Source organism: Hoplias malabaricus, chromosome 7 (genome assembly GCF_029633855.1).
Source record: "Hoplias malabaricus isolate fHopMal1 chromosome 7, fHopMal1.hap1, whole genome shotgun sequence".
NCBI lineage: Eukaryota > Metazoa > Chordata > Actinopteri > Characiformes > Erythrinidae > Hoplias > Hoplias malabaricus.
Window position 1 is genome coordinate 11,085,790 of NC_089806.1, and position 52,500 is coordinate 11,138,289.

General features: G+C 46.6%; 1 protein-coding gene across 2 annotated transcripts; it reads left to right on the forward strand.

Moving 5' to 3' along the window:
* Nucleotides 1–1,951: 1,951 nt before the first annotated feature.
* lrfn2b (leucine rich repeat and fibronectin type III domain containing 2b) lies at nt 1,952–40,159 on the forward strand. 2 transcript variants are annotated; one of them, XM_066676649.1, is made up of 5 exons: nt 1,952–2,039; nt 27,116–28,026; nt 29,371–29,681; nt 30,101–30,275; nt 39,007–40,159. In XM_066676649.1, the coding sequence occupies exons 2-5, from the start codon at nt 27,137–27,139 to the stop codon at nt 40,025–40,027; spliced, it is 2,397 nt and encodes a 798-aa protein (XP_066532746.1). In that variant the 5' UTR covers nt 1,952–2,039; nt 27,116–27,136; the 3' UTR covers nt 40,028–40,159. The 2 variants fall into 2 exon arrangements, with proteins under 2 accessions (XP_066532746.1, XP_066532745.1); XM_066676648.1 differs by lacking the exon at nt 1,952–2,039 and having other exon boundaries at nt 27,019–28,026.
* Nucleotides 40,160–52,500: the final 12,341 nt, after the last annotated feature.

Consider the following 52,500-nt stretch of genomic DNA (forward strand, 5'->3'; position numbering starts at 1 on the left):
TATTCAGGAATGAATTAGCTGTAATTACATTGTTCTTTACACTGTAATAGTGCTGTAATATAGAACGCTACCCAAGAGTCAAACAATTAACATTCATTCATTATCTGTAACCCTTATCCAGTTCAGGGTCGCGGTGGGTCCAGAGCCTACCTGGAATCATTGGGCGCAAGGCGGGAATACACCCTGGAGGGGGTGCCAGTCCTTCACAGGGCAACACACACACTCACACACTCACACCTACAGACACTTTTGAGTCGCCAATCCACCTACCAACATGTGCTTCTGGACTGTGGGAGGAAACCGGAGCACCCGGAGGAAACCCACGCGAACACGGGGAGAACACACCACACGCCTCACAGACAGTCACCCGGAGGAAACCCACGCGAACACGGGGAGAACACACCACACGCCTCACAGACAGTCACCCGGAGGAAACCCACGCAGACACAGGGAGAACACACCACACTCCTCACAGACAGTCACCCGGAGGAAACCCACGCAGACACAGGGAGAACACACCACACTCCTCACAGACAGTCACCTGGAGGAAACCCACACAGACACAGGGAGAACACACCACACTCCTCACAGACAGTCACCCAGAGGAAACCGGAGGAAACCCACGCGGACACAGGGAGAACACACCACACTCCTCACAGACAGTCACCTGGAGGAAACCCACACAGACACAGGGAGAACACACCACACTCCTCACAGACAGTCACCCAGAGGAAACCGGAGGAAACCCACGCGGACACATGGAGAACACACCACACTCCTCACAGACAGTCACCCGGAGGAAACCCACGCGAACACGGGGAGAACACACCAACTCCTCACAGACAGTCACCCGGAGTGGGAATCGAACCCACAACCTCCAGGCCCCTGGAATTGTGTGATTGTGACACTACCTGCTGCACCACCGTGCCGCCCTAAACAATTAACATGTTACAGTTATTTATGTGTACGCCATTTTTTGGTTAGAAATAAAAGCAATTAAAGCCTCATCTTTTCTTGCGTACCCATCAGACCCCACCCCCAGTGCACCCTCGAGACCCTTCTGTGGTCACAGAACTACAGTATTATTGTAGCCTTCTTCCTTTGTCTTTAATGATAACGTTTGTATAATATCAGTGAATTTGATTAAATATTTAAGATTAAAAGGAGTGATATGAGCCCCATCCGACTCCACAGAGATGGGTTTGGGTTCACTCTGATGCCTTGGCAGCTCTCTGAAATCCATGCAAACAAGAAGGCCGAGACGCGGACAGATAAACATTTCATCACCTGTTTACGCTTCAGAGTGGCGAGTGCTGAGATGAAAAGCAGGATTTGATTTAGCTGTTTTGCGTTTTACAGTGGGAGACAGTAGCGTGGCGGGTTTTTCTCGTTGTGTTGTTTACCCAGGTTGTGACAGATTATTACTGCAGTGTTGCATAAATCCCCCCATAATTCCCCGCACACACACACCCCTTTAGATTCTGTTTGATGCGTTGGGTTGAGATGGCTCCTGTCAGCTCCGTCACCCCAGGTTTCAGAGCAATAAATCAGAATAAGGCTGTGTGACAGAGCTGCGTGGGGACGGGACTCGGCCGTATCTGCTGCAGGACGCTGGGATAACGTGACCTTTCTCTGCTGCCGTTTCTCAGCGGGAATCATTGGCCGATTACAGAAGCACTGCTGCAATTCTGGCAGAAAAGGTGGTGCTGTGGTTTATAAATATGTAATTTTTGGATATGGATCCGGCACCCAACTCAAGAACCATTTACAAAGCAACATTTTTAACAAGTAAACGTGGTGTTCTTACAGTGTGTGTGGAGCTGTAATAAGAGCTGTCAACTTTAAAGTATCATGAATGTTCTATAAACACATTCATAACATCTTATAATAAAGCTTTATAAACATAACGTGACTTTCCCCTGCTTTCATTTATCAAAGGTGATCTTCGGTGCTGGCCCAAAAGAGGGAGGAGCCTGGGATTTGACTGACGGGCCTCCAAGGTGTGAGGGAACCTATGGCACAGCAGCAGCACAGTACAGGTAAAACTGCACAACACACTTTAAAATAAAGGTCCTCCAGGTCATTTAAATGCTGTAGTTGTTCCATTCAGAAATCTTTACTTTTAAAAGTAAACTTGGAATATGAATGTTTAGCAGAATTAGCCATTAACATTCTCCTCCAAGCGTGTTGAGCTAATGTAACAGTGGTGATTAGTGGTGAACTCGTGTAGCAGACTTAGCCGTTAGCGTTCTCCTCCAAGCGTGCTGAGCTAATGTAACAGTGGTGATTAGTGGTGAGCTGGTGTAGCAGAATTAGCCATTAACATTCTCCTCCAAGCGTGTTGAGCTGATGTAACAGTGGTAATTAGTGGTGAACTCGTGTAGCAGACTTAGCCATTAACATTCTACTCCAAGCATGCTGAGCTGATGTAACAGTGGTTATTAGGGGTGAGCTGGTGTAGCAGACTTAGCCATTAGCGTTCTCCTCCAAGCATGTTGAGCTGATGTAACACTGGTGATTAGTGGTGAACTTGTGTAGCAGACTTAGCCATTAACATTCTACTCCAAGCGTGCTGAGCTGATGTAACAGTGGTTATTAGGGGTGAGCTGGTGTAGCAGACTTAGCCATTAGCGTTCTCCTCCAAGCATGTTGAGCTGATGTAACAGTGGTGATTAGTGGTGAACTTGTGTAACAGACTTAGCTGTTAGCGTTCTCCTCCAAGCGTGCTGAGCTGATGTAACAGTGGTGATTAGTGGTGAACTTGTGTAACAGACTTAGCCGTTAGCGTTCTCCTCCAAGCATGCTGAGCTGATGTAACAGTGGTGATTAGTGGTAAACTTGTGTAGCAGACAGCCGTTAGCGTTCTCCTCCAAGCGTGTTGAGCTGATGTAACAGTGGTGATTAGTGATGAGCTCATGTAGCAGACATAGCCGTTAGCGTTCTCCTCCAAGCATGTTGAGCTGATGTAACAGAATATTAGGGGTGAGCTGGTGTAGCAGACTTGGCCGTTAGTGTTCTGTGCTGATAAGTGCCGTGAGGCTACACTGTCTGTGGATGTGTTCCGTGAATGAGGATAATGGCCGTGTGGATACAGCAGAGGTTGGTATAGCGGAGTGGAAAACGCCCCTGCCTTCCACACAGCAGAGCAGTGAGCGGGTGCTGTGGAATACTAAACCACTGTCCCAGGGTGTGCTGCCGCATCCTGCTGCTGCTTTAAAGTGCACTCCCTCACCTCCACACAAGCCTGAGGTCACTTCTGCTCAGCTCCTCAAGGATTTTTAGGGGATTTTCTCAGAGCCAGAGCGAAGTAAATCAGATCAGTGGACACCTGCTGATCCACAGGCCAGCGGGGGTCGGGAAGGTGGGGGCCGGACGGTAAATGGAAGAAACTGCTCTTGATCACTTGAGAATTAGGGGTCTGATATCAACTGGAAATTAGCACAGCTTGCCATAGATTAAGGCTCTGTATTATTGTGTTTTTCCCCACTTGCCATTATTCTATGCTCATTGAAGGTTGAGATGGTTAGCTGTGCAATGTTTCGTTCTAAACAGACTTGCAGACTCTGAATTTTTAACAGTGCTGGCGAATGAACCCAGACGTCCTCCTCTTAACAGCCCTCACAGTGTGACTGCCCACTGTTCTCTGTCATTCTCACCATCAGCTCTTCAGACTCATGAGTGTCACTGTTGGTGAGCAGTGTAAAGACATGGTGGAGACGCCTGGTTCCATTCCGCACTACTGTAACGAGTCCTGTTATTGAATATCAGTCAGGGACATGTGACAGTTCGGTCATTAGACCAGCGCAGCCTTCACAGAATAGGAGTCTGTCACTGCAGCACGCTGGAACACACTCCTGATTAACACCCTGCATTTCAGAAGAAGAGGAGTCTCCAAACGTTTAGCCCGAGTGCCCGGTCCCTCCACTTCACTCCTCATGAGAATGAGCTGAGATCACCACGGCTGGACTTGACTTTGCATAATGACTGTGGAAAACACGAAAAAGGGAAAGTTTATGAATACAGAAACTTTTAACAATCACTTTAGGCACTTTTATTCTGACGGCCTGTGACAGGCCAACTCAGTCCAGGCTTTTAATTTGACGGCTGTTACTGAGCTCAGCAGATAGAACAGACAGAGCTCTCTCTCTCTCTCTCTCTCTCTCTCTCTCTCTCTCTCTGTGTGTGTGTGTGTGTATACGTGTGTGTATGTATATATATATATATATGTATAATGTGTGTGTGTGTGTGTGTGTGTGTGTGAGAGAGAGAGAGAGAGAGAGAGAAAGAGTAAATGTAGATGTGGGTGTAATGGAGCAAAATAACTTCTTTTAGAGTTAAAAAGCTCTGTAATTACCATCTGAAATCTCTCCGTCCATTTATTATGAAGAGAACACTTAATAAAACATCAAGCGCACAAAGAACACTCACTCCACACTATTTTCACATTCACTACAACACGAGACCCCCATAACACAGCCCTGTATTCAATACACACTGAATAGGAATGTACTGAATACACTGCAGCCTCTTTACAGAGAAGACCGGGGGGGTCTGAGGGGAAGTGAGGGAGGGAGGGGACGAGAGACAGATATATATAGAGAGAGAGAGATGGAGAGAGAGAGAGAGAGAGAGAGAGAGAAGAGGAAGAGAGATATTGAGGGAGAGTAGCGGAAAGAAAAATTGAGGGGTAGAAAAAATGAGTGTGTGAGAGAGAGAGAGAGAGAGAGAGAATGAAAGTGTGATAGAAGGCAGAGAGAGGTGAGAGAAAAGAGAGTAGAAAGAGAGAGACAGATGAAGAGAGAGGGGGGGGTATGGGGGAAGGTGGAGGAACAGAAAGAGAAAGAGAGAGGAAGTAGGTAAAAGGCACCAAATCCGATCCCTCCAGAAAATGTCATCAGCAGGAAGCGGAACACAGTTCCATTAAAGCCTGGCGTTCCCGTCTGTAAAAGAGTGGCTGATCGATTGGGATTTAGAGGAGGAGCGTTTAGCTTAATGCAGAGCAAATCACATACAAAGATAGAAATGGATCACTCTGTTCTCCAGCAGGTATGACGTGGGCGGTGGATTATTCTCAGAGCTGCAGCGACACTGACGTGGTGCTGGTGTTTTAGTGTGTGTTGTGCTGGTACGAGTGGATCAGACACAGCAGTGCTACTAGAGCCTCCACAGGTGCTAACAACACTGATATTAATCGTATTAATGATATCACTGACAGACAGGGAATTTAATATCACGATTATTCTGTCCAAAATGATCACGGTTAGCCGGATTATTACGATCCACATATAATTTCAGTTTTAAATAGAATCCAAATGAAATCAGCAACACTAGGTAATCATTTAAATAAAGGTTGAACAAAAATAAACCGAAATGAACCTTTCTGGCCTTATGTAAAGAGAGGTTTTTTTCTTCTAGGTTTGTTTAATAAGTAATCAGTAATCATATATTTAGGGCGGCACGGTGGTGCAGCAGGTAGGTGTCGCAGTCACACAGCTCCAGGGGTTTGGAGGTTGTGGGTTCGAATCCTGCTCCGGGTGACTGTCTGTGAGGAGTGTGGTGTGTTCTCCCTGTGTCTGCGTAGGTTTCCTCCGGGTGACTGTCTGTGAGGAGTGTGGTGTGTTCTCCCTGTGTCTGCGTGGGTTTCCTCTGGGTGACTCTGTGAGAAGTGTGGTGTGTTCTCCCTGTGTCTGCGTGGGTTTCCTCCGGGTGACTGTCTGTGAGGAGTGTGGTGTGTTCTCCCTGTGTCTGCATGGGTTTCCTCCGGGTGACTCTCTGTGAGAAGTGTGGTGTGTTCTCCCTGTGTCTGCGTGGGTTTCCTCTGGGTGACTGTCTGTGAGGAGTGTGGTGTGTTCTCCCTGTGTCTGCGTGGGTTTCCTCTGGGTGACTGTCTGTGAGGAGTTGGTGTGTTCTCCCTGTGTCTGTGTGGGTTTCCTCTGGGTGACTGTCTGTGAGGAGTGTGGTGTGTTCTCCCTGTGTCTGCATGGGTTTCCTCCGGGTGACTCTCTGTGAGGAGTGTGGTGTGTTCTCCCTGTGTCTGCGTGGGTTTCCTCAGGGTGACTGTCTGTGAGGAGTGTGGTGTGTTCTCCCTGTGTCTGTGTGGGTTTCCTCTGGGTGACTGTCTGTGAGGAGTGTGGTGTGTTCTCCCTGTGTCTGTGTGGGTTTCTTCCAGCTGACTCTCTGTGAGGAGTGTGGTGTGTTCTCCCTGTGTCTGTGTGGGTTTCCTCTGGGTGACTGTCTGTGAGGAGTGTGGTGTGTTCTCCCTGTGTCTGCGTGGGTTTCCTCCGGGTGACTGTCTGTGAGGAGTTGGTGTGTTCTCCCTGTGTCTGTGTGGGTTTCCTCTGGGTGACTGTCTGTGAGGAGTGTGGTGTGTTCTCCCTGTGTCTGCGTGGGTTTCCTCTGGGTGACTGTCTGTGAGGAGTGTGGTGTGTTCTCCCTGTGTCTGTGTGGGTTTCTTCCAGCTGACTGTCTGTGAGGAGTGTGGTGTGTTCTCTCTGTGTCTGCGCGGGTTTCCTCCGGGTGCTCCGGCTTCCTCCAACAGTCCAAAAACACACGTTGGTAGGTGGATTGGAAACTCAAAAGTGTCCGTAGGTGTGACTGTGTGAGTGAATGTGTGTATGTGTGTTGCCCTGTTAAGGACTGGTGCCCCCTCCAGGGTGTGTTCCCGCCTTGCACCCAATGATTCCAGGTAGGCTCTGGACCCACCGCGAAGGGTTACAGATAAAGGTGGATAAGGAATGAAATGAAGTGACTAAACCAATACATTTCTACAGTTGTGCATGTGTTTACAAAAGAAACAACTTCAGTAGCCCATCAGCTGACTCCTCAGTCTCCAGGAACTCCGGTGTGGTCCCAATATCTCCTCCTCGTCTTGATTTCACTGAAACCAGGAAGGAGAGGTGAGATTGGGCACTGCGCCGTGGCTCTGTCACTGTGCCATGTTTCCCTGTGGACACTGGGAGACTGTTCCTAACCGTGGTGGTGGTGGTGGTGGTAATTTACACTGAAACTATCTCTAACCGTCAGGGATTGTACCGTGGTGTACCCTTGAACCCTAGAACTGTCGCATGTCTGATTACTGATATTATTGGTCGGTCAGTGGATCAGTCCTCACATTATGATTGGTGTTCATATTTCTCTATCCTAAATATCGCCATCTTTCTCTCTATAATCTCTAACCCCTGCTGCAGTCGGAGACAGGTTTCTCAGATGAATGCAGGCAGTTGGCGGCTTGTTTTTTTTTTTTCTGTTCTTCGCTGGCGGTGACTGTCCTGTATTTTCCTCGGGGTGAAAGCACATTTTCCAGCTCATTTTTCCAGCCTGCGACTCCCTCCTCCAGGAATTCCCTCCTTCATTAACTTCCACCACACGTCTGAGCTCCGGCGTGCTGGAAGTTTCTGAGGAGAGGGGGCTGAATTAATTGTTTGGAGAGGTTTTTATGTCGGGGAGGGGGCTTAATTGGGACTTGAGGATGAACAGAAGCATGGTCTCTCCTGAAGAATTATTTATTAGGCCGGATGTAAGCGATGTGGTAATTTGAGGTGCGAGGGGGGCTGGGGGGAGGTGGGATTACTCTGGCCCCTTGTGCCGGTGAGAGCTTGGATGATAATAGAGGACCTATTCTCCCAGAGTCCTCTCCGAGCTGCTGTTCATTAAGCTGCTCGTCAGTATGCGAGTGCGTGCACGTCTCTGATAGCTCCGCTTCACTCTCCACCCAGCGCCGCCTTTGTGCTGCAGGCTCCTCCAGTCAGGGCTCCAGTCAGGTCGTGTGGGGGTGTGGACACGGACCAGCGCCTGACCTACTTTTAGATATGGGCCAGAGAAATCTCTCCAGGCTATCGCTTCACAAAATCCACACGCGGAACCCTGCCAGGGTCATGTATTTCATCTTCTGTTTAGTCTTTTACACAGATGCCTCACCAGCTAAACCTAGCATCCGGTGCTTCATCCTGCTTTTCTTCCCTGAAGAGCTTCAGGCCCACATTCAGTGATGATTGAGGCCTGGGCTGTGTCCATGGTTCTGAAAAACACCAGCAGTCCAACCACTGTCATTTCTCCACCCATAATCCAGTGAGTCACTGACACAATGGCACTTAGTGTCATTTCTTCTGACTACACTGCTGTTAATGGGAAATCACCGGACAGCTCAACGTGTCGGAGGAGAGCACTGAAAGCCCAGGTCAGCACCATGCCATGTCAGTTATGCCCTCTTAAGACTTCAGCTCCCAGGACTTTTCAGTTTTGTTACAGCCTACATTTGGAAGAACTCTTCTTGTTGTTGAATGGCTTCATAGAAAGTGATTGACAGAGAACATCTAGTGTCTGATTGGCTGCAGTCAAAAATGACTGACGTGTACCTCACACACTGCCCAGTAAACATTTAGCCGTTGATTCAACGTTGAAATAACGTAAAGACTGCCGTCTAATCAACGTTCTCTTAAGGTTGAAAATGAAAGTTGAAAAGACGTCCAAACACAGACATTGAAAAGACGACTATTAGACATATTTTGGACGTCCATTGACGTTATTAATTGGTCCCGAAATAAAGTACTTGTATAAAATGCATTTTGGACGTCCACTGATGTTATCGATTGGTCACCACTTAACTAAATTATTAAGATGGATTTTGGACATCAATTGACGTTTAAAATATGTCCTTGACGGACAGACTACTTTTAGACCTATTTTTAACGTCCAGGGACGTTCCTTGTTTACTGGGTGGCCCCTGGGTGGATTTTTTACTACATCTTTTGTACTCAGCAGCGGTCCTTCAAACTGTGTGAAAATTTCATGATGAATGGACCAATAGTAATGCTCCAAAATGACTTGGAATAAAATCTTTTTACACTGACTTTCATTGAAAGTTAGGAAGTATTTGTTTCCTTCTCCTGTAAAGTTGCTATTTTGGAGATATATGTTTTCTTTGGACATCAGCAATAAATAATCACACGCACTGTCATCCAGCTCAGAGTTTAAAACAATGGACCAGGGGCTCATCCATTTTAATATAGGTCTAAAAGTGAAGATAAATTGATTGAAGGGTTCTTTCAGCAGAGGAAGCCACATACACACGTTTTCTCAGTCACTTTTGTAAACTAATCCACACTAAAGAGTGGAAAAGTCTCGAGCCTCAGTGCTACTCAGTGGTACATTGCCATGGAGTGTCATGGAGACAGTGCCGCGTGACACTAAGAACTGGCGCACGTGTCTTTGGCTGTGGGTTATTGATGTGTGTGAATGTTAAATAATTTAAGCACATTCTGAATGGGATTTCCAGGTGTATTTTTTTCATTCTGTTTTATTCAGAACCGCACCATGACTGTATTCTGTTCTTCTCTGAATAACAACCCAGAGCCTAAAGTGTGGCCCTTCCAGTGTTAGGACCACAGGGACCCTCAGTAGTCTCGGAGCGGAGCAGTTTAGCGAGGGAACTGTTTTATATTCCTGTCCGTGACGGTGTGTTCATGTGAATGTGAAGCTCTGCCTGATCTTTCTCCTGCTGTTTCTCGGGGAGTTTTCCTGAGGCGCTCCGCAGTAGGGAGTGTGTTTTTAAGCCTTTGTTTGTGCTCCAAATACGGCTGGATGAATCCAGGCTGAGGTATATCTCCCGCTGAAGCCGTATGGGAGCCGTACATGAGTTGTTTTTCCTCCTCAACTTCTCGCCGAGTTCGTTTCCACTGTGCACACGCTCAAAGGCCCTAATTTTGCCATCCTTCTGCTCACAAAGAGGGGCTGCTTTTCATCCAGAAGGGATTAGTGAGTTGTTGCCCTGAGCAGTGTGTGTGGGTTTTTCGGGGGGTGTTTTTTTTCTTCTTTTTTGTCCTCCTCTCACCCCAAAGTTCTCTGTTCTCTCTGTTTAACTGTAGTGGAGCTCCAACAGACTGAGGCAGGGGGCAGCAGTACCTGAGTGTGTCCAGTCAGCAGAGAGAACACTCAGGGATTAGTTTAAAATAGAAACTCAACACTAAATGTTACTGGAGGGGCTACATTACATGGCCAAACCTTTCTAGACCATTTAGCTGCTTTAAACAGTGGAGCTGTGTTCTCTGGAGTGTGTGAGCTCCATCCAATACGTTTAGGACATGTTGGAGTGGTGTTTGTGATCCAGAACGTACCGACCAGTGCCATCAAATTCTCACAGGAAGACTCCAGCACCCAGTTTAACGCCTGCTCTGAAGAGTACAGGCTGTTATTGCAGGTAGGCCTTGCTCACCCACATTTAGGAGCCTGAAGATTCTCCAGAAGGGGGCACTATAAACACTTTTGTTTTGGTGCATCAACACGGGGTGCTGTTTGAATATAGGCCAAATATAAACACTATGTGATTTCAGTTATTAATAACTGAGGTTTGAAATATTAATGTTGATCATCGTCACATCAGTGCCTCTCCTGCCTTTCAGGAACTGTCCCATGTTTCCAAACATATACTGCCATGCTCAGAAAGATTACACCTGATTACAGAGAGAAAAATACACCTCTGTGCTTTACACTGACCAGAGAGAGAGAGAGAGAGAGAGAGAGAGAGAAAGTGAGAGAACAAAGTGAGAGAGGTGAGAGGGTGGGAAAAGGAAAGTAAGAAAAAGGAAGTGATTTGCTGAGACACATGTTAAGGTGTAAAACTGTTCTGCTCTGCTATTGGCTGCTGAAAGTATGTGGTCATAATAAGGTGCCTGCCATTGATGGACTTGAATGAGGGACTCATATTAGAATAAAGTACAAAAGTGTTTATGTAATGTGCTGGTTTACATAATGCATACTGAATAATTCATAGCGGATACTGGATAATTTATAATCATTAATGAATAAATCACAGTGGATACTGAATAATTCATAGTAGGCACTGAATAGTTTATAGTGACACAGAAAAATACATTTTGTACACTTCATAATTAATGGTGGACACTTAATAATTCCTGATAGATAATTCAGAGTAGATATTGAATAATGGACACTGAATGATTTGTAGTAGATGCTGAATAATTTATAATAGACACTGAATAATAAATAATGGACGCTGAATAATTTATAGTGGAAACTGAATAATTCATAGTGGACACTGAATGATTTATAGTAGACACTGAGTAATTCATAGTAGAAATTGTATAATTCATAATAGACACTGAATGATTTGTAGTAGATGTTGAATAATTCATAGTGGACACTGAATAATTTGTAGTAGATACTGTATAATTCATAATAGACACTGAATACATAATAATGGACACTGAATGATTTATAGTGGACACTGAATAATTCATAATAGACACTGAATAATAAAAATTGGACACTGAATAATTCATAGTAGATATTGAATAATTCATAGTGGACACTGAATGATTTGTAGTAGATACTGTATAATTCATAATAGACACTGAATACATAATAATGGACACTGAATGATTTATAGTGGACACTGAATAATTCATAATAGACACTGAATAATAAAAATTGGACACTGAATAATTCATAGTAGATATTGAATAATTCATAGTGGACACTGAATGATTTGTAGTAGATACTGAATAATTCATAATAGACACTGAATAATAAAAATTGGACACTGAATAATTCATAGTAGATATTGAATAATTCATAGTGGACACTGAATAAATAATAATGGACATTGAATTATTTGTAATATATACTGTATAATTTATAATAGACACTGAATAAATAATAATGGACACTGAATGATTTATAGTGGACACTGAATAATTCATAATAGACACTGAATATTAAAAATTGGACACTGAATAATTCATAGTAGATATTGAATAATTCATAGTGGACACTGAATGATTTGTAGTAGATACTGAATAATTCATAATAGACACTGAATAATAAAAATTGGACACTGAATAATTCATAGTAGATATTGAATAATTCATAGTGGACACTGAATAAATAATAATGGACATTGAATTATTTGTAATATATACTGTATAATTTATAATAGACACTGAATAAATAATAATGGACACTGAATGATTTATAGTGGACACTGAATAATTCATAATAGACACTGAATATTAAAAATTGGACACTGAATAATTCATAGTAGATATTGAATAATTCATAGTGGACATTGAATGATTTGTAGTAGATCCTGAATAATTTATAGTGGACACTGAATAAATATTTGTGGACAGTGAATAATTCCTGATGATGAACGACTCATTGTGGACACTGAATACACTGTAGCTGTTTCAGAGTAAAATTTCTTTCTGAAAACTCTGAAACACAGTCTCTCGTACTGAGCTCCTGAACAGAAGGCATCCATAAATTGATGCGTCATATTGGGAGGGCCATTAGGACCATTCTGAGGGCCTGTGACCGACAGGGGCCCTACAGTCAGGTAGTGTTGGGTCCCAGAGAAGCACCAAATACAAGCTGTGAGACATGCACCACAAACCCACCGCCTCCCTCCAACAATAATCAGACAGTGGGCTTATCGCAGGTTGAGTATCTATATTCCTAAACCACGTACACAGCAGAAAATGGCGCAGCAGAAAAGCTAATTATAGTCTTTAATTCGGAGACTTGGACGAGCGAAGCAGAGCCGGCCGTCCTGCCATTAGCTCCAGGCAGAAACTCCAGCGCTCTGAATCACAGTGTCCAAACGGCCCCTGGCAGGTCCAGCTCGGGCTATTATCAAACACATCATTAAAATCATCATCTGTTATGAGAGTGTGACTGTAATAACCCACCGATTCAGCTCAGACTGCTCTTAACCCTTCCGTAGCCACCACCGGCAGTGCCGAAATCACACCGCAATTTGATCTGAATGGTTTCTGACTCGTAGTCCATTGAAAAATCAAAGAACAGTGTGTGGACAGAGCAGACTCTAAACTTTCAGTCCACACCACATCTATTAACACAGTTTGTATAACCTCCATGAAAGTATGAAATAAAACGGGAGCTGCCTGCTGCAGTGGTCACACAGGGGCTCTTTATCATCCGGGAGAGATAGTGTTCAAGACAAATTCAGGCTCAAAACAGCAAGATCTGTTAACTCTCATCTGTGATTTATTCTCCCAGAGTTCTCACTCCTCTCTCATGACCTCACATTCCTCAGCTCCTGAGCTTTTGACAAACGACCCTTCCTGGACTGAAGGTGGACTTTGTGTTGACTCTGCACACCCCAGTACAGTTATTTCAGGACACATTCATATTCATTCTTTCATTCATTCATTCATCTTCTGTAACAGCTTCATCATGTTCAGGGTGGCACTGGCTTCAGAGCCTACCCAGAATCACTGGGCTCAAGGCAGGAACACACCCTGGACAGGGCCAGCAGAGGGCTTCACACACTCACACCTAGGACACTTTAACAAGACCTATCCGCTTAAGTTCTGCTTCTAAAGGAGACACTGGTGTTGACTTGTTCCCTTGACACTGTGAGGGCTCATTTGACACACTTCAGTTCATAGAGGAATGGAACAGTGTCAGAGGTGAGCCACTGAAGGGAAGTGTCAAGGCCAAGTAGGTGGCCACAAAGTAAAACCAGAAGTGAAACACAGGGTTTGTGGTCAATATCACAGGTCCCATAGCAACACCATAGCAACCAACACCTATAGCAAAGCTACAACTTAGCACCCAGCACCTACACCATAAAAATACCTTAGTAACCACTTAGCAACCAACACCTATACTATAGCAACAACTCACCAACCAGCACCTACGCCTTTAAAAATACTTTAGTAACCACCTAGCAACACTTTAACAAACACTTAGCAACCAACACCTATTCCATAGCTACAACTTACCAACCAACACCTATACCATTAAAAATACTTTAGTAACCACCTAACAACACTTTAATGAACACTTAGCAACCAACACCTATTCCATAGCAACAACTCACCAACCAGCACCTATGCCATTAACAATACTTTAGTAACCATCTAGCAACACTTTAACGAACACTTAGCAACCAACACCTATTCCATAGCTACAACTCACCAACCAGAACCTACGTCATTAGAAATACTTTAGTAACCATTTAGCAACACTTTAAAAAAAACCCTAGCAACACCTTAACAACCAACACCTATACCATAGCAACACTTTGTGAAGAGTGGAATCTATTGCCGCTGAGCTGCAAAAACACTCACCGGCAGAAACTGCACCACAGATCTAGAGTGTGCTGTGAGTCTATCCTCAGAGCTGGTGTGTGCTTGTGCGTGTGTGTGTGTGCGTTTGTGTGTGTGTGTGTGTGTGTGTGTGTGTGTGTGTGTGTGTGAGAGAGGAAAACTTGCAGAAGTGTTGTCTTTGAGTGACCTTCAGCAGTTTGAGTGCTTTAGGAGTCGATAGGCGCTATGATATTACACCAGAAGCAGGCAAAAGTCCCCAATCTCCGCCGGCCGAATGAAAAGATGTTGTGTAATGCTTATCAGACCAGGAAAAATAAGCATGGCTCCTGCATTTAGATCATCTCCTGAAAGGCTGGAGCAGGCGTGGGTAAGATCGGCCTTTTATCAGCCTCTTAAGCCCAGACCTACTCCCCCCACAAATGTGTGATGAGCGCAGTTTAAAAAGCATGCCCCTGCCACCAGCAGCGCTTCAGACAGAGAGAGAGAGAGAGAGAGAGAGTGAGAGATTAAAGGGAGGATCTCGGCGACGCGAGGGGAGTCTATTCTCAGATTGTCCTCCGAGAGTTAGAGTGGAATGTGAGAGGACGCTCGTTCAAGGCTGCTGATGCTTTCTGTCACTGCCTGACAGGGTTTTATTACAACTCCACAGCTGTACAGTGGAAGAAAATACTCCGTCCGGCAGAAGATTCCCAGTCATTCACTTTATCGGTTCACACTCGTCTGCCGCACTGGAAGAGACATGTTATTGAGGAAACAAATATTAGCAATGTGCACATTATTCTGAGGGTCTGGAGACCACCAGCACACACACTGTAAAACACCGTGGACTCCCTTTTCAAAGCTGACTCTAAAATTGTGCACAAATATAACAGAATGGACCTCGATAGTTAAAGGAACAGTAGCTGAAACCCGTCGTTATGAAGAGGGCTGTTTAGACAGGGGGAGGATGCCTTGTGGTATTTTGACAAAAACATGTCACAGATGTTTCATTAAGACCCCGGAACTGTGTTCACTTGTGGGAAAGGAGATATAGTACATCCCCTTTTGAGGATTTTGAGGATTATGTAGAGGACAGTAATAGCAGCGTTCATTTATTTTACTTTGTACGCATCTCAGAACAATCTTCAGGCTCAGACCCGATCTCTCCCTTCGTCTTACATCCCGGTTTATCCCGACACACTCCTCATAATGATGTAGTTCAGCTCTGCAGCTGTTCATCTCTAAGCAGCAGTGATGTTGAGGTCTGGGCTCAGGGGCGGTGAGAAACCCCAGCTCCACATCCTTTCACACCCGGTTGGGTGCTGTTTTCTCACAGTGGAAGGATGGACACAACAGATCAAAAGCAAGAGTGCAGCCTTACTTTCTCCTCCTGGATTTTTTCTAAAAGATAAAAGGCGAAAGCTGGAAGTGCTGACAGCTGTGGTGCTCCCCGTTTCTCTAAGACATACATGTTGATGTTGTGCTGCAGTGCAGACCTCAGTCTGGCGGGGTAAAGTGAGGAGTGTGTGGATGGGGTTAACCCAGCTCCGCTGTGCATCCACCCACGAATGGCCTTATTTATACATGCATTTATATGTGTCTATTTTATCTTGAGCTGTGTGTTTGCCTATGGATGTGTGTGTGTGTGTGTGTGTGTCTGTGGTATTCTTACAGTTGTGTGCAGCCCCCGATCAAAGGGCTTTTGAATGTTTTGTTGGTTTTCTGAGTGAGAATATGTTCAACTCAAATAGAAAAGTGCAGGAGTTTCAGGAGTCCACCGGCAGAACAGCCGTGTCCTCTGTGTCCTCTCTGTGTGAGTGTGTGATGCCCTGTGATGGACTGGTGCTCAGTCTAGTGTGTGTTCCTGCCTTTAGCAGTAATTTAGCATCATCCCTTCTTTCTCACCATGGCCATTATATGTGAAAGTTGCGTATGGTCACTTAGTAACACTTAGTAACCTACACCTATTCCATAGCTACAACTCACCATCCACCATCTATGCCATTAAAAATACTTTAGTAAACACCTAGCAACACTTTAACGAACACTTAGCAACCAATACCTATTCCATAGCTACAACTCACCAACCAGCACCTACGCCATTAATAATACTTTAGTAACCACCTAGCAACACTTTAACGAACACTTAGCAACCAACACCTATTCCATAGTTACAACTCACCATCCACCATCTACTTCATTAAAAATACTTTAGTAACCACCTAGCAACACTTTAACGAACACTTAGCAACCAATACCTATTCCATAGCTACAACTCACCAACCAGCACCTACACCATTAAAAATACTTTAGTAACCACCTAGCAACACTTTAACGAACACTTAGCAACCTACATCTATTCCATAGCTACAACTCACTAACCAGCACCTACGCTATTAACAATACTTTAGTAACCACCTAGCAACACTTTAACGAACACCTAGCAACCAGCACCTATTCCATAGTTACAACTCACCATCCACCATCTACTCCATTAAAAATACTTTAGTAACCACCTAGCAACACTTTAACGAACACCTAGCAACCAGCACCTATTCCATAGCTACAACTCACCAACCAGCACCTACGCCATTAAAAATACTTTAGTAACCACCTAGCAACACTTTAACGAACACTTAGCAACCTACATCTATTCCATAGCTACAACTCACCAACCAGCACCTACGCTATTAACAATACTTTAGTAACCACCTAGCAACACTTTAACGAACACTTAGCAACCTACATCTATTCCATAGCTACAACTCACTAACCAGCACCTACGCTATTAACAATACTTTAGTAACCACCTAGCAACACTTTAACGAACACCTAGCAACCAACACCTATTCCATAGTTACAACTCACCATCCACCATCTACTCCATTAAAAATACTTTAGTAACCACCTAGCAACACTTTAACGAACACTTAGCAACCAACACCTATTCCATAGCTACAACTCACCAACCAGCACCTACACCATTAAAAATACTTTAGTAACCACCTAGCAACACTTTAACGAACACCTAGCAACCAGCACCTATTCCATTGCCATTTTACGTGAAAGTTGCGTATGGTCAGCTCTGATCGTCAAACGAGCACATGCAGCTGCCATTTTGGTAGTCATCAGTTTCATCCCTGGTGTATCTCTACGATCCAATTCGGCCCTGTGTGAAAAAGTGTTTGCCCCTAAACCTAATAACTGTGTGGGCCACCCTTAGCAGCAACGACTGCAATCAAGCGTTTGCGGAAGCTTACAATGAGTCTTTCACAGCACTGCGGAGGAATTTTGGCTCACTCTTCTTTACAGGATTGTTGTAATTCACACTGGAGGGTTTTTGAGCATGAACTGCCTTTTTAAAGTCTTGCCACAGCATCTCAATAGGGGTCAGGTCAGGACTTGGACCAGGCCGCTCCACAATCTTCACTTTGTTTGTCTTCAGCCGGTCAGAGGTGGACTTGCGGGTGTGTTTTGGATCATTGTCCTGCTGCAGAACCCAAGTTTCGGCTTGAGGTCACGAACAGATGGCAGGACATTCTCCTTCAGGATTTTTTGGTAGACAGCGGAATTCATGTTTCCATTTATCACAGTCTTCCAGGTCCTGAAGCAGCAAAACAGCCCCAGACCATCACACTACCACCACCATGTTTTACTGTAGGTGTGGTGTTCTTTTTCTGAAATGCGGTGTTATATTGACGCCAGGTGTAATGGGATACACACACCTTCTGAAAGGTTCAACTTTTGTCTCGTCAGTCCACAGAGTATTTTCACAAAAGTCCTGGGGATCATTGAGATGTCTTCTGACAAAATTGAGATGAGCCTTAATGTTGTTTTTGCTCAGCAGTGGTTTTCGTCTTGGCACTTTCTGCCCAGTCTCTTTCATGTGGTGGAGTCATGAACTCTGACCTTAACTGAGGCAAGTGAGGTCTGCAGTTCTTTGGATGTTGTTGTGGGGTCTTTTGTGATCTCTTGGATGAGCCGTCGCTGGGCTCTTGGGGTAGTGTTGGTCAGCCGGTCGCTCCTGGGAAGGTTCACCACTGTTCCATGTTTTCACCGTTTGTGGATAATGGCTTTATAACCTTTTCCACACTGATAGATCCCAATTACTTCCTTTCTCATTTGTTCCTGAATTTCTTTGGATCTTGGCTTGATGTGTAGCTTTTGAGGATCTTATGATGTACTTTGCTTTGTCAGGCAGGTCCTGTTTAAGTGATTTCTTGATTGGGGGGGGGGACTTCACACCTCTGTACTATAACCATGACAACCTGTGCACACAGTGCTCCAGTACTGAAGAGGGTGTAGTTGTTGTTTACATGCTCACTGATATAAACACACCACCTCCTTGTTCTGTTTAAAGATATATTACACTGTTTTTATTTTATAAACTGACATCTCCAAAAATATGTAAAAAACTAACACTCCTCTAATCCACTGCAATAACACACTGTTAAATCTAGCACTTTAGGAAAATAACATAAAGACACCATCACATCATCCCACCATCTAAAACAGTCTTTTTATTTTTCCAGTTATAATTTGGGGGGTTAGTGTTCTCCTTCAAGCATCTCTCTCTCTCTCTCTCTCTGTCTCTCTGTGTGTCTCTCTCTCGCTCTCTCTATCTCTCTCTCTCTCTCGCTCTCTCTGTCTCTCTCCCTCTCTTGCTCTCAGTTTTTGTCTCTTTGTCTCGCTCTCTCTGTCTCTCCCTTGCTCTCTCTGTCTCTTCCTTGCTCTCTCTCTCTCTGTCTATCTCTCTCTCTTGCTCTCTCTGTCTCTGTCTTTCCCTCGCTCTCTCTGTCTCTTCCTCGCTCTCTCTCTCTTGCTTTCAGTTTTTGTGTCTCTGTCTCGCTCTCTCTGTATCTGTCTCTCCCTCGATCTCTCTGTCTCTTCCTCGCTCTCTCTCTCTGTCTCTGTCTCTCGCTTGCTCTCTCTGTCTCTTCCTCGCTCTCTCTCTCTCTCTCTGTCTCTGTCTCTCTCTCTCTCTCTGTCTCTGTCTCTCTCTCTCTCCGTCTCTGTCTCTCTCCCTCTCTTGCTCTCAGTTTTTGTGTCTCTGTCTCGCTCTCTCTGTATCTGTCTCTCCCTTGATCTCTCTGTCTCTTCCTCGCTCTCTCTCTCTGTCTCTGTCTCTCGCTCGCTCTCTCTGTCTCTTCCTCGCTCTCTCTCTTTCTCTCTCTCTGTCTCTGTCTCTCTCTCTCTCCGTCTCTGTCTCTCTCCCTCTCTTGCTTTCAGTTTTTGTGTCTCTGTCTCGCTCTCTCTGTATCTGTCTCTCCCTCGATCTCTCTGTCTCTTCCTCGCTCTCTCTCTCTGTCTCTGTCTCTCGCTCGCTCTCTCTGTCTCTTCCTCGCTCTCTCTCTCTCTCTCTCTCTCGCTCTCTCTCTCTGTCTCGCTCTCTCTGTCTCTGTCTCTCCCTCGCTCTTTCTGTCTCTTCCTCGCTCTCTCTCTCTGTCTCTCTCTCTCTCTTGCTCTCAGTTTTTGTCTCTGTCTCGCTCTCTCTGTCTCTGTCTCTTCCTCGCTCTCTCTCTCTGTCTCTCTTGCTCTCAGTTTTTGTCTCTCTGTCTCGCTCTCTCTCTCTCTCTCTCTCTCTCTCTCTCTCTCTCTCTCGCTCTCTCTCCTCACACAGGGAAATCAGGCATATGTCAAGATCATTCCATCCGTCTCTCTAGCCTCATTCTCCTGTTTATCAGGGGATTGACCTCTTCTTACAAAACACACACACTTGGTTTGTTCCCCTGCCTCGCGGTGCAGTTCTAGGTGAGATGATACTACCAGGTCATCAGGTGGCAGTGGTTTTGTCCATATACTCTGCACCTCGCTATAGTATTTTCTTATTTTCTGTAATAAACTGAATGAGGATGTTGTAGTAAACGGCTGAAGCCCAGGTGTATGGTGTTGAATGATTTTCTCCACAGAAGCCTCTGAGTTACCTGGTCTCTAAAGGGTGGAGGTATGAATGTGGTATGAATGTAAACCGCTGCAGAAGTCACGTTCTCCCACAACGTCTGCAGCTGAATCACCACCTTTAGATGAGGATGCATTTTTCTGCAAACAGCTGCAGAGCTGTAGTCCAGAAAAAGAATCTCCACTGCAGCTGCCTGTGCGTGCGTGTGTGTGTGTGTGTGTGTGTGTGTGTGTGTGTGTGAACTGTAATCCTGTGTAGATAATTGCACAGACTGTTGCAGACCAAATTGCTGGTGTCACCTCTACATTGGTAATAATGATTCATCTGTAATTAAAGACTATTAACGCTTAAACACAGAAGAAGCTGGAGGGAGTGGTAGAGGGAGGTGTAGGAGAAGTGGAGGGAGGGGTGCAGTGTAGGAGGGATGTGTAGTAGTAATAGAGGTTGGTGAAAGAGGTGTAGGAGAGGTGGAGTGATGGAGGGAGGTGGGGAAAGGTGTGCTGGAGAAGGGTGGAGGTGTGTTGGAGGGAGGTGGAAGGGTGATTGAGGGAGGTGGAGGGGTGTTGGAGAAGGGTGAAAGGGTGATGGAGAGGGAGGTGGAGGGGTGTTAAAAATGTGGAGAGGTGATGAAGATGGGTGGAGGGGTGATAAGGAAGGGTGGAGGAGTGATGAAGAAGGGTGGAGGTGTGATAGGAAGGGGGGAGGGGTGATAAGGAAGGGTGGAGGAGTGATAGAGGAGGGTGAAGGGGTGAAGAAGAAGGGTGGCTGGGTGATGGGGGAGGTGGAGGGGTGATGTAGGGAGGTTACGGGGTGATGGAGGGAGGTGGAGGGGTGTTGGAGAAGACTGGAAGGGTGTAGGAGAAAGGTGGAAAAGTGAAAGGGTGATGGAGGGAGGTGGAGGGGTGTTGGAGAAGGCTGGAAGGGTGAAGGGGTGATGGAGGTGGAGGGGTGATGAGGGAGGTGGAGGGTTAATGAAGAAGGGTAGAAGAGTGATGGAGGGAGGTGGAGGGGTGTTGGAGAAGGCTGGAAGGGTGAAGGGGTGATGGAGGTGGAGGGGTGATGGAGGGAGGTGGAGGGGTGTTGGAGAAGGCTGGAAGGGTGAAGGGGTGATGGAGGTGGAGGGGTGATGAGGGAGGTGGAGGGTTAATGAAGAAGGGTAGAAGAGTGATGGAGGGAAGTGGATGGGTGTTGGAGAAGGCTGGAAGGGTGAAGGGGTGATGAGGGAGGTGGAGGGTTAATGAAGAAGGGTAGAAGAGTGATGGAGGGAGGTGGAGGGGTGTTGGAGAAGGCTGGAAGGGTGAAGGGGTGATGGATATGGAGGGAGGTGGAGGGGTGTTGGAGAAGGCTGGAAGGGTGAAGTGGTGATGGAAGTGAGGGGGTGTCATGGCTGAATAAGCCCGTGCTGAGCTCAGTGTTATTCTACAGTGTCATAGTTGATGAATTGACTCTGTGCTGCTGCAGGTCTCAGATCAGTGACGCAGAGGGAATTAAAGCAGCGCAGCAGCGTCCCACCCTCCACAAACAACTGTCCACTGTGTGTCAGAAGAGTGTGGACACCTGGCCTCGCTCAGGGCCAGTGATAAACATGTGTGTCGTCTGGGTGTGCTCGCGGCAGCGTCTATTATTAAAGTCTAATAAGGATAACTTAGAGAATGTTTATAATAATTCAGAATTCTTCTGCTTTAACAGACAGTCACCTCACAGACGCGCCCTCATACTGGGGGGGTACTGTCAGTAGCGTAGCTGCAGGGGGGTGGAGTTGGTGTGTGTGTGTGTGTGTGTAACAGGGCGGTGATGTGGAAAGCAGCTGGGAGGTTTTACAGCGTGAGAGTGAGAAGTTATGAGGGTCTCTTCTGTTAGGAGCCTCCTCGGGGCCCACTCTGCTCAGTGACATTTCACAGCCTTAACACGTCTCAAAGTTCACCCCCCACCATTCCACCCTGGCACCAGCTAATGTTCTGCAGAGCCCTTTATTTCTTTATTCCCTGGCAGCGCCACAGCACCTGGAGACAATGTCACACACACACACACACACACACACACACACACCTGGAGACAGTGTCTCACACACACAAACACACTGGAGACAGTGTCACTCACACACTCACACCTGGAGACAGTTTAACACATTCACCCAGTCACTCACACACTCACCTGCAGACAGTTTCACACACTCACACCTAGAGACAGTTTCACACACTCACCCAGTCACTCATACAGTCACACCTGGAGACAGTTTCACACACTCACCTGCAGACAGTTTCACACACTCACACCTGGAGACAGTTTCACACACTCACACCTAGAGACAGTTTCACACACTCACCCAGTCACTCACACACTCACCCAGTCACTCATACACTCACACCTGGAGACAGTTTCACACACTCACCCAGTCACTCACACACTCACCTAGAGACAGTTTCACACACTCACCCAGTCACTCACACACTCACCTAGAGACAGTTTCACACACTCACCCAGTCACTCACACACTCACCTAGAGACAGTTTCACACTCTCACCCAGTCACTCATACCTATGGACAGTTTCACACACTCACCCAGTCACTCACACACTCACCTAGAGACAGTTTCACACACTCACCCAGTCACTCACACACTCACCTAGAGACAGTTTCACACACTCACCCAGTCACTCACACACTCACCTACAGACAGTTTCACACACTCACCCAGTCACTCACACACTCACCTACAGACAGTTTCACACACTCACCCAGTCACTCACACTCACACCTGGAGACAGTTTCACACACTCACCCAGTCACTCACACACTCACACCTATGGACAGTTTCACACACTCACCCAGTCACTCATACCTATGGACAGTTTCACACACTCACCCAGTCACTCACACACTCACCCAGTCACTCACACACTCACCTAGAGACAGTTTCACACACTCACCCAGTCACTCACACACTCACCCAGTAACTCATACACTCACACCTGGAGACAGTTTCACACACTCACCCAGTCACTCATACACTCACACCTGGAGACAGTTTCACACACTCACCCAGTCACTCACACACTCACCCAGTCACTCACACACTCACACCTGGAGACAGTTTCACACACTCACCCAGTCACTCACACACTCACCCAGTCACTCATACATTCACACCTGGAGACAGTTTCACACACTCACCCAGTCACTCACACCAATGGACAGTTTCACACACTCACCCAGTCACTCACACACTCACCTAGAGACAGTTTCACACACTCACCCAGTCACTCACACACTCACCTAGAGACAGTTTCACACACTCACCCAGTCACTCACACACTCACCTAGAGACAGTTTCACACACTCACCCAGTCACTCACACACTCACCTAGAGACAGTTTCACGCACTCACCCAGTCACTCAAATTTTATTTTGCTGTGAGAACAGTAGAATCTTCTATGTTCACATTGATCAGGGGCAGAGAGAACTTTGTTGGACTCGGGTCAGTCGGTGTTGAGCAGAGAATGATCTTGAAGTTTATTTTCAAGTTCATTTCAGCTCCAGACCTCCTTCAGTCTGTTCTCTGCTGCTGACCACAGTCTGAAAGCTTGTGTCTGGATGTAATCACCAGAAGAAACGGAACTAAAGCCCACTGTCGGTTATTGAGACTAACAGCACCTGGGAATCCGTACGATTCTCTGGCTCTTGTTTTCTTGTTCCCTATGTCTCCCTTTATCTTCTGCATGTCTCTACTCGCATTGTTTACAGTGTTCACCACCACTGTCTTCTTAGCACTTTACAACACACTTGATATTCAGCACTGTCCACTTATCCAGGTCCAAGGTAAAGAAACATCAGCTCCTTTTATACCCTCTTTAGTCTGTATCTCTCTCTCTCTCTCTCTCTCTCTCTCTCTCTCTCTCTCTCGCTCTCTCTCTCTCCCCATACTCATAAACCTGTGAAAAAGCCAAAGCCGGAGGTGATGAGGCACACTCAGATCAAGGAGACAAATGTCTCACCTCCAGCTGAACGCTCTAATGAGCCGACGAGGACGTGCGAAGCCCCTCAAACTTTATGCGCACTTATAATGATGATGTCAATTAGCCTCTCTCTGAGCAGTCTCGGAATACACTTCCTCATCCACACAGAACACACAGCAGGTTCACATCTGTACTGAACCATCTGAGCCTGAGACCTAGAACCGTTAGCTGTTTCACACTTACAGAAGGCTGGACCTCATGGTGAACTTCATTCATTATTGTCTGTAAGCACTTATCCAGTTCAGGGCCGTGGTGGGTATGTAGCCCCTCTCAGAATCACTGGAGGCCAGATAGGAACACACCCTGGAGGGGGGCGCCAGTCCTTGGCAGGGCGACACACACTCATAGGGACACTTTTGAGTTGCTAACGACATGTGTTTTATCTTGTTTTTTGGCTCCGACCCACAACCCTAGGACCCTGGAGCTGTGTAATTTTTAGTCTGAGCTAACTTCAGTGAGTTATCTCACCAAATCCAGATCAGAGGAGGGCAGGACCGAGTCATGATCCAGACCCAGAAAATCAAGCCATAACTTCACTGTAACCTCCAGAAGAAATGCTGTCAGTACTAAGACAAATCCAGGTACGATTGATGTTCAGACCAAGACTGAGTCTGAATACAAATACACTCACTGACAATAAATAATGCAAAACTCGGCATTCGGCTCTGTCTCAGGCAGATATGTAAATGATTACAGATATGGTCTGATTAAACACTGGGTCATGCCCCAAGAGCACATGAATGTGCCTCCCCACTGCGTTATAAACAGGCTCAGAGGGTACTTTTGGGGGGTGTACCTTTCAGTGAGGGTGGCACGGTGGTGCAGCAGGTAGTGTTGCAGTCACACAGCTCCAGGGGCCTGGAGGTTGTGGGTTCGACTCCTGCTCCGAGTGACTGTCTGTGAGGAGTGTGGTGTGTTCTCCCCGTGTCTGTGTGGGTTTCCTCCGGGTAACTGTCTGTGAGGAGTGTGGTGTGTTCTCCCCGTGTCTGTGTGGGTTTCCTCCGAGTGACTGTCTGTGAGGAGTTTGGTGTGTTCTCCCTGTGTCTGCGTGGGTTTCCTCCGGGTGACTGTCTGTGAGGAGTGTGGTGTGTTCTCCCTGTGTCCGTGTGGGTTTCCTCCCACAGTCCAAAAACAAACGTTGGTAGGTGGATTGACAACTCAAAAGTGTCCGTAGGTGTGAGTGAATTTGTGTTTGTGTTGCCCTGTGAAGGACTGGCGCCCCCTCCAGGGTGTATTCTAGCCTTGCGCCCAATGATTCCAGGTAGGCTCTGGACCCACCGCGACCCTGAACTGGATAAGTGGTTACAGATAATGAATGAATGAATGAATGACCTCTCAGTGAGAGGTGGTTGACATGTGGGTGACGGTGAGTTTTGAGTTTGAAGGCCTTGTGGTCAGTGCTTTAATCATGTCTTTGCTAAGGAGCAACACACTGCCCCACTGCTGGTGTGATAATCTGGGGAGCCATCACATACGACAGTTGGTCACCCCCTGGTAGTGATATGCAGGACATTAACAGCTCAGCAATGTGTGTTGTTTGTCATGGCAGGGCTTCCAACAGGCACATCTAGGGTTTCCCAGGAATGTCTCCACCATATTGCAGCACTTCCTTGGCCTGCCATCAGGTTCCACCATTTATGGCAACCTAAGAGTGTGCAGGATCTACAGACCCAGCTGCAACTTGTGTGTGTAAATGTGGATGCCATACGGTTTCACTACGCCTCCGTGCCCTACCGTATCTCATCATGTATCCAGGCTAGACACTGGTGGCTCAGCAGGGCACTAGAGCTTCTGTTCAGGCTCCATGGTCCGATCCTGATACTTACAAGTCCACTGTAGGTGCTTTCTCCTTGTGCATCAGTGACCTCCTGCTTGCTCTTTATTTGATCACTTTAAGTAAGTGTTAACCACTGCATTCCAGGAGCATCCCACAAAATCTGATGTTACGGAGATGCACCCCCCGACAGCTGCCGTTGTAACGAGGTCATCAGTTACAACAACTGTCAGTGCTTTTAATGTTGTGGCTGATTGATTGTATTTATTCTATAAACTATATAGATACTGTCATGTTTATAAAATCCACACCTGCTGTGCACACACTAACACACACACACACACACACACACTGGCTGTGTAGTAACACACAGATCAAACATCACTCTAATCCTCTGAGACTGATCAAAATGGAACTGGATCACTGACCATTGGGATGACCCAGAGAACCTGAACACACACACTCACACACACACACACACACACCAGTTTCAGTGCCAAAGCGCGTAAAGGAACATCTGTCACAGAGAGCAGCTCCAAAAACAGCACCATTTTCTTCTTTATTATTGGTTCTTGTTGAAATTGAGTATGAATAATAGCTGTAGCTTCATTAATTTTTCTCTCTCTCACACACACACACACACATCCCACTCTCCATTGCACCACTGAATGTGAAATATTTCAGTTTGATGTCTTGCCAGGTTTCTGCACTGATGTCTTTGCTCTGTCTCTCTCTCTCTCTCTGTGTGTGTGTGTGTGTGTGTGTGTGTTTGTGTGTGTGTGTGTGTGTGTGTGTGCATTGCCCACCTGGAGTGACTTGTGGTATTTCTGCAACGCGTGTCCCTCATTTTATATTCAGTTTTAAAACATAAGCTCTGGTCATATTCCTTGCGTCTGATCCTTAAAGCATTCGTGTATTTACTGTAGTTTGACTATATTTATGAACTATCAAACGCACAAATATAAAAACACGCTCTTTTCATATGATTCCACTAATTGTATCACACTGCATCCAACAACAAAATAGAATAGAAAAGAATAGAATAGAATAGACCGCGACCCTGAAATGGAGAAGCGGAGAAGAAAATGATGATGATGATGAGAATAGAATAGATTTTATTGTTGCTGAAAAAACAATGTTCAAGAACAGTGTTAAAACAGTGAAATGCAGATTTTAGCATCCTCTCTCAGGCAGCAGTACATCCATCCATCCATCTATCCATTTATCATCCATCCATCATCCATCCATCCATCTGTCCATCCGTGCATCCGTTCATTCACCAACCATCCATCCATCTATCATCTATCCATCCATTTTTTGTCTTTGCTCACTCTCTCTCTCTGTCTCTCTACTGCAGGTCCCTTTGTGTGAATCCACTATGGACCGTGTGCTGTGTGGGCTGCTGGTCCTGGTCATGGCCCTGAGGGTGGTTCACACATGTCCTAAGTACTGCGTGTGTCAGAACCTGTCCGAGTCTCTGGGCACTCTGTGTCCGGCGAAGGGTCTTCTGTTCGTCCCTGGGGACATCGACAGACACACGGTGGAGCTGCGGCTCGGAGGGAACTTCATCCTCCGCATCACGCAGCAGGACTTTGCCAACATGACTGACCTGGTGGACCTGACCCTGTCCCGCAACACCATCAGCTACATCCAGCCCTTCTCCTTCAGTGACCTGGAGACGCTCCGGTCACTTCATCTGGACAACAACCGGCTGGTGGAGCTGGGTCCCGATGACTTGCGCGGACTTGTGAACTTGCAGCACCTCATTCTGAACAACAACCAGCTCAGCCGAATCTCCCAGCAAGCCTTGGAGGACCTGGTTGGGGCGCTAGAGGACCTGGATCTGTCCTACAACAACCTCCAGGCTTTACCCTGGAACTCCGTCCGGCAAATGGTCAACCTCCACCAGCTGAGTGTGGACCACAACTTGCTGGATTACATCCCTGAAGGTACCTTTGTGGAACTGGAGAGGTTAGCGCGCTTGGACCTGACCTCGAATCGTCTCCAGAAGCTTCCTCCTGACCCTATATTCGCCCGGGCGCAGGACTCTGCCCTTTTGACCACGCCCTTCGCCCCTCAGCTTTCCCTCAGTGTGGGTGGAAACCCGCTCCACTGCAACTGCGAGCTGCTCTGGTTCCGCCGACTGGAACGCGACGATGACTTGGAAACCTGCGCTTCACCTCCAGGCCTGAAGGGGCGCTACTTCTGGAATGTCAGGGAGGAGGAGTTCGTCTGTGAGCAGCCGCTCATCACGCAGCACACTCACAGGTAGAGAAGTGATTTTATTCATTTAGCTCTGTCCAAATTTTTACAGTGAAATATTTTGTTTTAACAAATTTGAATCATATTTATTATTATAAAATATAGTTTAATTCCTATCACTTTTGATCAGAGCTATATTTTAATTTGTTTTTTTTGTAAGACAAATATTTTATTTGGGCGACACAGTGGCGCAGCAGGTAGTGTATCACAGCTCCAGGGTCCTTTAGGTTGTGGGTTCAAGTCACGCTCCGGGTGACTGTCTGTGAGGAGTTTGGTGTGTTCTCCCTGTGTCTGCGTGGGTTTCCTCCGGGTGACTGTCTGTGAGGAGTTTGGTGTGTTCTCCCTGTGTCTGCGTGGGTTTCCTCCGGGTGACTGTCTGTGAGGAGTTTGGTGTGTTCACCCTGTGTCTGCGTGGGTTTCCTCTGGGTGACTGTCTGTGAGGAGTGTGGTGTGTTCTCCCTGTGTCTGCGTGGGTTTCCTCCGGGTGACTGTCTGTGAGGAGTTTGGTGTGTTCTCCCTGTGTCTGCGTGGGTTTCCTCCGGGTGACTGTCTGTGAGGAGTTTGGTGTGTTCACCCTGTGTCTGCGTGGGTTTCCTCTGGGTGACTGTCTGTGAGGAGTGTGGTGTGTTCTCCCTGTGTCTGTGTGGGTTTCCTCCGGGTGACTGTCTGTGAGGAGTTTGGTGTGTTCACCCTGTGTCTGCGTGGGTTTCCTCTGGGTGACTGTCTGTGAGGAGTGTGGTGTGTTCTCCCTGTGTCTGTGTGGGTTTCCTCCGGGTGACTGTCTGTGAGGAGTTTGATGTGTTCACCCTGTGTCTGCGTGGGTTTCCTCTGGGTGACTGTCTGTGAGGAGTGTGGTGTGTTCTGCCTGTGTCTGTGTGGGCTTCCTCTGGGTGACTGTCTGTGAGGAGTTTGGTGTTTTCTCCCTGTGTCCACATGGGTTTCCTCTGGGTGCTCCGGTTTCCTCCCACAGTCCAAAAAAAAAAACCACACGTTGGTAGGTGGATTGGAGACTCAAGGGTGTGTATGTGTGAGTGTGTGAGTGAATGTGTGTGTCACCCTGTAAAGTACTGGCGCCCCCTCCAGGGTGTGTTCCTGCCTTGTGCCCAGTGATTCCGGGTAGGCTCCGGACCCACCGCGACCCTCAACTGGATTACAACAAACAAAAATGAATGAATTAGTTAATTAATTAAATATTTTATTTGTATAAAGACTTCATATTTCTAGCATATTTATTTATTTTTTGTTTGTTTGTTTGTTTATAACTGGACCAGTATGTTGTTTTTGTTTAAAAATGAACGAAATGTCATGTACTTGAGTTACTGTATGTAATATATTTATTGGACCCTGCAGGTTGCTGGTGCTGGAGGGTCAGACAGCGAGTCTCAGGTGTGAAGCGATAGGTGACCCTGCTCCCATCATCCACTGGGTCGCCCCTGACGACCGGTTGCTAGGCAACTCCTCCCGGACGGTGGTGTACAGAAACGGTACCCTGGAGATCTCCATCACCACATCCAAAGATTACGGCACCTTCACTTGCATCGCTGCCAACGTGGCCGGAGAATCCACGGCCTCAGTGGAGCTGTCAATCATCCAGCTGCCCCACATCAACAACAGCACAGGACAAGCCTCCCAGCCCAAGTCCCGCCTCTCTGACATCACAGGTCTGCCTCTTTTTGATTTTCCCCTGATGTATCTCTGTTTGTAAAGGCACCAGACTAATCAATACAGCATCACTTGCTCATACATACATACCCACACATTCATACATACGTATTTCCTCACACAGTCACTCATACAGATGTATTCGTTCACTCACATACGCATTCATGCAGTCACTTACCTTCACACACTCACACATACTCACTCATTCACTCAGTAATGGTTAGGCATTGCACCACAAGGGGCGCCATTTCCCTCATACTCTCTCACATTTAGGGACTGCTCCCCTAGGAGGTGCTAGAGTGCTTCGTTTCAATGACAGTTTGTTTCCTAAATTAATGTAAACTAATTCATTATCATATTATTGGTATTAATCATGTTTAAAAAGACTGTCTTTACAGGAAATATGCTCTTATCCCAGGCACTTCAAAGACTGGCAAGGCCTCACCCAAGAACCAGCCGGATAAGGCGGTGTCCGTGTCTGAGGTAACGGCCGTCTCGGCCCTGGTGCGGTGGTCCATCAGTAAATCAGCTCCTAAGGTGAAGATGTTCCAGCTCCAGTACAACTGCTCCGACGACGAGGTGCTGATCTACAGGTACGGAGCCCGGGACGAGGAGGAGGACGGGTTCAGATCTGAAAGCAGTCAGAGCAGAGAGGAAATGAGAAAGTGAAGAAGGATGTGCTCGCAAACGTGTCTAAAGACTGGGCCCATGTGGGGGACCCACTTAATGGAACATAAAGGGTTTCATTCAGAGAGCACAAAGCAAGGTGTACCTCTGCAGTAGGAATGAGGAGTGTAGCTGCTGCAGGAGGCACAGGACTAGGTGGATTACCCTGGCTTTAGACACAAATTCAACATCCATCCCAGCTAATGTCTGCCACACACTTGTCGGTTAAAGAGAGAACACGCGAGGTCAGAGCGGTGCGGTGAGAGCTTGGCTTTGTTTCAGTCAGTGATGAATAATGTTGTGTTATGAACGCTTTGTGAATCCTCTCCACGGTTCAGCTGGAGTTTGGGATGAGATAAAAGCAGCTTGACGTTTCCTCGGAGCGCTCAGTAAACAGGGCCGAGACGGGGGGAGCTGCTGGTTCTGATGAGTGATAAGTGCAGATGATTTGATTTGATGAGAGTGCTGGTGTTTTTGTGGTTTTTTTCTTAGTGGTGACGAGGCTTGGTCCCTCTCTCTGTCCACAGCAGAGACAAGCAGTGGTGAATTGTTTTCTTTGTGAGTTTACACTTGTAGCCGTCTTCTGGGATTCATCCATCATCCCTCGCTCTGTCCAGTGAAAAGATAAGCAGGGAGAAATACGAAAAAATACCTGTTTGTTTTCACTCACTGCAAGACACTGAACCAAAATGGGTGTGTCTCAATATCTACTGTGCTGCCTTGCTCCCTGCTGCCTGCCTATGGGCTAGTGCTGGTTAAGCAGCAGATTAAACAGTCTCATTAGTGAAGCTGGGACTACATTGGCCAGCAGTCCCATGCCTAACATTTTAACAACGGCAATAACAAGGAACAAGAGCAACAAATAAATAAATAGCTAGTATTATTTAAAGGAGTAATCTGTAATATGCTTATATCACACAGCTCCAGGGGCCTGGAGGTTGTGGGTTTGATTCCCGCTCCGGGTGACTGTCTGTGAGGAGTTTGGTGTGTTCTCCCTGTGTCTGCGTAGGTTTCCTCCGGGTGACTGTCTGTGAGGAGTTTGGTGTGTTCTCCCTGTGTCTGCGTGGGTTTCCTCCGGGTGACTGTCTGTGAGGAGTAGGTGTGTTCTCCCTGTGTCTGCGTGGGTTTCCTCCGGGTGACTGTGAGGAGTGTGGTGTGTTCTCTCTGTGTCCGTGTGGGTTTCCTCCGGGTGCTCCGGTTTCCACCCACAGTCCAAAAACACACGTTGCAGGTGGATTGGCGACTCAAAAAGTGTCCCTAGGTGTGAGTGAATGTGTGAGTGTGTGTCACCCTGTGAAGGATTGGCGCCCCCTCCAGGGTGTATTCCCACCTTGTGGCCTGTGAGATTTATTTGACACGGTTTTATAATAAAATCTTACCAATATTCACCTTTTCTTCTGGAGAAAAGTATGTAATGTAACTTTAGGGAACAGAACTCTCCACTCAGTGTCGCAGATTGCACCTTTAATTATAGTCATAGAAAATCTGTTTAATGAGTGTGTGTGGGGGGTTGGGGCAAGGGGTGTGGGGTGTGGGTGGTCTCTTGTCTTTCTCTCTCTCTCTCTCTCTCCCTCTCTCTCTCTCTCTCCCTCTCCCTCTCTCTCTCTCTCTCTCTCTCTCTCTCCCTCTCTCTCTCTCTCTTACTCTTTTTTCCCCTCTGCTTTTCACCACACCCCTTTTGCTGTCAGTGTTAAGTCTGTTTGATGAGGTATAAAGTGTTTTACAGTGCTCTGGTGTAGAGTTGTAAATCTCTAAAGGAGGAGACAGAGACAGAGAGAGAAGGGTGGGGTGCGGGGGGGGGCAGAGTGGAGAGAAAATCCAATTACTTAATGTCATTTAAATCATTTATCCATTAATATCTGCTCTTCTGCTCAATCTCTCTCTCTCTCTCTCTCTCTCTCTCTTTCTCTCTCTGTTTGTTATACTCTCATAACCCAGATATTTGTAGACACTATGTATGAAATAATTATGACTGAATCAGTGCAGTTTACGTTTTACACACTGTACACACACAGGTTCAGCTGGGCACAGTGTGTATAATCTCTACAGAAACCCAGCTCACTACCCAGTGTCATACACATGGGCATAAATCCCTGGGCAGGCTTCTGGGCAGGCTACGCCGTAGATGCTGGAACATTGCTTTGTGAATCTTATTAACGCTGGGTGTTGGATGTATTAGTTCTGGATCACAAAGGCCACTCTAATCCCAGAGGTATTAGACAGGATTTCATCACTCCACTGCCCCACAGAACAACACTTCATACCTCTCCTGTTCACACTGGGCAGTGAGCGTAGTGATCTTGGGCTCATGGCACTTTTTCTGTTGCGTGTGAACAGTTGACCGTGTCCACCTTAACGTAGCTGAATTTGTTCATTAGAAGAGAAGGTGTGGAGGAGTCCCGGTCTGAAGACGTGATGCTGTTATATATAAGACTCTGAGTTCTGTCAGTTCCCTCTTTGAGACACTGAGCTGAGAGGAGATTGGAGAGCGTTCCAAACACAGACATCATAACCACACTCTGCAGCCGAGGGAGGACCAGGAGCTTGTTATCTTTCATCACGGATTCCCATCAGCCAGCTGCAGCTGCTGTGCTCCCCCAGCTCATATCAGTCCTGCGCCGTAGCGCCCGCGGCTAAGCTAGCATCGCTTTCCCTGCTCCGCACTGATTTTATTCCCTATCAGCTCCAGAGTGCAGGCCCAGCAGATCCAGGCCCAGAGATACAGCCTGTTCCTGCTCTTAAAACGGAGTTTGAAGTGGAGAATCCCCGTGGAGAATCCCCAGATTGAGCCCCATCAGTTTCCCCTCATAGCGTGAGGATGTTCCAGTGAGAGGAGCATGTTTTATTCACTGATTAAACCCCAACTTACTGCAGCAGACATGAAACGTATAGGGGGAAGTGGGGAAACTACAGCGTGCCCTATTCTGGCTAGTCTTAAAACGTACACAGCACATTGTACATAGCGTACCATTCCAGTCCCAACACACACAGATACCGATTAACTAAGGGGAAATCAAGAAAGTGGAAGGAAGTGAGTTGAGACATATTTGAAAGCAAAGAAAGGCTGATGTGGTGTTTGATGCTTGTGGTATTTTGACCAAAGCAGGTTACAGGTGTTTCATTAAGACCCCAGAACTGTGTTCACTTGAGGGAAAAGGGGGTAGACCTCACAAACAAAAGCGAATAAAAAGACAGAATCATACACTTACATCCAATTCCAGTCCTAAATCCCAGGAATAATGAGCCCACTCCTGTTCTAAAAATAGCTTCTGATGTGCAGAATCCACCCATGGAGAATCCCCTGACTTTCTCCTCATAGCAAAAGGATGTAAAAGTGAGAGGAGCATGTTTTATTCACAGATTAAACCTCATCTTACAGCAGGAGAGAAGAAATGTACAGAGGGACTGGGGCATATACAGCGCTCCCATCCCTGGTAATCCGTGGTCTTTACACTGACCACATCACACTGGAGAAAGTGTGGAACTCCCACCTGTACCTGTCTGTAGCCGTAGATGAATGTATGGTTGTGATGTACACAGTGTTGGTCACAGAACATTTAAGGTGGGTCTAAAACTGCTGCAACATTTATAGCCTTGAATCTGGCTTGAGAAACTACACCAATGACCCGTTTCTTACACATGCACTTTAACAAATCCAGAAAGAGGAGAGCTCCCGCTTCATACCCTTGATGTTGTGTAGTGAAAGACCTGCTTTAATCCCCCTGTGGGAGGCTGAACCATGGAATAATACATTCCTTAGAGGTCAGCAAGAGTAATTCAGCACAGGGACTGAGGCAGATGTGTATACAGACTAACATCAGACAATATGAGCAAAAAAAACCCATTCTAAACCAGGCCAGTAATCCCTCAGTGAATGCTGTGTTCAGGAGCAGGTTAAAGGTATTATCCAGAGGAGTAGAGTAACACTCCATTCCAGTTACATAACCTTTCTGCACCTACTCCATGGTGCTGTACTGGACTGGGAGAACTCCCCATTTAAAGACACTGCTCCTGGGTTCCTTACAGGTTCCATTTATTTTAGCTGGAGGACTCACAACACACATTACAGGACTATACAGATGTATAAGTCATATAATGTATGTGATAAAAACACTAAACCCTGGGTATTATCCCTTGGGGAATGCTGTGGTCAGGAGCAGGTTAAAGGCATTATCCTCGTCCATCACCGCTGGCCAGGGGGCACGTGTCAGGGATGTTGGGCTGGAGTCACATGGCGGTTAGAACGCTGTGCTAATGCTTCATACGGATGACCACGAGGCATCTGCTCCTCACTCGGCTCCATAACGTCCAGAACTTGCTGATGAGGGACGCTGATCCACAGTTTGTCCCCTCTTTGCTGCAGTAACAGTCATTGATCTTCAGGGAAATGCTAGTGAGGATGCCAGAGAATATAGTTCCACTGCTCCTACCCTCCTCTCAAATGTACATAGTGCACTTTCTGCAGGGCTGAGTCCAGATTAGCGACGACAGAGGTCCTGTTCTTGCTGATACAGGTCAGTGGATCCTCACAATGAATTTTGAAGCTGTATTTTTAAGGTAAAATTACTACCTAGTGTTACTTTAAAGGACACAAAGTCATCAAACTGACAGCACTGTGTGACAGGAGATGGAAACAGAGTGGGAAATAATGTAGAACTAGAACTAGAAGTGCATGTCCTAAGGATGCTGGACAGATGTCACATGTCGGATGGAAAGCCGTGGTAATATATCAGCAGAATCGTCATGAAGCATCTGCTCCATAATGTCCAGAGCACGGTGATTTAGTGCGACTGTCCGTCTGAGGATGCGTCTCCTAGCCGCCAGAGCCCTGCTCTGTTTGTTCCTCGTACACACGGAGCTCAGCTTCTCCAAGCAACACGGACGGAGCCTTTGATTGACGGCACCCAGAGACGGTTTGTCATGTTGTTTTATTAAACAGTGTCACACCGTGTTACAGCAAGACTGATGACCAGCGTAAACACAGGGATGAATACACTATTAGCAGCTGCTTATCTCGGGACGTCCAGCTGGAGACCTGTAATTTAGCCTCACGCTCCTGCACCTGACCTCACGTTCCACTTCTTCACCAACAAGGTGCTTAATCTCCAGCGGATTCCATTTGTTTCCACTGCAAAACAAATGCTCTTCAGGCAAGAAAATCAATTCCTTTCAGCTCTATAAACCTGCTGGGCCTGAACCAAGGACACAAGGGGTCATGAGGTGGAGTTATGACCAGATAAAGCTGTTTACAGTAGATCCACCATCTTGTAAAATAAGATGACCAGGTAATGTTTGTTTACTTGAGCTCAGGCTGAACATTCTCTGCTATCTCTCTGACTATGTGACTAATCTTTTGCTTCTTTATTACTTGTTAAAAACACACCCTTGTGGAGTGGAGCTAAAGGAAAGCTTGCTAGCTAGTTAGCAAGCAGTGCATGCTAATGTTATTAGCATGTATACAACCACCATGACTTTTTCACACTGTCAGTTATAAACAGCTTTGAAAAGACCACAAATCTTTAGAAACCGATATTTTTTTTTTAAAAGAAGTTAGATCCTCCAGGTAAAATGATGAGTTTTCGGAACAGCCAAGTACACTATGGAAAAGCAAATGGAGACAGAGAAAATCAACAACACGGTTCAACAAGGAAATCAGAAGAAAAATATTTTAGGCCAAAATACATTGTTTGAATAAATAAAGATATAACGGAGGTTAAAGGTGGGTAAAGGTTAAAAAATATCCACTTCCATTTCCATAATGTGTGTGTTTCAAAGACAGCGGGAACATGACTAGGTTCTAAAAACCAGAGTTGGGGTTCTAGGAGCCAGAATCCGCTCCAGCGCTTTGTTTGGAGGAGAGACGTAACAGAGGAATAAATGAGGACTCCTGCTGTTTCTGTTCGTTTTAGTCTGGGAGAGTTAATTTAGTTAGACTCACACTCTAAAATACACAGAGAGAGTAGCACAACAACAACAACAACAACACACACACACACATGAACACATACTGAGAGCCTGCAGTTGTCCCTGCAGCCCTGCCTGCGTTCTCCACCACTCCTTATTTCTTTTTAATGTGTCTATCCATTAGCGTTATTGTGAGACGGTGTTTTCGCTGCACGAGGATCCACTCAAGGGGTCCACACACTCAGACAAATGTCAAAAACCATTCATCTCAGCACACACTCCTCGCAGGAACACATTAAGTGTTTCTGCTTACATCGGCATAATCAAATCTCCGTGCCACGCCGTGTGCGGTCGATAGAGCGGGAGGCTATTCTCTCGACCTTGTCACCGTCTGCGCAGAAAGAGCAGGACCCCGGGATGAACGACCACAGTGAGTTATGTCTGAAATCTCAGCCTGCTGGAGGGGACGATGGAGGAAAAGATTAGGCCTTAAATAACGGGGGGATTATGGGAAGGTTATGAGGAGGAGGAAGGGGACACAAGTGTTTATTTACTCTGTTGTTTATTTGATCAGATCAGGTACTGGCTTTATGTTTCTTATTAGAGTACACCCTTCCCCCAAAATAGTAAGTCATCCCTGACAGGCATTTGTGTCCTTTAACACTCTGTGCCAGTTGTGAGGGATACAATGAGAATGCGTTAAACTAGTTTATTGATTTTTGTAGCACACTGTGTATTGGTGAATGCTATTAGTTGATTAGTTTAAAAATTGCTTTTTTTCCACCTCCTAAATAAATGTTTGCAATATTTCAATTATCAACATCCAATGTCTGCTGTAGACTTGTCTGCTAACGTGTCTTGAATCACCTGGGATACCATAGCAACCATCAAGCAAAACCCTAACAACACTCAGGGTATCATAGCAACCACCAAGCAAAATCCTAACAATCCCTGGGGTGCCATAGCAACTACCAAACAAAACCCTAACAACCCACTGAAATACCGTAGCAACAACCCAGCAAAATCCTAACAACCCACTGGAACACCATAGCAACCACCAAGCAAAATACTAACAACCTACTGGAACACCATAGCAACCACCAAGGAAAATTCTTACAATCCCAGGATAACATACTAACCACAAAGCATAATCCTAACAATAACCTGGGATATCACAGTAAACATGTACCAACACCATAGCAACCACTTAAAATATCATAGTTACTAGAGAGTATAGCAACTACAAATAGCAACTATGTGAATATGTTCTTTAGGAAATGCCTTTTTCTAGCAACTGGGTTTTGGGTGATGATCTATTCATGTACACAACACTGGGTCACTCACTCATTCATTTGTTCACCTTCCGTGACTGTTTCATCCTGTTCAGGGCCGTGGTGTGTCTGCATTGGGAACAAGGCAGGATCACCCCTGCACAGAGCTGCAGTCCATCACAGAACACTGGGTCACTGCCTCTGCAGGTCTTATGTACCAGGAGAGAGAGCCTGTAGCTGTTTTCAGGATTTATTCCTTGATTAATGCTGCGTCCTCATGGTGTTTTCTCCAAACTTGTCTTCCATCTCCTGGAGCCCTGCTAAAAACTTCAGTCTTCGCAGGATAAGCAGCTCCCACCGGCTTCCCACTTGTCTGCGTTTTTGCATTAAAACGAATTAACCATTTAAGCTTGGCACAGAATCGATTGGAAACGGCTGTGTGTCTGAGAGGGGGGGAGAGAGAGAGAGAGAGAGAGAGAGAGAGAGAGCAGGAAGGCTGGTTGTCGATTGGTGAGGAATTGTGAGCAAGTAATAGATTCCATCGCCAGGAGCACCACTGAAATTTCAGAGTATTCTCACGTCCAAATAGATCTTTTCCTCAGCGTGGAGACAGAGATAGGCTCACTTAATCAGTGCCAGTGAAGAGAGAGAGACAGAGAGAGAGAGAGAGAGAGAGAGAGAGGGAGAGAGAGAGAGAGTGAGAATCAGTTATTTATCACACAGACTGAGCATTATAGAGTCAGAGTGATATCCAGTTATGGCTCTTGTCCCAGTCTGTCTGATAAAATGATGTAACATCTCCAGTGAATCCTGTGTCCATAAGGCTGTATCCTGGCAGTATGTTGCCAATCTATAATACTTTATAACACCTGGTACAGTTGCTTATAAGCAAAAGCTCTCCCACAAAGCTCTCAATCCACTCGCTGACCTGTGTTCCAAAGCATTGGGTAACGACCAAAAGTATGAGCTGGTGGACAAGAGCCGCCGAAATGACTTTTCCCGGTCCCGGGCATCATCTGATAGGGATGTCCCCTGGTAATATACAGGCATGGTCAGATAATAGACAGGAAGCCCGGAGGGAGGTCCATAACCTGGAGGGATCATATCTCCCATCTGTCCTGAGAATTCCTGGGGATGCCCCCGCAGGAGCCAGAGGAAGCTGTGGCGCCAGAGATGCCTGAGCTGACCTTATGACACCATACACAGCATATTTATGAAGTATAACCCAAGCATTACCATGTGTAATGGATGCCATATGCTCCCTTTACATGTGTATTAAGCATTATGAATCAATATAGAAGAATAGAGTTAGGAATAATCAGGAGCATTTTGCAGTTCTACAGTTACAGACTGTGGTCCATCTGTTTCTCTGCGTACTTCCTTATCCCTATTTTACCCTATAGTCTGCAGCTGTTCATAGCAAAACGATTTGCTGATTCCGATGCTAATTCTGAAAATGTGTTTTCTCTGTTTACTTCCAAAGGATGATCCCTGCATCCAGCAAGGCTTTCCTGGTCAACAACCTGGTGTCGGGGACACGCTACGATCTGTGCGTCCTGGCAGCGTGGGATGACTCCGCAACCACTTTAACAGCGACCAGTGTGGTGGGCTGTGTCCAGTTCTTCACTCGCGACGATTACCCGCAATGTCAGTCGATGCACGGGCAGCTCCTGGGTGGCACCATGATCCTTGTGGTTGGCGGAGTGATCGTGGCCACTTTACTCGTCTTCATCGTCATCCTCATGGTCCGCTACAAGGCTGGAGAGGGCGGGGCCGGGGAGGGGGCAGAGCTTCCAGTGAGCAAGCTTAGTGATGTTAGCGAGACTTATTCTCAGACCAACGGTGGGCGTCTGGGACCGAACGGCGTCTTGCTCCCACCGCTCAAGCCCAAGCCCAAGGTCACCATGAGGGACGAGGTGGTGGAGTTCAAGTGTGGTTCCCTCCAAAGCAGCATAAGCTCTGCCTCTTCTGCCTCATCATCTTCTTCGTCATCGGATTCCCTGGACGCAGGTGGCTCCTACAGCCCCAACAGCGCCCTGGCCAGCATCTGGAGGTCGGCCAATCCCAAACCTCGAGGCAATCTGGACCAGCTTCTAGGAGCCATCAACTCCCTGGAGCTGAGAGGTCAGACGAGAGAGACTCCGCCCCCTGCTGCGAGCGCCGTGTCCGGAGTTCCCGCAGCTTCTACTGCTCCAGGAGCTCCGCCTGCGCTGCCCCCTACCGACAAGGAGCCGCTCCTGGGTCGGATGCTGGACTCCAGACTCAGTAAGCTGTTGTTGCCAGTGGACTGCAAGCCCAAGCGAAGCCACTCGTTCGACATGGGCGAGATCGCCGCCTCCACTGGAGCCCAGCTGAGCAACTACCAGCGTCGCCTCAGCAACATCTGGACCAAGCGCAGCCTCTCCATCAACGGCATGCTCCTGAAATGTGACGAGGATGGTGAGACTGGCAGCAGTAAGGGCACTCTGGAGAGCGCCGACTGGGTCATGGAGAGCACTGTATAGGGGCAGGTGGAGTCACAACCTCTGTCCTGGAGTGTCACTACCACGCCTCTGGTTTTATGTAGAACTTTAAAAAGTTCATATGAACCGTCAGTCATGTTTACCTCCAAATAAGATGTGGTTTATGCTCCATAGAGTGGGTCCCACATGGGGGCAGCCTCTATGGCTGTTTCACAGCGTGTAAAATGACTGAGTGTCTGCTACTCCGGTGTTAAAGACTAAGGCAGACTATAGTCTCTGTTCCACCGTGCATGGAATTATACATTGCTTTATGACATTTGTTGTTAAAGAATATATATATAAATATATATATTAACTACTCGAGCTGACAGGTTGAGGGACAGGTCCCTGAAAAGCAGAGATCAGCTCTATGCTCCTATGATGAAGGAGTGTGTGTATGTGTGTGTGTGTGTGTGTGTGTGTGTGTGTGTGTGTGGCGATTCTGCCCTTGGTTGGGCTCTCCACACCGGTTAAGGCGGACTGGACTATTCAAAGACTGTTAAACAGCATTTAAAAGGGAGATTATATGCCGTCATTTTTTTCCCGAAAGCTGCAGAGCCGTACGAACCCTGTTTATACATGTAACGAACTGAAAGTTTTATATTTTTTATCTTGTCAGTCAAACACTAAAAGTTAAATGGCTCCTTTCTCGAGGGGAAGAGTTAAAAGCTAAAAAAAAATCCCCAGTTCTTTCATCCTTACCTTTCATTCGTCCCTCTCGAAGGAATCATTTGCAAATGCAAGCGTTTTTATTTAAGGGATCCACGGAGGTAGCTTTTTTTATCTTAATCCGGGCAGAATGGGAAGTTTCAGAAGTCGTACAAGGGGGAAAAAGACTTTGCCGAAAGCAGTTCCAGGAACACAAAGTCGCTCAAGCTTCTCAGTCTTTCTAGATTTGACAAGGAGCCGGACAAAGCCTGGATGATTGGGACCAACGGACATAATGTGTGTGTGTGTGTATTACTGAAGTGGTGGAAATATGTGATGTCATCTTGAGTTTCCTGGTCAGCTGATGTCAGGCCTCCCTGTGGTGTCTGGTACAAACACTTGCTCATTGTCTCTGTCAGAACAAACCCTTGTGTCTCCAGAAAAAAAAACGAGAAAAATCACTATTTACTACAGTATTCAGAACATTCATTCATTATCTGTAACCCTTATCCAGTTCAGGGTCGCGGTGGGTCCAGAGCCTACCTGGAATCATTGGGCGCAAGGCGCTAATACGCCCTGGAGGGGGCGCCAGTCCTTGTATTCAGAACAGTCATTGGGTATTTCTCACATTATTTCTGTTAAAGGAACACTAGGTAAGATTTGGCAGTTTTGCTCCTGGGCTCCCTCTGCAGTTGAAGACTGTCATTCACTTTTACTGCACTTTTCTGAAACTTACATAGTGCAGTTTCTGCAGTGCTGAGCCCAGAAACTGTCATTTTAATGTACAAATACTACCTAGTGCTCCTTTAAGTCCAGCTTATATGAGATGACATATGAAATTGCTTTGTGGTGGCTGAATAAACAGGTTATGATCCACAAGTGAGGGGCGGCCTCTCTCAGAGTGTCCCTCAACCTCCAGGCCACTAGATGTCAGTATAAAGGGTGTTAGATGAAGGAAAATCAGAGGAGAAAATGACTCATTGTTTATTTTGAAGTGTACGTTCATGTAACAGGATTTAAGCCATTTTCAAGTATCTCTATTGCTCTGTTTTCAAAAGATGGAGATACACAGGGGTTTGTTTCCGACAGAGACAGCGGTTTACAAAGACAAGAGCTGTCCGTTCCTTACAATAAACACATGAACACAATGAAGCACTCATCCACGTTCACACAGCCAAAAAACCACCACCAAAGATGCCATATCCCCAGAGAAGTCTACATCCATTCCGTGTTTTCCCAGATGAGGAACAAAATCAATGACTGCCATCACTCTCACCATTCTTTTGAATATGGTATGAATATTAAGGTTTCATCCATCCATCAGCGATAGCTCCAGGAGCCGTACAGTCATCATTCTGACGCTAATCAGCTCAGTGTAATCGGATGAGGTGTTAGAGTGAGATCTCGCGTCTGCTGCAACGTATAGAGAGTGTCTGATTGTTGTGAATATCTCGTCTCGATTAAGCCCCAGCCCTGAGCTTTGGGAATGGAAGGAGTCAAACGGCGCATCACGACCCAGGAGCTGCTGGACGGCCTCCCTTTGCCTGCGGGCTGTCATTTTTTCGGATGTATTTATTGAATTGTATCATTTCTTTCTCCTTTTACAGTGTGTTTAGACGGCAGGGTGACTGGAGCAACAGGAATGCTTCAGAAAGAGAAAACAGAAATCTGGTTCCATTCACTTCCATTCAAAGTCAAGGGTCCTGTAGTCCTTCTCATTTATTAATGCATTCCTCCAGCTCAGAATGACCTGACGGCTGGCTCACGACTTGAACTGGTATTGGAGAAAGGAAAGTGCAGAAATTTGCAGAGCGTGTGGTCTCTAGCTTCGAGACGGAGATCAATGGCATTACTCTGAAAGCAGACACTCTGCAGCCAGAGGAAACAAGGCAGTGTTTACTTCCTAATGGGGCCGTTTACTTTTCTATCCCCAAGCCTCTCAGCCATTAATTCCAGTAAGTCTGGCTGCAGAGTGCCTGGAGAATACAGAGTAATGTGCAGGGGGGGTATACATCAATGAGCCAAAACATTAAGACCATGCTTGAAGCTGTTTGATTCAGTGGAGCATATAAAACTGACCGCTGTGCATCCTGAAACATCTCTTAACACTGTCCAGGATGCTGTCTTTGCAAATTCATTACTTCCCATTCTCTCAGCTCAATAACAATTACAGACTGGAGGTCATCCGTTGTTCTGCATGCTTCATTTGCCCCGTTTTACCCTGTTCTTTAAAGGTCAGGAACCCCCCAGGACCACCACAAAGGTATGACTTGGGTTGTGGATTACTCTCAGCGCTGCAGTGACACTGATTAGTGTGTGTTGTGCCGGTATGAATGGATCAGATCACTGCTGTACTGAGAACAGTCCAGAAATCAGTGGAGCTGAGAGAATGAGCAATGAGTGTAAAGCCAAAGCGGTGTTCTTAATGTTATGGTTTGATCGGTGTATTTTTGCTGCAGTTCTCCACTGCTCTGTATGATCCCCGTCCTTGGCTCTGCTCACGTCTTCTGAATCTGGAAGGAAACTCTGCCTTAATTACTGGGGATGGAGATGCCAGGCCGGATCGGAGCTTTAACGTTTCTGTGCTGATTATTTCGACTCTTTCGCACAAGCCCATTAGTCCACGGTCCCTAAGGGGCTGGAGCAAGAAACATCGATAGCACAATTTGCATGTAGACTTCTCTGGAACTGTCCTCATGTTCTCACAGACCCATCTCCTTCACACGCTGCGCTCCCGAAAGCTCCGGCTTTGTGTTTTGTTTCGTTTAAGACTGCAGGAGTGAGCGGGGGTGGAGTGTAATTGTACAGTAGCATTTGATTCCTGCAAAGACTGAAGTTATTGGGGGGGGGGGGGGGCTTCACTGTGTTGTGATGGGTAACCTGTACATATCCCTCTGAATGGGCGGGGTCTAGATGATGTTTCTGTGGTCAGATCCGAAATTTTTTTTTTGCTACAAAAAAAGATAAACACCAAGATGTCTAAAAACGGGTCGTCTCTGAGACTTTCTTTCTCTTCTGCTCATCCTTTCATGGGCCACCCACGAATGCATCACTTCATAGCAACTGTTGTTAGGGGGTGGCGAGGGTCGGTCTATGCACGGGGGTGATTTCTGACCTGGTCATTTTCAACCTGCTTCTTTTCAATTAGCTACAACACCACAGTGGAGCTCAACAGCACAGCATTTTAACCTGGAAACATAAGAGCATGAGAAAAACAATCTATTGGATTGAATGTGATTTCTGACAGCATTCCGTAAAGCTTGTCCTACCTAGCAACGGTTGCTATGAATAACCACATATATTTAAACACATTTCTAATTGTTTTACACTTTGTGATGTTGTCCCAAAGCAGCTTGTCCAGAAATAATAGCCCAACCCTATCTCTGAAGTGGACAGTGTCAGTAAACCCTCCCAAAAAAACTAATGGCGCTTTTCCACTGCATGGAACCTACATGGCTCTACTAGACTTGGTGTAGCTCTTTTGCTTTTCCACTGCCTAAATCTGCTCCTGGTCCCTGGAACTGGGTAAGTTTTCGGTCCCAGATCGCTCCGGGTTCCAACCGTGCTGAGTAGGTACTAAATGGTGATGTGTAAACCCTGTAGAGCGCTGATTGGCCAGAGCCAAGTTACAGCAGCTTTCACATTTATTTTTATCGTACTCACAGCGGCAGCTCGTAATTTTACCTCAAGGTGTTTTGAAGAGGTTTAAATGCTCCTTGGGACGATGGCCGACATAAATGTCCAGTGAAAGCCGAACGAGCTACTGCTCTGTGAGAACTAAGGCACGGATCTGTGTTTAGTCCAAAATACACAATAAGTAAACAGAGCCTAACTTTACGGCCACCATCGTTGTGGTTTTCAAAGCCAGCTGTTCCTAGAGACGGGGGTTTTGCGATGTCATCTGCTCCATTTCACGGAAAAGCCCTGCCTTTGGAAAAGAGACAAGCTGTAAGAGTGCCAAGCCGTGTCAAGTCGTGTAGAGCCGGACAATAAGAGAACCACTAAGAAGAACCCAGACTCAGAAGGAGGACCTCACTCAGAGCAAGAGGAAGAACCACTGAGAGTATTCCTCTGAAATGAAGGGTGTCAATCAGGAGTGTGTTCCTCTTCTGGGTCAGTTTTACACCAGATGTTGGAACAATTCTGTCAGGATTTGGTGGCATTCAGTCACATAAACCTGAGTGAGGTTGGATAGTGGTGTTGGAAGATTAGTTCTGGATCACAAACCCTATCCCAGATCATCCCCAGCCTTCCAGTTGTGTGTATGGAAGTGTTCCAGGTGGCTTTCTGAGGAGATGAATGTAAAGGGCAAGGGGAGTTCTGTGTGAGGCTTCAGTCCACTCAGTTGTGTATTAGTGTGGCAGCTGTGTCTCACACTTCACTTCCCCTGCAGCTCTGAGATTAGCCGACCTGACCACTACACGTCACGGCTCAATGCCAATATCACGCCTGCGCTGGCAGCGCTAAAGCTTCCTGACCACCCCCTACCTTTCTGCACATGTGTTCTTGGTTCTCAGGGTTCTTGCACATTTGTGTTTTACTGGTGTCGTTTCACTTGGGCACTGGACCCACCATGTCACAGATCATGATGAAGTGGCTACAGAAAATGAATGAATGAATGTTGTCCCCCAAGCGTGCTGAGCTCCAGTGATTCTGTTAGTGGCCATTTTAAAATAATGGTTCTCCCATGACATTTTCCACTGTGCTATAATGAGACCACCTCCCCTCCAGGACTCCCCGCCTCAGACAACTGAGGCCTCACTTGGGTTTGAACCTGCTTCCTTGATAGCGCTACCCTAGAGTGTGTCACTGTAAGCTGAACACTGGTGCGGCTGAAGAGTGGATCCAGGGAATGACTCATTAACACGCTATAGGTCCAAACTGTCACAGGTAGCCTTTTATATTGAGTGTATTCAGGGACTTTACGGGTCATCCACTATGAACACACCCTGGACTGTCCTCTGGGCTGATGGACCACCATCCAATGCCCTGAGCATGAGCTGAAGTGGTGTTTGTTGTTCAGGACTAATCATTCAGCATCAGTACCTGACCTAGGGAAGTTTATATGCATGACGGCCTTCAGATCCTCACATCAATGTTGCAACAAATACTGTAACGCTTTTACCAGAAGAGCAGGCACAGTTACTGCAGTGAAGAGGAACACACTCCTGATTAAGACCCTCATTTCAGAACAAACGGTGGAATGTCCAATAACATTTGACTACGCCTCAGTAACATCAGACTAAACAAGGCGAGGCAAGAACAATAATAATATTGTAATCAAAATAAAAACTGTATTAGTCATAATGATATGTACAGTAGAATTTGTTTATATTTTTGCCGTAACATGGGTAACACTATACAATGTGTCACCAAATAATCATTAATTATTTATATACAGTTTACAGTTTATTGAGCATTAACTGTTATTTATTGATTAATTAGAAATATAATATTATTTTAATTGATAGAAGGACTGGCGCCCCCTCCAGGGTGTGTTCCCACCTTGCGCCCAACTTGCCATTACCTCCCACATATTAAACTGCCACTCATTCTTCACAGGGGTCTATAATCATTAGTTGTATGTTTAATACATATTTTAGTTCACATCTGTATATATATATAAAAAAGTGCATGTTAGTTTTGCAGACAGATTTGAACTGAATTGAATTGAATTAAATACACTTTATTTATCCCCAAGGGAGTAATTCATGCTGGGCCCATAGACATTACAAAACATTAGACAACAGACGATAACAAATCATTCAAATTACCAGAAATAATACCAATCCAAACAACTAATGTAGATTCTCATTTAGTAATCTTCAGGTAGAAAAGTTGCTCTCTGTCCGACACAGGAACACACCCTGGAGGGGGCGCCAGTCCTTCACAGGGCAACACACACTTACACATTCACTCACACACTCAAACCTACAGAGTCGCGAATCCACCTACCAACATGTGTTTTTGGACTGTGGGAGGAAACCGGAGCACCCAGAGGAAACCCACGCAGACACAGGGAGAACACACCACACTCCTCACAGACAGTCACCCGGAGGAAACCCACACAGACACAGGGATAACACACCACACTCTTCACAGACAGTCACCCGGAGGACACCCACGCAGACACAGGGAGAACACACCACACTCCTCACAGACAGTCACCCAGAGGAAACCCACGCAGACACAGGGAGAACACACCACACTCCTCACAGACAGTCACTCGGAGGAAACCCACACAGACACAGAGAGAACACACCACACTCCTCACAGACAGTCACCCGGAGGAAACCCACGCAGACACAGAGAGAACACACCACACTCCTCACAGACAGTCACCCGGAGGAAACCCACACAGACACAAAGAGAGCACACCACACTCCTCACAGACAGTCACCCGGAGGAAACCCACGCAGACACAGGGAGAACACACCACACTCCTCACTGACAGTCACCCGGAGGAAACCCACACAGACACAGAGAGAACACACCACACTCCTCACAGACAGTCACCCGGAGGAAACCCACGCAGACACAGGGAGAACACACTACACTCCTCACAGACAGTCACCCAGAGGAAACCCACGCAGACAAGGAGAGAGCACACTACACTCCTCACAGACAGTCACCCAGAGGAAACCCACGCAGACACAGGGAGAACACACCACACTCCTCACAGACAGTCACCCAGAGGAAACCCACGCAGACACAGGGAGAACACACCACACTCCTCACAGACCGTCACTTGGAGGAAACCCACACAGACACAGAGAGAACACACCACACTCCTCACAGACAGTCACCCGGAGGAAACCCACACAGACACAGAGAGAACACACCACACTCCTCACAGACAGTCACCCGGAGGAAACCCACGCAGACACAGAGAGAGCACACTACACTCCTCACAGACAGTCACCCAGAGGAAACCCACGCAGACACAGGGAGAACACACCACACTCCTCACAGACAGTCACCCAGAGGAAACCCACGCAGACACAGGGAGAACACACCACACTCCTCACAGACCGTCACTTGGAGGAAACCCACACAGACACAGAGAGAACACACCACACTCCTCACAGACAGTCACCCGGAGGAAACCCACGCAGACACAGAGAGAACACACCACACTCCTCACAGACAGTCACCCGGAGGAAACCCACACAGACACAGAGAGAACACACCACACTCCTCACAGACAGTCACCCGGAGGAAACCCACGCAGACACAAGGAGAACACACCACACTCCTCACAGACAGTCACCCGGAGCAGGACTCAAACCCACAACCAACAAATTAACTAGAACCAACTAGAACCAACAAATTAACATTCAATGAATTAACATTCTTTTTTTTTTTAAATAGCCTCCATATTATCCTCAATTTTTAACGTATCATCAAAGATTGTCCCCAGGTATTTATAGGTGCTAACTGTCTCTACAGCCCATCCCTGTATGTAAGTATCTATATTAAAAGGTTGCAACCTGGAACAGTCAGTGATCATCTCCTTTGTTTTAGAGATATACATTTCCAAGTGTGGAGTGTCACACCAAGATAAATAGTAAAGGATATGACACACACCCTTGTCCATAATCCAAAATTAATTCATTCATACATTCATTATCTGTAACCCTTATCCAATTCAGGGTCGCGGCAAGGCAGGAATACACCCTGGAGGGGGCGCCAGTCCTTCACAGGGCAACACACAAACACACACATTCACTCACACACTCACACCCACAGGGAGAACACACCAACTCCTCACAGACAGTCACCCGGAGGAAACCCACACAGACACAGGGAGAACACACCAACTCCTCACAAACAATCACCCGGAGCAGGAATCGAACCCACAACCTCCAGGTCCCTGGAGCTGTATGACTGCGACACTCCCTGCTGCGCCACCGTGCCGCCCATAATCCAAAATGTCAGCTCCAATTTAAAATAACTCAACACTTTCTCAGTTAGTAAACAAGGCTGTAGCGGATTAAACGCAGAAGAGAAATCCACAAGTTGTCTGTGAAATAAATCCAACAGACACTGTAATCTAATAATTGTAATTTAACATAAAATAAATTATTATTTGGCAACCCTTATTGTAAAGTGTAATCATGACATGTTAGATTTCTTATCCCCTTCGGAAATGTCATGTTGTGCCCTTTTCACACTCTTCTCGCATTTAGTAGAACATCATTAAGAAGCTTGAAAAGCTTTGTGCCGTAACATAACAAACCGAACACGAAGGCCCACGTCTCATATCCATTGTGGTCCTTATATTGTCAACCATCTCTTTTTCTCCACCGTTCCTCTCCCTCTCCAGACTCTCCTGCCCCAGTCCCAGAGCACTTTCTCTGAGAAATTCTGGGAACGCTGTTCTGCCAGGCTCTCAGCTCTGCGACAGTGGTGTAGACATGATTTGAGGGAGAAAGAAAGAGATGCGAGAGGGGAGCAGAGGTGGTGTCGCTAAGCAGAGATGGCAGCGGCGCTCGCTAAGGGCCACAGCTTGTCTGGCATGAGACACGCTATCCCCAGCCAAGGAAATAGAGCGAGGCTTCAGCTCAGTCCTGCCGAGGACACGAGAACCAGGACCTGAAAAACCCTCTAGACTCTACTTTCTGACCTTAGACCCACTTCTACGTGAACAGATTTAATAATGGAACACAATTTTAGTGGCCCCAGCTGACCCAGTAACCTTTTATGGATAATACTATGCTGATATTGGCATATTAATGAGGCTGTGTCCTTCGGATGAGACAGAGGTCGTGACACTCGGCATGTGCTTGAAAAGCATAGCTGGCAGTTGACGTGACACCCTTATATTCCCAAGAACGCAAAGGGCTTTGCGTGTGTCTATAGCATACTTCAAAACATACCGCAGAGACGTGTGAAGAGGCCACAGGTAGGGATTCCTTCCAGGAAGATTATGTTTGTGCGAGTAACACTGCACAGTGGAACACCGCACCATCGCTTCTGCTAAACCTTTGGGTTTTGGGCATTAATGTGAGGGTTCGTGTGCTCTTTTTTTACCCGATTCCGAGACTTTCCCTGGTCTTCCAGATCCCACCTTGTCCTCCATAGTTTCCTCCAACATTCCACACTGTAGAAACCGTGAGCTGAGTTCTTGTTGCCTTTCCCAGCCTTGTAGACATTTTTATTTTCAGGATTTTAGACAGTTGCTTAAAGGAGGCCGTGGTTTCAGAATGTTAGCACAAGGTTTGAGGAGTCAGGGGATGTAAAACGCTTGGAAATTGGATTCAGCTGACAGTTCCTAATTACAGCTGGTGAAATGCCTTGGGCCTGCTTCGCTAAATCAAGGTCTGAGTCTTTGCAATGCTTAGGGTTTCAAAACGTTTGCACCAGCTGCAAGATTTGCTAATATATATATATATATATATATATATATATATATATATATATATATATATATAATAATTAACTACAGAGGTTGTGTTTAATATTTCTCTATTATCTGTGGACACTCTTACTTTTACCATTAACTCAACATCCAGGCTAAAAAACCTCAAACCCAGGCTGTTTCTCTCTGACCGTGGAAAATCGACTTGACTTCTTGGGAACGCTGTCCCTCACAACTTGCATCACAAGAACAAACTCACAAGAACACAACAATGGAGAACTCACTTCAAGGAGTGTGAGAAGAGCGCTTTGTACTGGCTAAATCTCCCACAGGAGAACACAGCTTCACTGAGACCAAAGGACAGAACAAACCAAATGAAGTTAGAGGTGACAGCGTCACCAACCAACTCTTATCTCTGCTTTAAAAATAAATGCCCATGGAATTGCATTTTCTGCACTTTCTTGTCGACCAAGGTCCAGGAACTCATCTGGGTTCTTTATCCATTCGTGATTCTCGCAGTCTTGAGTACTGGAATAGAGTCTGGACAGTGGATGATCAGATAAGGGAAGAACAAGAGGATACAAGAACCCATAAGGACTCAGAAAGACTCCCAGAAACATAGACAGTAAAACTATTTTGCCGGGGTCTGGCCCACGTCTCTGATTTTCATCTGCCCACTTGCCACATAGATTGATCACACCCACTTGCCACATGCGAGTCACGTAAACACCAAATAGGCCACATTTCATGTCCAGACATCACTTCCTGAGCCACTTCCTGTTTGTAATGTGTTTTCCAGAAGAGGGCCAGATGGATATAGTGATGTGGGCCAAATGAGCATTTTAATGTGTATCATATACAACACCAGCAGGCTTTGATAGAGTTTGCCTCATGAGTACACACCAGATCACACATGACCGCTCAAGAACACATGATGAGTACTCACAAGAACTCGTTTGAACATACAAGAACACATATAAACACACAAGAATCTATGTTGAGAAACATACTCTGAAGCTGAAGCACAGTGAACGCTGTACTTTTCTCTGGGCTAATGAGAGCATGTCTGCCGGCTGTGTTTGGTACTTGGTGAAATACTTGGTAAACTTCATTTCACACGGATAAACAACAGCCTGCCGTCCAGAGCCAGACACCACAGAGAATTCTTTGGATTCATAAACAGACCTTTTTTCCTTCTTTTCTTTGCATTTCCTCTATTGGCTGTTATTTACCGTCTTAACCTATCAATTTAGTCAATTGCGTGACTCAGAAGCTACTGAGGAGTGTGGTGTGTTCTCCCTGTGTCTGCGTGGGTTTCCTCCAGGTGACTGTCTGTGAGGTGTGTGGTGTGTTCTCCCTGTGTCCGCATGGGTTTCCTCCAGGTGACTGTCTGTGAGGAGTGTGGTGTGTTCTCCCTTTGTCTGCGCGGGTTTCCTCCAGGTGACTGTCTGTGAGGAGTGTGGTGTGTTCTCCCTGTGTCCGCATGGGTTTCCTCCAGGTGACTGTCTGTGAGGAGTTGGTGTGTTCTCTCTGTGTCCACATGGGTTTCCTCTGGGTGACTGTCTGTGAGGAGTGTGGTGTGTTCTCTCTGTGTCCGCATGGGTTTCCTCCGGGTAACTGTCTGTGAGGAGTTGGTGTGTTCTCTCTGTGTCCACATGGGTTTCCTCCGGGTGACTGTCTGTGAGGAGTGTGGTGTGTTCTCCCTGTGTCTGTGTGGGTTTCCTCCGGGTGACTGTCTGTGAGGAGTGTGGTGTGTTCTCCCTGTGTCTGTGTGGGTTTCCTCCAGGTGACTGTCTGTGAGGAGTGTGGTTGGTTCTCCCTGTGTCTGTGTGGGTTTCCTCCAGGTGACTGTCTGTGAGGAGTGTGGTGTGTTCTCTCTGTGTCCACATGGGTTTCCTCCGGGTGACTGTCTGTGAGGAGTGTGGTGTGTTCTCCCTGTGTCCACATGGGTTTCCTGCGGGTGACTGTCTGTGAGAAGTGTGGTGTGTTCTCTCTGTGTCCGCATGGGTTTCCTCCGGGTGACTGTCTGTGAGGAGTGTGGTGTGTTCTCCCTGTGTCTGTGTGGGTTTCCTCCAGGTGACTGTCTGTGAGGAGTGTGGTGTGTTCTCTCTGTGTCTGTGTGGGTTTCCTCCAGGTGACTGTCTGTGAGGAGTGTGCTGTGTTCTCTCTGTGTCCGCATGGGTTTCCTCCGGGTGACTGTCTGTGAGGAGTGTGGTGTGTTCTCTCTGTGTCTGTGTGGGTTTCCTCCGGGTGACTGTCTGTGAGGAGTGTGGTGTGTTCTCACTGTGTCTGTGTGGGTTTCCTCTAGGTGACTGTCTGTGAGGAGTGTGCTGTGTTCTCTCTGTGTCCGCATGGGTTTCCTCCGGGTGACTGTCTGTGAGGAGTGTGGTGTGTTCTCTCTGTGTCCGCATGGGTTTCCTCCGGGTGACTGTCTGTGAGGAGTGTGGTGTGTTCTCTCTGTGTCCGC

What these genes read in the sequence shown, in the direction of transcription:
- lrfn2b (XM_066676649.1), top strand. Translation starts at nt 27,137, where the DNA reads ATGGACCGTGTGCTGTGTGGGCTGCTGGTCCTGGTCATGGCCCTGAGG. An exon ending in ATCACGCAGCACACTCACAG is followed by an intron (nt 28,027 to 29,370) that starts GTAGAGAAGTGA and finishes TGGACCCTGCAG; the next exon opens with GTTGCTGGTGCTGGAGGGTC. An exon ending in CCGCCTCTCTGACATCACAG is followed by an intron (nt 29,682 to 30,100) that starts GTCTGCCTCTTT and finishes CTCTTATCCCAG; the next exon opens with GCACTTCAAAGACTGGCAAG.